The sequence below is a fragment of the Macaca mulatta genome, chromosome 20 (genome assembly GCF_049350105.2).
Source record: "Macaca mulatta isolate MMU2019108-1 chromosome 20, T2T-MMU8v2.0, whole genome shotgun sequence".
Taxonomy (NCBI): Eukaryota; Metazoa; Chordata; class Mammalia; order Primates; family Cercopithecidae; genus Macaca; species Macaca mulatta.
In genome coordinates, this window is record NC_133425.1 from 47,658,548 (window position 1) to 47,730,636 (window position 72,089).

At 39.5% G+C, this 72,089-nt stretch overlaps 1 long non-coding RNA gene and 1 pseudogene across 1 annotated transcript; one reads left to right on the top strand and one right to left on the bottom strand.

Annotated features, from left to right (window-relative positions):
* The first annotated feature begins 8,155 nt into the window (after window positions 1-8,155).
* On the top strand, window positions 8,156-55,973 carry LOC106995016 (uncharacterized). The gene is made up of 3 exons (XR_013411747.1): window positions 8,156-8,348; window positions 55,299-55,380; window positions 55,704-55,973. It is a non-coding gene; the product is annotated as an uncharacterized LOC106995016 (long non-coding RNA).
* Window positions 25,754-27,139, bottom strand: LOC695884 (26S proteasome regulatory subunit 4-like; annotated as a pseudogene).
* Window positions 55,974-72,089: the final 16,116 nt, after the last annotated feature.

A 72,089-nucleotide genomic window follows, 5' to 3' on the forward strand; every position in this document is an offset into this window, starting at 1 on the left:
GCATCTCATCCATTATTAGGCAAATAGGAATATTCATTCTGTGTATTAGTCTATTCTCACACTGCTATAGAGATACTACAGGAGACTGGGTGATTTATAAAGGAAAGAGTTTTAATTGACTCACAGTTCCGCAAGAGTTGGCAGGCCTCAGGAAACTTACAATTATAGCAAAATGGGGAGAGGAAGCAAGGACTTTCTTCACACAGCAGCAAGAGAGGGAAGAGCAAGCAAGAGCAGGGAAAACTCTCTTCTAAAACCATCAGATCTCATGAGAACTCACTCATTATCTGGAGAGCAGCATGGGGGAAACTGTTCTCATGATCCAATCACCTCCCATCTTTGAGACGTGGTGATTACAATTCAAGATGAGATTTGGGTGGGTACACAAAGCCTAACTATATCATTCTAGCATCTAAATGTGAAGGTCACCTTTTGGGATACAAGGAAAGGCATAATTACAGTATGGTTAGAACCACTACCTCTGGATTTCAGATCTTAACTTGACCACCAGTAGCAGGGTGATCCATTTTTTTTGTTTGTTTGTTTTGAGATGGAATCTCGCTCAGTCACCCAGGCTGGAGTGCAGTGGCGCGATCTCAGCTCACTGCAAGCTCTGCCTCCTGGGTTCATGCCATTGTCCTGCCTCAGCCTCCTGAGTAGCTGGGACTACAGGCACCCAACACTATGCCCAGCTAATTTTTTTGTATTTTTAGTAGAGATGGGTTTTCACCATGTTAGCCAGGATGGTCTCAATCTCCTGACCTCGTGATCCACACGCCTTGGCCTCCCAAAGTGCTGGGATTACAGGCATGAGGCACCGTGCCCGGCCAGGGTGATCCATTTTTTAACCACTTGATCTTTCTCATCTGCAAAGTGGGTATAGTGCCAGTATATACCTCAATGATAATTCAACAGTTTACATTCAGTAAACTCCTTGGCACATAGTAAGTGCTCAATAAATATGTGTTATCATTATACAAGATAATAAAAGAAGAATTCTAGCTGCTAGTATGGACAAATTCCCTTTGATAAGAAAATGCATTCAAAAATCTTCTTCTCCCATCCTAGCTTGGAGGATTTCCTGGCTCCTTTGTAGGCACTAGAGATAAAGGAAGAGACAGAAATTCCTTCTTCCTCAATCCTACTGTTTAGAAGTGAATGGGGGCTGAAGCCTCAAGTCCTAGCCTTGACATCTGGGCCCATTGCCTCTCAGAACAGCTGCTCCCCATCCCCTGCCACTCACAGGCCAGAAGGGTTAGGGGAGGTGGATCTGAGCAGATGACCTCTGGGACTCAGAGGTCAAACACAGGCTGGGAAGGGGAGGGACCCCAGGAGCAGCAGCTGCTGTTTGCTGGGCTGTGCCCCCTGGGGATTATTTGCTTAAGTTTCAATGAAATGATTTTAATTTAGTGGATCTATATTTTATGTTATTTTTTTCAAGAAAAGATTTTCAATCTGCAGTTTATTTCAGGAAAGCCCCAGTCCTCCCTTGAGGTTGTTGATAGTAATTTAAGTACTCAATTATTTGGTCTGATAGGAAAACAATTGTTCAGGGTCGCAGACCTGACCAGGGAATCCCAACATCAACCACCAAGACCATTCCTTCTGCTTTGGTTATTATTTTAAACAAATAATATAGTTCCATGATGCTAAATTCTAAATCTACCCCCAAAATTTCCCCTACTTATCCTCATCTCTAGTTCATTCCATAAAGGCAATGACTTTATTAGTTTCCAGATTTTATTTCTGAATCTTTCTAAAGTATTTTTAATGTCCAACGATAAAAATATGTGAATATACACACTTTCGTTGTTGTTTTCTGTAGTTCTTTTTAACAGGAAATATTTCTCAGGCCCCCATGATAGCTGCTATATTTTTACTTCCATATGCTAAAATAGGTGCTGAATTTAGTGGCACTTTAAATGAACTAGTGTTTTATTAATAACAACATCTGCATTCATTTTAACAACTTCTTTTATAGGTGTTTAAGAACACCTATACTTCACTGTATCATGCAGCATCTAAAAGGAATGAGGTAGCTCTATCTGTATCAGTACTAAAAGATCTACTAAAAAGAAACAACTTTAGAAATAACCACTTACACTATAAAAGCATTGATATGAAAACCATCCCCCAAATACTCCAAATTCATTGGGCACCTACATACAAGCATATAACACTCTCTTGAGAGTTATATACCAAGCCAAGAACAACGAGGAAGGGAATGAAATGGAAGGGAGTCAGGGATAAATGGTCCAAGGGGCCATTAGCTGAGAACACACAGCACTGGGACAGGCCATTAGGCAGCACTCATCCTTTATGGCTGGCGTCCACCTGATTGGCCATATCACATGTGGAACTGTTGTTACTGTTGTTAGGTATTTTGAATATTATCCGTGGTCATTAGCCTTACCTTTACTATTTAAATATTCTTAGCAAATGAATTCATGTGCTTCTTTTAAAATTAAAAATTATATATAGAAAAGATTGTATATGTCATGCATATGTATTTTATCCACAAAAAGAGTTGAGAGTTTATGGCTTTGTAGTCCAGAGACTGTAATCTACTGATTCATTCCACAAATCCATAGTTTTCCAAAAGTTCAACACCTCCATCTGGACTCAAAAATACATCAGAACCCTACCTCCAACTTAGAAATGGCCACGCCATGTGTCAAGGTAGACTAAGCCCCTATTGTTCAAATCCCAATCCAATCTTCCTTCTCAGCCTAAGACACTTGGACAATGAGAAATAGGGAAAGAGGGCCCCTCTTCAGTCATTCCCACTTCACAAGCTGCAAAAGCAAAAATTATTCATCAGAAATCATCTCTGACAACTTATAGGGATCAGTAAACTTTTTCATATGGGTCCAACTAGTAAATATCTTAGGTTTTGTGGGCCAGATGGTCCCTGTGAAAATCACTCAACTCTGCCATTGTAACACATTACTAAAAACAGGGAAATGAATGGGTATGACTGTGTTCCAATAACACATTCTTTACAAAAACAGCCTGCAGCAGGACATGCTTCACAAACTCCTGAGGCTGACAAGTACTATTGCCAATACCTTGTCTCTCTCTAACTCATCACTGGCCTGAAGTAGCAAAACCTCAAAACCAGATGGAGATTCTCAATCCAAGATAACATCTTATACACTAAGAGATCTGTACAGAGTAAAGGGCTCCAAAGTGCTTCCATCCCAGCATTGCCCAATGACCTCAGAGATAAAGGACTCTTTGGGACTATGTGATGTTCAACTTCCTGTACTCAAGGAATTTCAGGTCCTCAGTGTGCACAAACTGACCCCAGACATCAACACAAGAGCTGGATAGGGAAGAGAAGTTTCAATTTTGGTTCTCAAATCTATGTTTCTCTCTCTCTAGGTTGAATGCTTGTCTCCTTAATTTAAGTGGAAGCATAGAGAACTGAAATGTAGAAGTCAGTCACAAATCCTACCTGGGTTAGGCAGACTTTCCCTGATAAGACCCTATCTATTGTAAAGCTCCCACATCACACAAGAAATCTATCTTTATCTTAAGTAATAAGCATTACGCCAGTCAATCTTTCTGTGGCAGGTTGACACATCATTAAACCAAGGCATGAGGATTAAAAAAAAAAAAAAAAGACCCCATCAAACCATCACAACTCCCATTTCTTTTATACGTAACAATACAATAAAGGCAACTCTTAAAATTGCAGATGTCCTGCATTCAGCCTGATCAGATGGGGTTATTCCAGGTTTTCTCCAAAACTGCAATGCCAATTGGAGTACCAGTTTCAAAGATGATACTAAGTAAGTAGCTCAAGGAACTGAAGAATCAAATAAACATAACAGAAAACATCATTTTCAAGTCCTCTTAGAAACTGTTGAAAGCTTTTTTCGTACCCAATTAGAGATTAGAGAAAGTGGAGGAAGATCTAAAAATCGTGATTAGCGTGTTATTTTTTTTTCTTCTTGCTCCCAATTAAAGAGGGGTTTCTTCTTTCACTAGAGATGCACAGTTATTAAATCATGATGTCTTTCTTTTAAAAACCAATTTATAGCAGAGGGCTCCTCCATACCACTGCCACTTCTGCAAGGTTGCTTATAATTGCTCCATGCAATGCTTTGACTAATTAAATCACACAAGAGATTGTTTCTTAGTAACACACCTGGTTCACTCTTTGTTGTTGGCTTTCATTAAAGCACCGTGTCTCATGCTGCCTCATAGCATGAAAGGATATTAATCAGGTAAATGGCCATTAAAAGTCATATCAATGTTTGCTGTGCAGTGATTGTTTTCTTAAATCTTGAACAAAGGAGGTTTCTTTGAAATCTCAGGGCTGGCCTCCAACCACAGGAGAGAATAACCACATTGAAATGCTTTGTTTTTCAACCTTACCAAGAAGAAGAAAAAAGGAACAAAATGCAAGGTGTGGCAAGAAGTTAAATTATATTCTTTGCACCGCTGAGCTATTTGGGACAAAGAGTGACAAGGTGAACAAACTGCAATCAGTGTATGGCAAGTGGGAAACAACAGACAGAAGTGTGTTCTAATGGCCCCCCATTCCCTGGGAGAGGAAAGCTCGACTTTGGAGGCATTGCTGCTAATTAGGTTGCATTTCAGAGCTCTAGTTAGAAATAAAAATGCCCCGGGAATCAAATGCTATTTGCATATTAAAATGAAAAGGGAAAATGTTGCTAAATATTTCCTTTTGTCAAGAAAGCACCCTATATGGTTTTACAGATCAGGTAATGTATCCGGAAATGGAATATGGTCACACCAGTTTGATTTCTTCAGTTACTCTGCTCCTCACCCACCCCCGCTCCTCACCCAGAAAAGCCCCTACAAATTAACATGTATTTGTATAGCCTAGCCCACATCTAGCAGAGCAAACATTCCATTCAGGAGAGGGAGAGAGGTGGCTATAAGGCACCTGAAAAAATGACCAGCTTGCCAAAGGTATCTGCGTATAATCCTGGATCCTGCAACGTTTTCTTGTTTTCTGCCATAAATGACTATTTGTTCTGGGTTGAGCATGTGGCCTTGTAGAAACTGGGGTAAAGCATGCTGCTTAAGAATCCAGGCTGTGGAATACACATTCTGGGGTTGGAATTCCATGTTTGCAACCTCATGGCTGTGTGACTGTCAGCAAATTATTTAAATCTTCTGTGCCTTGGTTTTATGTCTATAAAAGCCACAAAAATAACAGTAATAAGACTCCTACAGTTGTTATGAGAATGAAATGAAAGTATTATATATAGTCTGAGATACACACACCCACACATATTTATATATACACACATATGTATATACACACACGCGCGTGTGCGCACACACACACACATAGAGAGAGAGAGAGTCTGGTTGATAGAAAGTCCTCAATAAATGTTAGCTGTTAATAGCTGCCAAAGGCTTACACAGTATATGTACAATAATACGTATATTTTATCCAAATCAGAATGTCAAATAGAGACTCAGTAACTAAATACTCTTGGCGGGTTGCCCTTTGTGATGTTGTATCATGAGAGAAGGCTGTGAGCTTGAATTAGTTCTAACTGAGTCAGTGGGAAATGAAATCAAGGTGCCGTGTTTTGGCGCACTCCTATGGCTCTCCCAGTGGGATCCCAGCAAGAGGCTTCTGCCTAAAGCCAAGCGTAACTCACCGGGGCAGCCTTTGAGACAGTTATTCACGCCGCACCCTACAAGAGCACAGAGAGAAGGAACGGGGCCTGAAAGTGAGACCGCGGCCCACGGTGCACTCTGCACGCATTTGAGCCAGCTATGCCTGACAGGGTCTTCCAATGGAGGGGACTTCTGGGCATATTCTTTCGGTGCAGCCACAGCTGCCTGCACAGGGGCCTTCCTGACACTTCCCGAAGGACAGAGCAGGCAGCTGCAAATGACAGGCCAACACCACTTGGCTCAGGCAAGAAGGCCAAGAGCTTGCAAAACCAGGAACTGCTGGGGGTGGCTCCAACTCTGAACACAACAGGGCACCTCCAGGGCTCTGGGCATCTCCAGGCTCCAGGGCCCTGGGCATCTTCCAGCTGCCTTCTCTCTCCCAGCAGATCCTCTTGCACAATGCTGCCTAGTGCTCCATGGTGACCAGAAGAAGGGCAGCACCTCCAGTGCGCTAAAGCACCTGTGCAGCTCTCCAGGCTCCAGAGAATCTTGCCCCTCATTGGCTGGGATCCAGTCATGTGCTATTCCTGACCCAATGACACTGGGCGAGAGGAGCTGATATTCTGATTGGCCAGGTCGGGGGGTGGTGCTGGGGTTCCAGGGTATTTCAGGCCCCGTGTGACCTTCAGGGTTGAGAGTTGGAAACAGCAGGCAAGCTACTAGAAGTAGCATGATTGGATGCTGGCCCAGTAAAATGGCAGACGTTCCGGAGAATGGAGAAAGGAGGAGGCCATGGAGCAGTAGGATGGGGCTTAATGGCGAAAGCAACATGGCAGGCGTTTTCTCCCTAGGTGTCCTTCTGAAGACTGTTGCTGACTGCTGAGCCGACATGGACAACCTGAAAGCCTCTGCTGTGGCACACAGGGCTTCAGAAACTGACCTAAATCTTGAAGGCTGTGGTTCTCACATTGGCTGCACATTAAAATCACCCGAGGAGCTTTTCAAACATCTCTAAGACTGAATTCCACCCTCGGAGATTGCTTTAACTGTTGGAGAGGGGATGGGAAGAGGTTGGGTGCGGATATTTTTAAAAAGCTTCCCCAAGTGATTCTGTTCAGCCATGATTGAGAACTACCATCCTAGGGCATCTCCGTATATTCTTTAGCAAACTTGCTCGCAGAAGGGGGAAAAATTACCAAACCCCCGAGAACCCTCATCCTGGTTAGCCATACTAATTTTCCCTACTCCAGGGCAGATTCTAACATTAGGGGAATTATGCCAGGGGCACTTGGGAAGAGAATTGGGGGTTGCTCTGTTGGATGATGAGAAAATAAGTAAATTAAAAGCACCACGCTTTATCTTATCACTGTTTTGTTTGTTTTCACACTGCTTCCTCTAATATGCTTTTCCACTGCTCTCAACAGCCACGATGTCATCATATAAGCTTACAGAAGAAATTGCTGAAAAGGTGGAACTTCTGGGAAATGTGCTCAGAGGGGGAAATTATTCTCCTGCTCTTACTCTCTCTGTCCACCAGTTTCATTTCTGTCCCCTTTTTTTTTTTTTTTTTTTTTGATTGGAAGGAGACCACCATTCAATGTTAGTATGGGTTCTTTTACTAATTACAATAAAAGAGTTGCCTTTCAAGAGCCAAGATTCTAATGAGGTAGTGAAAATAACCACCCTGCATTTTAACTGCTGACCATCTCCACTTGCTGGATTAAATGTCAAGAAAATATGCATTCACTGCTGGGCTTCTAATCTGCTTTAATTCACTAGTCTGCTTATGCATACTAGCTTTCCTGTTTTTTTTTTTTTTAAGTTATTATTTTCTTTACTGTTTAACAAGCTCAGGAAAGGCTTATATCCATGAAGAGTGGGCCTGTAATAGGTTTGCAAGCAGAAAATTAAGAATGCCTGAGATGTGTCTTGGGGTCATCACCAGTGTGGGTTACTATTATATTCACCCACAGTAGCCATCTGTTGATATTGAAGGCAGTACTAGAACACAGCCAAGTGGTACTAAAACAGTCTCTACCCCCACCCCTACCCCAGTCTACCCAGTACAACAATTTTTATATAACATTAAGATTTAAAGGACTCCCTCAGATGCCACTCTTTTCCATTACTTTCACAAGGTCAGATTTATTCTGAAATAAATCTGTGAAAGTTTATTACATTCTTTTTTTTGTTGTTCTTTACATCCTCTCTTGTATTTGTAAACCACATCCATTTTACAGAACACTTTTATATTTGTTATCATATTTTAATCCTCACAGCCACCCTGGAATAATGAAGTATGTTAAGGACACAAATGGTGTTAATGATTCCACTCTTTAAGGTTATATCTTAATTAATCAGTGAATGCACAGTTTCACAGTAGACTTTTCAAATGCTTTGGCATATGACTTCAGGTTAATGGCCTTCCCTGATGGGTGCTGCTATAGCTTGAATGTGTCCCTCAAAGTTTATGTGTTGGAAACTTAATTGCCATTTTAACAGTATTAAGAGGTGGGGCCTTTAAAAGGTGATTAGGCAATGAGGGCCCACACTCACAGATGGATTAATGCCATTATCGTGGCAGTGAGTTAGTTATCATGGGAGTTGGTACTTCATAAAAGGATGAGTTTGGCCTGATTTTCTCTGTCTCATGTGCTCACTTCCACTTTCTGCCTTCTGCCATGGGATGACCCTCACCAGATGACAGTGCCATGGTTTTGGACTTCCCAACCTCCAGAAATGTGAGTCAAACAAATTTCTATTTTTTATAAATTACCCAGTTTGGGGGTATTCAGTTATAGCAAGAGAAAATGAACTAAGACAGGTACATAACATTTTGATATAACCTAAAAGCACCAATTTTTATTATTCAGTATTGTGTGCTACAGACACCCTCAGCTGTTCTTTGACCCTACCATCCTGTTAACTAAGGATCAAGTTCAAATGCACACGGGGACAAGGAGGGAAGAGTAGTTTCGTAACAAGGGATGCATAGGGACTATGGTAAACCAGAGAACACAAGCCACTGATTGCCATGAAAAAACAAGGTCCAGGTGTTGCCAGATCTTTCACTTTCTCAAGAGAAGCTTTTAATCCAGATCCAGGTGTAATATCGCTATCTTTACATTATAACTAATCTTTTTTCCTGTCTCTCTTTCTAACTCTATAGGACACATCAGTCATTTTATTCCAGCAGAATTCAACCTGTACACTGTTATTTGTGTCTCCTGTCCATTCCTCATTTTTCTATTTTGATTAGTTCAGGATTGGCAATGACAACATCACTCACTCAAAACAGCCAAATCAGTATGTTGTGGGAGAACCAAATAGTCAGTCATGTCAAATTTTCTTGTGCCTGAGTACCTCCTGCACCAAAGAATTTTGATTACCATTTCTGTCTGTTTCTATTGTAACTTAAATATAATTCTAATACCATATATATCCCATTGAATGGTAATTGCCTATGTAGCTATTTCTCTCCTATTAGATAGCTCCTTAAAAGCTAAAACTTTGTTTTTCATCTTTCTGTCCCCAGTCGCTAGTCCACAATGGACCTCAAATTTTATTTAATGAGGATAGAAAGTTTTATACAGCTATTTGTAAAAGGAAAAATTTTAGTAATTTGGAAAAGTGAATAAATACTACTGTGATGTGTGTATACATATGTATGCATACACATACACAGATACACACAGACACATGCATCACACCCCAACAATATCATCATCACACAACCAAATCCTATGGTTGACCCATTAGGAAAGATAAGGCCAAGGTTCTTTATAATCACCAATAATAATGAATGTAGTTCTGAGAACAGAAGTAGTAAGCAATGAACTTGAACCAGATGCTTCCCCAGATGCTTAAACATTTATATTGGGCTCTTGAAATACATTTCCTCCTCCTTCTTCCTCCAAGCTTCCATGTCTGATCCCCATCCTATCACTTTGCTCTGAACCCCAGCCAGAGCAGCATGGACACAGGCATCCATGTTCCTATGTTGCTTCCTCTACCTGTACACTCTGTCCCTCCTCCTGTCCTATTCATCCTTCACAGCAGCTCAAACTCCATCTTCAGTAAAGTGTCCTGGTTGCTTCAGTTACAGAAGACCTTTTCCATTTCAAAACTTTTGTAGTGCCTATAATCTAGTCCTTCCACTTTGCTGCTTTATTACATTTTAGTCTTTCCTGCGTTAATGTGTAGTTGCATCCCTAATAAATGTTTATAATTATTATAAAGAATACTGAAGAGACAGAGATCTGCAGATTCACACTAACAAAAGTCGTTATATTGTCTGCACTGATTTCAAGATTAATAGATCCTGTGCATAGCTAAAAAATGCAAATATCACTGAATAAATCCAGTGTTGGAATACGTTTAACTTCTGCTCAAGCAATGGCCTTTGTCTTTTTATCATGCATATTCTTGATATCTTTCTCTCTCTCATTCATTCAGCAAAATTTATTGAACTCCAACTGTGTGTCAGGCACTGATCTAGGTGCAAGGGATACAGCTGTAAACGAGAGACAAGATTTATGCTGTCACTCAGTTGACATTACATTAGAACAAGCAAACAATTTCAAACAGCAATTACTACCATGAGGAAAACCAAGTTGACAGGCTAGAGAATACCTGGGCCTGTGAGTGAGGAAACAAGCTTGGTTTGTTGATGGAACAAAGGCAACACACAAAGCCACTCAAACTAAAAGGTTTCATCACAAGTACAAGTGTTTTATTTTTCCCCTTAAGTAGAAGTTGCTAGATTCTAGACTCTACTGGTTGCCTCACTTTATTTTTCAACATTTTAACTGAACTATAATATACATATAGGAAAGTACACAATCATAACTTTACAGCTAAACGAATTTTTTTCTCAGTGAAGACACCTGGCTATGTACTTAAATTGAGAAACTGTATATTACTGGCCACGACCATCCCGAAAAATGCCTCTTGTCTGTCTTTTCAGGGACTAACTCCCCTTTTTATCACCACACTTGAGGTTTACCTGGTTTTTAAATGTATATGAATGGAATTAAGGTGTTATTTGGTAGTCTCTTATTGAGTGCACTACAATTTATTTCTCTATTCTACTGTTAATGGGCATTTGACTTATTTTTAGTTTTTGACTATTAAAAATACTGCTATTATGAAGGTCTTTGTACAAGCCTTTGCTATATGTATGTATACATTTGCTTAATATATAGGGTGTTTTTATTTCCAGCTTTAGTAGATGCTGCTAAAGTGGTTGAACTAACTTACACTTCTAAACCAGCAGTTAGTAAACATTCAGTCACTCCATATCTTCGCCAACACTTGATGTTCTCTGTCTTCGGCAGTTTAGCTTTTCTAATAGAATCACAATAATATCCACTATGACTTTAATTTTCATTTCCTTTATTACTAATAAGATATTGCTTTTCATATGTTTATTAGCCATTTGGATATCCTCTTTCTGAAAAGACTGTCTTTCACCTATTTTTTATTGGGTTAATTTTTCCTTTCCATGTAATTTGTGGAATTTCTTTATATATCACAAATATTTATTAGATCTATGTCTTGAAAATGAATTATCCCACTCTGCTTTTTTACTTCCTTAAATTTGGCTTTTGATCTACAAAAATTCTTAAGTTAATTTAGCTTTTCATTTTTTGCTCTATACATATATGTTTTTTCCCTTTGAGTTAATGTTTTACAAAGCCTTTGAAGAGATCATTAACTACCCAAATCTCATGAAGTGATAGAGCTGTGGATACACAGTGGCAGCAGGGAGGAATAGGTTTGGTGTCCAGATGATCCACTTGGATGCCTGTTGGTCTTGCTTGAGAGATGCTATCTGTAAATACCCAAGTACAGCAGCCATGGCTTGGAAAAGGCATAGTGAACAGGAACTCGGACTGCTCATGGTTAAGGATCTGGATCATAGCATCAGGTAAGCCACTGAGTCCAGCAGAGGTGCTAGCTAACAGTGAGGAGAATCTAAAATGGCAAAGAAGAGGGAAATGGTGACTATTAGTTCTAGCTCTGAGACCAGCTGCAAGTGGCAGGAGCTGAAGGTTATACCATTAGCCTTCATTTGAATTTCCCTTGGGAAAAGAAGCCCATTGGAGTTCTGGCAGGGGCTGTTCCCAGAAGCTCCATGAAGAGGTGAATTGGAGTGGTACACAGGGTGGACTGTAGTGCATGTGGTAATCTGCCTCATTTGGTAAATGGTGTATCCAGCAGTCCTTGCCTCAGGACCATAGACATATGATGGGTTATTAGACTTGCATCGTATATCGACCTAATATACCCAATTCTCTAATCCTTTTGTTCTCTCCTCCCACGACTGGCATGGTGGTTCTTTACTGCCATTTCTGGCTTCCCTAGCATTTCTACTTCATTTGGTGTAGGCCATCACTATTTTCATGTGTGTAGAAGCCATTCTAAAAGTGTAATTGTGCCCTCTTCCAGGGTCCTTGCCAGGATGTTAAACTCTGCATTTGACAGAGTGTTTCCTGATCAATAAATTGTGTCTTACTGAATGTTCTATTCTCTCCCTAGATCAAACACCTTCAGAGTACAGTCCCATGAACATTTTCTAGTTTCTACTCATACATGTTACCTAGGTCTTGCATCTCCTTTAGGTCTAGACCCTTTTCTTCCTTCTCAGGCCCACTATATCCCTTCCCAGGTTATCTTGGATTTGACCCTTGTTATTTATAGTCTTATTGGCCATGAGGAAAATTGGGTCATATCCTGAAGGAGTGGTTGGCATGTGTCTTGCAGGGAAGAGATACCTGCAGTCTTCAAATAAGGGGAAGTGGTAGGCCATTAAGGTAGGTGTGCACCATTTCCATATGTTCAGAGGCTCAGGGAAACCTTGATATTTAAGGTTTTAATCTGCTTTACTTCTCCTCTTTCCTAATCAAGGTCCAGACATAATAGATGTGCCTAGGTTTAGAGTTTAACTTTCAAAACTTTGTCACTCCTGTGATGAAGTTTTGGGCCTGGTCCTCAGCTATCTCTGCCCTTAGGCTATACAAAATGTAAGCATCTTTATTTGCTACCAAGCAGGACTTCTGCATTTCTTTATCTTTTCACTGCCAATTAATTACTCTCGGTCTTTCATGACCTTTTTCCACAGCATCAGAGGAGCTTAGTAATAGCTATCCAAGATGACTGTCCCTTTTTTATGGCTACCACACTGTTTCTCAAAAGCCTGCTATTGCACCAGCTTGTGAATTCCCTTCTGCTAGTATGCTATCCTAGTTAACCAGTGGTAAAACTCTAATAATTGCATTGCCACCTCATGCCAGGAACGGACTGTATTCTTAGCACCAACAATGAGTCCTCCTTGCCACTTGGACAGCAGCAAGTGATCCAGTTCCAAACTTTATCTCAGCATCTGCTTTCTCCATCTACTTCTAATACCAACTGTTGCAGATTTGACTCCCCAGAAAGCAGAATTTGAAATGGAGACTAGTGTACAGGAAGCTTTTGGGATCAACAATTAAGGAAGGGATGTGAATAAAGTGGTACTGAACATGAAAAGTTGGACTGTGATACAGTCTCAATAAAGTCTTCAGTCAACTGTATATGGGAACTCTATAGCTACAACCCTCAAGTTCAAGTGACAGAGCTGGGATTTTGCACATGTACATCCACCAGTTATTGAATAAGGCTGCTTTTTGAAAAGAGTATGGCCTTGAGCAAGGTGACTCCCTTAACTGAGGCAGTTGTAAAATGCTAGGAGTGCTGCCTGCAGAGAGCTTCCAGATTTTAACTCCTTTTAGAATGTGGTGTAATTTACTATATGAACAGAATGAAGAAGAATAAGTTGGCACTTTTACTTTTACTTCAACCCAAATACTTATTTCTCTCCTCTTATTGCACTGAGCCTCTGATATGGTGACAAATACAAGTTAATGATAGTCAACATTTTTGTTTCATTCCTACTTTCAGGGAGGAAACCTTTTACATTTTATAATGTAATATAATAAACATCATATTTGCTGTAGGCATTTTTGTCCATACCTTTTATTAGGTATAATTTCCCTTCTCTTTCTAGTTTTTAAGGAACAAATATTGAATTTAATTAAATGTATCTTCTGTATCTGTTGAGATAATTATATAATATATTCAGATTATTCTCTTTTGTTCTATTCACATGGCAAATTATAGTAATTTTAAAATGCTAAACTGGAGAGATGGGGGACAAGATGGGTGACTAGATACACCAGGAAGCACTGCTCCCATGGAAAGGGACCAAAATATCAAGTAAACCAATGTAATTTGAGCAGGTCTTCAGAGAGAAAATACTGAGAGTGGATGGAGAGGTGGCACAGACTCAGAGGCTGAAATGGGGCAAAATTTGGAACCCTGCATGGTGTACTGAAATTCCAGGGCTAGTTCCTAGCAAAAAGGCTCCTGGGGAAGGGTTGAGTGAAGGGATTGAGGCACAGGCACTCTCACCACTGATCTCTGGGATCCTAAATATGGAGGTTCCTGTGACTCCCATAAACATTTGAGCTAGAAAGGAGATCTGCTGAGAGAGTAAGCAGAGACAGGCCTTCAGCCAGTGTGGAGTCCAGGGACTTTTGTGTGTGGAACAGCTCCGGTGGAGTGGGACCACAGGCACCCATCCCCCAGGGCTCCCCATCTCCCTCTGAGAAGCTCTAGCCCCAGCTGACTGCGGGGCCAGGAGAGAAGAGAACTAGCTTCCCCACGGGACTGGGGCATGTGTGTTCTGCAGGCCATCCTGCTCACCAGCCCTTTGCTATGCTTCTGCTTGGCTTTCCTGCAGGATCATGTGCCCAGTACAGTCTCTGCTTCCCTGCCTGAGTGCTTTGCTCCACCTGAGTACTTTTCCAGTGACCTGGGAGAACTTTGGATCCCCCAGTACAGCCAGTGCCCAAAACTAAGCTGTGGGCCAGTCAACACTAGACAGTGTTAAGCTGAGATCTGTGGCCAGAACTCAGGCTGGGGAAGACCCCCAACTCTCAGAGCACTGACAGGGGTGAGACATGCAGGTTTGTGAGCCAGTGTGGGAGCAGGGTGTGCCTTTCTCTACAGCGCCAATCCAGAAATGGTGTGGCCTATCTCACTGCTTCAGCCTCTACCCAGTGAGTCCCATAGCCAAGAACACCTAACGTAAGAAACATGGGTGTGGTGCCCGTGATTGGAGGCGCTACCCCAAGGTCCAGGGGCAGACCTGGTGAGCAGGTCATTTCTCTCTTCCTTACCACTGTAGAGCACATCTGTAAATATGAGGAAATACAAAAGAGGCACATGGCTAAGAGCCTATCTACCAGCCATACTCTTAAATGCCAGCTACTGGATAGCAGTTTGACCTACACCACCAAAATTATTCTGCTAACACCTGTGAATCCAAGGGTAAGAATCCAGTCACATGTAAGCCCTATACAGAGCCTTGGCGCTCTGAAAGCATACAGAAACTAAGACAACTGAGTGTACTCATCTTACACTACAACTGAAAGAACACCAACCTTCCCAGATAAGAAAGAATCAGTGCAAGAACTCTGGAAATTCAAAAGGTCAGAGTGTCTCCTTACCTCCAAATGAACCCACTAGCTACCTAGCAATGGTTCTTAACCACGCTGAACTGGTAGGCATAGAATTCAGAATCTGGATGGCAAGGAAGCTTATTGAGATTTAGAAAAAAGTTGAAACCCAACCCAAGGAATCCAAGAAATCCAGTAAAATAATTCAAGAGGTGAATGATAAAATCACCATTTAAAAAAAATAACCAAACAGCTTCTGGAACTGAAAAATTCACTATAATAATTTGATAATACAATCAGAAATATTAACAGAAGAATAGACCAAGCTGAAGAAAGAACCTCAGCGCTCAAAGACCAGTTCTTCAAATCAACTCATCAGATAAAAATTTTTTTAGAAACTATAGAAATTAAAAAAACCTCTGAGAAATATGGGATTATGTAAAGACAAAAAACTTATGGCTCATTTGCATTCCTTAGAGAGAAGAAAAGAAAGCACCTTAGGAAATATATTTGAAGACATAGTCCACAAAGATTTCCCTAATCTCACTAGAGGTTAACAGAAAAATTCAAGAAATACAGAGAACCTTGGCTAGATACTATACAATATAACCATCTCCAAGGCACATGGTCATCAGATTCATCAAGGTCAACACAAAAGAAAAAATTTTAAAGGCAGCTAAAGAGAAGGGTAAGGTTACATAAAAAGAAAATCCTTTTAGGCTAACAGTGGACTTCTCATCAGAACCTTACAAGCCAGAAGAGATTAGAGGCCTAATTTCAGTACCCTTAAAGAAAATAAATTTCACCAGGGAATTTAATATCCCACCAGATGAAGCTGAATCAGCAAAGGAGAAATAAAACCCTTCTTAGACAACCAAACACTGAGGAAATTCATTACCACTGGACTACCTTTACAAGACATGGAATTGAAAGAACGACACCTGCTACCACAAAAACACACTTAAGCACATAGCCCACAGACACTATAAAGCAACTACACAATCAAGTCTACATAACAATCAGCTAACAATACAATGACAGTATCAAAATCTTATGTATCAATACTAACCCTGAATGTAAATGAGCTAAATGCCCCACTTAAAAGACATAGAGTAGCAAGCTGGATAAAAGACAAGCCAACCCTCTGCTGTCTTCCAGAGAATCATCTCATACAACAAAACCCACATGGGCTCAAGGTAAAGGTGTGAATAAAGATCTACCATGCAAACAGAAAACAAAAAAGAGTGGGAGTTGCTATTCTTAGATCAGATAAACAGACTTTAAAGGACACTGCATAATGATAAAGGGTACAATTCAGTCAGACTTGACTATTCTGAATATATATGCACCCAACATTGGAGCATCCAGATTCATAAAATAAGTTCTTAACCTACAAAAAGGCTTAGCCACACAATGACAGTGAGAGACTTCAACACCTCACTGACAGTGTTAGACAGACCACTGAGGAGGAAAACTAATAAAGAAATTCTGGACTTAAGCTCAATACTTGACAAATTGAACCTAATAGACATCTGTGGAATATTCCACCCAACCACCATAGAATATACATTCTTCTCCTCTGTGTGTGGAACATATTCTAAGATCAACCACATGCTCGGTCATAAAGCAAGTCTCAATAAATTCAAAAAAATCAAATCATACCCAAGCACACTTTCTGATCATGGTGCAACAAAAATAGAAATCAATACCAAGAAGATCTCTTAAAACTATTATTGTTTATACCTATTATATTATTATGTCTAAACAATAATAGTTATAAGTTATTAAGTAATAATATATACAATAATATAACTATTATTATGGTAATAGTTACCTAGATACTTACTATATGGTAATAGTTACAATATGGTTATAGTTACCTAGATAACTATATGGTAATAGTTACCTAGATAACTATATTATTATAGATAACTATATTGTTATAGTTATATATAGTTATATACATATATAACTATATAAGTATTATAGTTACAATATGTATATAATGCATATATAACTATGTAATATAGTTACATACAATATAGTTATATATGTATAAAATACATATATAGTTGTGTATAATTGTTATAGTTATATATATTATAGTTATATATAGTTATGTATAATACAGTTATATATGTATATAATACATATATAACTATATTTGTATTATAGTTATATATGTATATAACTATAGTGTTTTATAGATACATAAATATATATATACACATAACACTTAGATTCTTAGGATAAACCCAACTTAGTTTTTTATTCCTTTTACACATCTTTTGAAATTTTTTTGCCAGAATTTTGGATTAAAATTTTTACGTCTATGCTTTTGAGATATTGGTCTATCCGTTTCCTTCATTGTTCTGCTTTGTCAGATTTTGCTTTCAAGGTCATAGTGACTTTATTAAATGAATCAATAAATTTTCTCTCTATTTGCATAAGACTGGTATATATTCCCTAACTGTTTGGACCAATTCAATAGTAAGTCCATTTGAGGCCAGGGTTTCTTTGTGAGAAGGTTCTTATTGAGGATTCTTTTTTTTTTTTTTTTTTTTTTTTTTTTACTAGATATAAGACCATTTAGATTTTTTCTGTCTTCCTAAGTCAGTTTTAATAAGCTATAATTTATTAATGCATCCATTTTATCTTAATTATCGAAAGTTTTTTCTTAGATTCTCATCCTCCTTCTGCTACTTTCTACATGTTTTTTTCTCCCTTTTGCCTTGAACTGCCTTTTAATTGGAGATTGCTTTGAGTGAAAAAGTGGCTGAGACTATTGAACTTCTCCACACTTTCATTCTCTTCAGCATCTTGACCCTCAAGTCTTCCTCCCAATGCCTTCAAAAAGATATCTTTTAAAATTTTATTCAGCATTGCTAGTTTTTCTTAGCAGGAGGATTGCTCTACTCATCCATGTTAGTTCAAAATGTAAATACTGTCCATATTGTTAAAATAAATATCTGACTGATAAATGTAAATTACATGCTGTAATTAATCTATCTCATATTGAAATAATGTTATGAATATTTTTTTGCAGGAAAAACCCTGATTATTCTTACATTGCATTCTATTTCTCCTCTGTTATATAGCAATCTCCTTAGACACAGAGACCATGTATCTGCATAGAGAAATAAATTTGAATCCAGATACTGAATACTTATTCATGCAATGCAAAAAAACACTAGAATTATTACTTTCAGCATATTAGAGGTTCTCAATTAATGTAGTCTATTATTGTCATTACTATTATAAGTATATTATTCTATTTCTCCAATGCAATTCTCAGTAAAACAATAAAGAAAGTTACTACACTAATAGAATTTGTGAGAATGACTTAGCTATTTATCAAATTGGGCCAACTTAGTTTAATGGACAAAGCAATCATCATGTAAAACTAAGTCCTTAATTCTTCTCTTACCTGAAAAACAGACTATACTTATTACTACTTATATTAATCTCCTTATTAAGATCAGGAATTACTAAGTTTTACACTACACACATACACACCACAGTGTAACAGTCATCAAATACATATGCTCCAAAGGGAAGTTTGTGTAGACAGATGAAAAATTATCTGATAAATTCAAAATTTAACCAAATTTGTCCACCCTCTTTGTTTAAGTATTTTAGATAAAGGTAAATTTTAACGAATGTAAACTCTTCCAATTTGTCTGAATATAAGCCAACTTCATTAAATGCTTTCTGAGTTTCTGTTTTGTTTTGAGAGCCCACAGTGTCAAGCAGTTAATATTTGCCAAAATAGCCCATGTCATTGAGACAGAAATTAAGTCATCTGGACCAAACTTTGTAGGAACAGCCATATTTTAAAAAATTGAGATAAATTCTGACTGCAGGTCGAAATGATAGTGATAGCAAAACTTCAACTGCTAGTTAGCTTGGTTAAACTCTGCTCTGAAATGTCTTTTGTTAACCTGAACTCTCTATTTAGAACTCCATTACCCTGTGTTTAAAACAAAGGCACCTCATTCAAAGCAGGCTATAATTGCAGTCTTTCAGCAAAACAGCATTTACCAAAACATGTCTTTTAGAATGTGGTACAATTTATCACCCCCACGGTGCATGACACGCAATTACATTTGTCACTGCTTTAATTGGATGTTACATGTCAGTAATGACTCATCAGCCCCAGAAGTTATGAAAGATGAATTCCTTACTACCATACTTTAGAATTTGCTCCAAAAATAAAACTAAAGAAGAGTTTATTTCTCACTCGGGGTAGAAGCTACATTTGGGAAAAACACTAATCCGTGCTTTAGAAAAATAACTATGTATTTCATTTATTGACAGCAAGATGATTGCCTGCAATGTTTCTCATTACCCCTAGATCACAAATGAGTAAATCACTGTCAGACAAACCAAGGTTAAAACTGAGTGTGTACATTTTAACAAGATGCAGAAAAAAAAATTAAAAAACCTCCATCACTAGGAGAGAATTGTTAATTTAGAGAATTTTTCAGATTCTGTGATCTGATAAGCTCTGCAACCCAGTCATCGCTGAAATTAAATTAGGTTTCAGAAAATGAATATTTCATTTTTAAGATTCTGTTGCCTGGAGACCTGGGAAGAGAAAGCTGGTTTAGCCCAAGACAGGAGAGATGTTATAAGGGGCAGCATTTTCTATGGGAAACTGCCAGAGAATGCCTAGGAAAAATTACACAAGGGAGACAAACAATGATGATGGTACAAATGGATTCATTACAAATGCCACAATGCATGTTATTTCTTCCAAGCTGAAGAAGTCTCACTCTACCCTTCACCCGTATTATTCAGACTTAAATTAGGAAAAATATCATCACACTGTAGACGCAATCTACCTACCTTTTGTTTTAACAGACACAAGGGGGGAAAAAAGCAAAGCAAATGTAACCTCAGTGGCAAAGCAAAGGATGCTTTTTCTACCAAGGATGTTCACCAACTTATAGGGCTATGTAAACCTAATTCTACATGTTGCTTGGGTCTATAGTCACCTGGTTACATGTATTTTAATCAGCATCATAAACATTGATTACACTCCTTTCACTATCAGTGAAGCTACATGGCTTTAAGAGATCTTACACATTTTGGGTGTGGTGGAATGCTAATTGTTTCCCAGAATCTATAATAGCAGAATCCCCTGAGCTTTACCTGGGTGCAAGGTTACTCATCTGAAGATTACTTCTCCCAGCCTTTCTTGTAGGTAGGTGTGAACATTGCACTGTGTTTGACCAATGAGATGCCGGCGGAAGCCAAGTTTGTAACTTGAGATCATTTTTTTTTTTATAAGGGGGCCCCTTCTTGTGGGCTGGAGTGGGAAGGTGAAGGTGTGGGCCAGATTTAATCATGTGAAGCTATATGTAGGGCATAACAGAGCAACACAAAGAAGTAACCTGGGTCCTTAAATAATCTCATGGAACAAGGTAATTTAATCAATCTGTACCTCCTGCCCAATTATAAACTGTAAGGTGAGAGGTAAATAAATGTTTATCCATTAGTCTGTACTGAGGGTATCTTTTTATAGCAATATAGCCTTTACCCTAACTTTCGATTTTAACAGACAGTCTCAAGAGATTGTTTTTCCTCCTATCATTTGTTTAACTTTACCACCATTCTACCCACTCTTGATTCTCATCTTCCTTTCTCAGTTCATTGTAGTAGATACAAATTGGGGTTGCAACCTAACTTTTCAAGACCTTATTTGCGCCACCCCTTTTTTTTTCTGGTTACTGCTATCCCCTACCTAATCCCCACCCAGAATTTTAACATGTGTTCCAAACGTGAAATGCATCTACCTTTGTGACCCTGTCTCCATGATCACAGCGATTGCCTAAGAAATAGGCACATGCCACATGCAGGAACAGTCAGAATTCTTTCCTAGGATCTTCCTGGGGAATGGGCACTTTCTCTCTTGTGAAATAGATTCCCTGACTTGTGAAGGATTTCTTACAGTGGGAAAGAATGAGGCTGATTTAAGGAAAGGAAGAAGACAAATCCCAGTGCTTGTCTCCAGTTATCCTAAGCCAGAGTCCTAAATTTCCCAGGTCATATGAATTCCCCCAAAATTATCTTGATATAGGCTAGTTTGAGCTGGCTTCTGTCCTTAGCAAATAAAAGATTTCTGATTAATACTCTCTGGGAATTAACTTCATTATTGCAACACTGTCCTATTATACTTAAAACACCCAGGCTTTTGTTGTAATTTCTCCCAGAACCATCAAGAAGCAAACAATAAACAATTTAGAAAACCCAATGTCATATAATACCTGGTTTTAGATCTATTTCTTATATATGATTAAATTTCACTCTTTAAAGCATGATTTTATTCTTCCAGGCTAAACATAAGTTGCTGCAATCCATAAATGCTACTCTAATTTTGTTCCTGCCATGCTACACCAAATGATCAGTTCAAAGCAGCAGCTAGATCATAAGAGAAAAAAGTATATTTCTGTTCGACTACTCAGCACATGACATGGAGGTTAACCACCTTGAGAAAGAAAAAAAAATCATAATGCTAAATCTAAAAGCACATACCACACCACAAGAATGACTGCTCTTTTCAGCACATCTGAATGTTGGAAAACTAAAAGGTTGATCAGCTGTCTGTTCATAAAGTGAAGGCCATCTTACAGGCCAGGTTTGATTAAAGAATTAATCTCAGTGATCTAACTGAATCACTTTTAAAAAGAAATTGAAGGGGAAAGAGGCAGGCACTTCTAACTTTAGAGTGGAGTACTCTGAGAATCTTACAGAGATGGATGTAACTGGCTGCATTAGTGGTGACTGGGTAGTTTCCATATTGCCAGCGCAGTATGATCATTTAAGATAAGGCACTCTCTTTGAATAACTGATGAACGGTAATTCTCCCTAGCAGACCAAGACTTAATTTTAACCAAATAAAAGTGCTTGCTGGAAAGGGTATGAGAACCATTTCCGAGGTGTGAGAGCGCATGTGCAATACACGTTTAAGGAATAATTTCTTTCATGTTCTTTGGCACCAGAGCTACTCTCAAGAATCAAAGTAGAGAAAAATTCCTATGACGAATAGGGTCTGACAGGGGCCACTATATCAAAATTCTCTCTCCAGCTGCCAGTCATCACTGATTGACAGAGTAGACAGTCCCTGTTGCTAGAGTCGTAAAGATGAACTTATTTTTAATCTAATATCCAGTAGGAATGTGTCCTAGCCTTCTACTATGATTTCGTGGCTCGTACTAATATCCTATTTTCAGCAAGGACTAAGAGACACCCCTAAGGAAGAAAAGTAGTAGGAAGTGAGTCATGGTTTTCCTTTTCCTTATAATTCTTAATTGTTCACAGCATAACTGTTTTTCCTTGGACTATATCTTTGTGGGTGTCTACCAATTTACAAAGCTGGGTCAAGAAATAATTTCCTTTTTTCTTCGATTAAGTAATTAGTTATTGTGTAAATGAATCCATAGAATTATTACACAGGATAGAAAAGAGAAAGTACTAGACATTCTTTTCTAAGAAGTTAATAATCCATTTGAGGGGAAGACAGAACTCAGAGTAGAAATCAATTTAAAACTTCAAAAGACAGAAGTCCACTTGAGTGTACTTCTGCGTAAGTGGAACAGACTGATATTTCTTAAATTTCAGTCTCATGCATGATAATCTGATGCCGTTTTTCTCTTGTTACTTTCATATGCCACTGGAATTATTATTTACTCAGTGTTTTTATGTAAGTGAAATAATTTATTTTTTTCCTTAAATAACCTCATAATCAAAGGAAACTTTAGATAACTACAATGAATGGAAACAGCCTTATTTGCCATGAATTAGAAAATATAAAAGCAAATATACTGTCAGGTTGGTGCGAAAGTAATTCCGGTTTTTGCCATTGCTTTTAATGGCAAAACCCACAATTACTTTTGCACGACTCTAATAAAAATAAAATAATGTTAAAGTTTCAGCTATATTTGCCTGCTAAAGGGGCTGAGAACTACTATGCATCTGTAAAATCTCAAATCACTTTTCTTTCACCCAAAGTCATCATGGTACCACCAGTAGTATGTTTCCCATACTTAGGGAGACATTAGTTAAGAGTAACAGTGAAAGGAATTCAGAAGAGGGAACAATCTGTGGGTCCGGTGATCTGCTAAGGCTTCGTGGAAAGGCTTTGTGGAAGATTGAAGATTTGAGTAGAGCTTGAATCCATAGTCATAGTTGTCCAACTATTGGACCCAGGGGTAGAAATGATTTGGGCATTTAGAGAGAAGAGTTGAGACATCGAAGTAGTATGCAAGTGATGCTAAGCTTGCTTTCATAATCGACCATCACATCTGACCTAGGACTTAAAAAATGATGGCCAATTAACATTTACTAGTTGCTTCCTCTGTTCCAAACACTAAACTAGGCGTTTTTGCATGTTTCCTCTTTCTATCCTAATAACATAAGGTACCTGTTATTATCCTCATTTTATAGATAAGCAAACCAAGGCACAGACTAACTCAAGGTCACATAGCTTTAAAAGTAATTGAATTGGGGATTTCAATCCAGTTCCTTCTGTGTCTCCAAAGCCCATATCTTCTACTTCACACTATGTTTACGGTGAAACTATGAGGTGACAACCATTGGTCATCTCAGGCAGTTGTCATGAAAAGACTCTATAGTAGAAGCTAAGAATGGAGAAGAGAGGAGGGGAGCTTCTCCTTTGCTATGTCCCTGAACGACCTGAGTGACGGAAGCTAATAAACACCCAGGTAGACGTGAGCATTCCAGTGTTTTCTTTGCTTCTGGAATGCCATAATTTGTCCTTCACCAGTGAAAACAAGAGCTTCTAGTGAGTTCTCCCTACTCCGAAACTGGAAAATATCAGCTGTGCCTATCAGCAGCATCAGTGACCAAAAGTTGACCTTGCTTAGTTAATCAGTAGAGAAACTAATCAGTTGGAAAAATGCAAATTTGTTTTCTGTACAGACTTGGAAACTCATTACACTGAACCACTCCTTAAATTAAGTTTAGAGTAGTGACTCAAAATCTGTGTCAGATAAGGAACAACGTAAAGCTGTAATAAGCAGGCTTGAGAGCAGGAGCACTCTTTGAATCCCATCATTGAAGGCATTTGTGTTCATTTCTTCTTAGGCCCCTTAACTGTGTCTACAGAACAGCAAATGGCCAACTCAGTTTGGATTGGATTGTTTTTTCCTAGCTGTCCCATATTTATGTGGATGAAAATTTTCTTGTAATGCATTTTAGTTTCAGTTTGAACAGTGCCCTCTGATCCTTTAGCCCAACTGTCAAACCTTAAGCTACTTTATTTTTCCAAACAAACGGTGAATTGCTATAATCTATTACCTGGGTCATCAGATTCCAGAGGTGAACATCTCATGGACTAACCCTGTCCATTGCTACCTGAAACCCCTGGGTCACTGTGAGAAAGCACAACTGTGTCTTTGTTTTTGAAATGCTAATTATGATTTAAAATCAGTGACTGTCATTCAATGCCTCAGGCGGACAACAAACAGTGGTACACCATTTCCTTTTCTCATTCCCCCCAAATGATAAAGCAGTTTTAATAAAATTAGCCCTGGGGTGGGCGCGGTGGCGGTGGCTCATGCCTGTAATCCCAGTACTTTGGGAGGCCTAGGCGAACAGATCACCTCGAGGCTGGGAGTTCGAGACCAGCCTGTCTAACATGGTAAAACCCCGTCTCTACTAAAAATACAAAAATTATCTGGGCGTGGTGGCACATGCCTGTAGTCCCAGCTACTCAGGAAGCTGAGGCATGAGAATCACTTGAACCCAGGCAGCAGAGGTTGCAGTGAGCCAAGATCAAGAAAATTAGCCCTGTCCCTCTGCACTCTTGCTAACTTCCCTTCCAGCGTGCCTTGGAGAATGTGTGATTGATTCCCAGGCACATCAGCTCAGAAGGCATCTGCCAGAAAGTGGCACCGAGGAAGGAGACATTTAACGCAATGCACAGTGTTTCTGTGCAGTAGGAGATTCTCTAAGTCAGTACTTCTGTTTTGTGATGAAATCATCAGCAACAAGAAAGAGTTGTCTAGAATTTTAAAACAAAATGCCTTAGGATTCCAAATAAATGTTATTTTAACGAATGCTTTCACTACTTTACGCACCTACTATGTTCCTGGCATCAGGCCAAGTTGCTGGAGGTTCAAAAGTTAATTGGACAAAATACTTTGAAAAGCTCACAATGGAACTCATAGGTGAGGCAGATGAATTGTGACAAGTGAGACACGTGCAATGATAGAAGTGTCTACAGATGCAACAGTGGTGCCATTTTCTCTTTCTCCCTTAAAAATCTTAAAGTTAACAATAGGTAGAACTTTAACCTGGAGATGATATGATAGGAAAGGCTGTGGATATCAATTGCTGTCGTCAGATAGTCAAAGAGTTACCACAGAGAAGGTAAAATAGCATTTCTTTCACTTTTTTTTTTTTTGTGAAAGAGCATGCTTCATTGGAAAGCAGACTGCTGCACAGTGACCAACAGACAGGCCACCCAGCGGGCACTTACACATCGTACTCCAAAAGACACAGGATGTTTTGCTAATAAAAGTCAATGGGAACAGGGATTCCTCTGGGCAACTACCCCAACCTCATCCCTTTCAGGGACTGAGAAATCTCCCAACCATTTTCCTGATGGCAGCCGTGGTTCACTAGAGACACAGCCCCTCAGGGGTGCCTTCCTGTTTCTTATAAAGAATATTTTCTTTAGATTTTTTGAAGTCTTCATTTGTTACTTTCATTCTACACTCTCTTAAGGCCATCAGACCAGCTTCTGTGCAGATTGCCTTGATGTCAGCACCAGATAGGTCATTTTTAGCCACGATCAAGTCGTCCAGGGTTACATCATCAGCCAGCATCATCCTGCTTGTGTGAATCTGAAAGATGCGCTTCTTGGTCTTTTTGTCAGGCAGGAGGAACTCAATATTCCTGTCAATGTGGCCTGGTCTGATAAATGCTGGATCCAAAGTTTCTATTCGGTTTGTGGCTATGATAACTTTTACATCTCCCCTAGAATCAAATCCATCCAACTGGTTCAGCAGTTCCAACATTGTTCACTGAATTTCTCTCTCAGCACCAGAATTGGAGTCATATCTTTTTGTCCCAATGGCATCAATTTCATCAATAAACACGATGGACGGTGCATGTTCTTCAGCAACTCGAAACAATTCTCGTACAAGTTTGGGACCATCACCTATGTACTTCTGAATAAGTTCAGAGCCAACCACTGAGTGGTACCATCACCTAGGTACTTCTGAATAAGTTCAGAGCCAACAACCAAGTGGCTGAGGTTTGGTTTGCTACTGCTTTGGCTAACAAGGTTTTACCTGTGCCAGGTGGACCATAGAGAATGACCCCCTTGGGAGGCTTTATACCCATTTCTTCATAATATTCAGATGGGTGAGAGGAAGCTCCACAGATTTCTTAATTTCCTGAATTTGGTTGTCCAACCCCCCAATATCCGCATAGGTCTCCTGGGGGGTCTTTTCCACCTTCATCACTGTGACCAAGGGATCCGTGTCATCCATCAGAACCCCTATCACTGCATGCACCTTGTGAATGAGCAGGACCAAGCAGCCAGGTTCCAGCAGATCCTTGTCTACAAATGAAAGAATGCTGACGTTGTGTTCTGAGACCACAGATGTAGACACGATGGCATGATTGTCATCAATGATCTCTTCCAAGGTTCCTACTGACATCAGGGTCCCCTTCAGATCATCCACTTTTGATCTTTCCTCCTCTTGCTTTTCTTCTAATGGTTTCATTTGTTCCTGATTTATAATGATTTCTTCTTCCATGAGAAGATAGACTTTAATTCTCTCTAACTTCAGTAATTTTAACCAGCACTGAGTGTGAGGTGTCACTATTGGCACTTTGCTGGCAGCATCAGGTCCCTTTGTTTTCTTCTTCTTTTTCCCCACTCTAGCTGGTATAGGAGGGTTATATTTCTTTTTCTTGCCCTTGTCATCCTTCTTGCCACCTCCAGGACCATGACCACGACTCTGACTTTGACCCATCTTGCCTTGGCCACTTGAGCTGCTGCCGCCGGAGTAAAATAGTATTTCTCTGCATTGCTCAAGAAAATCTGGTTAAATACCCACAAGAGGTATTTTAATTTGACATCAGTAGGAACTTTCTCCTAAGTAAGGTATTCCCCTGAGATGCTATCTTCTTTGAGAATTACCAAACTATCCTATTTTTATGCTACAAGTGGCCAGTCATACATTTTTCCACCTTGCTAGGCAAGTTTCTTTGCCATCAGCTCACTTCTTTCATGAGAACCTCTCATCTTTATGCTCTGTGCAGAGACAGGCACACTTAGCCATGTTGTACCTCATGATCCCGCCCCACCCCATTCTAGCTAATTGATCCATGATCAGATCTGTAACCCAGGACCAGGCAATCATTGGCTCTCTTTCCTGAAAACTTGAATTAAGAGCCAAAGAGACTGTGGTCATTCAGTCACATGTGTCCAGTTGGTAGACTCATGACTCATGGCACTGTTGGGCTGTGTGCATAGAAATATAGCCAGCTCATGGAGAGGATGTGGAGAAATAAGAACACTTTTACACTGTTGGTGGGACTGTAAAATAGTTCAATCATTGTGGAAGACAGTGTGGCGATTCCTCAAGGATCTAGAACTAGAAATACCATTTGACCCAGCCATCTCATTACTGGGTATATACCCAAAGGATTATAAATCATGCTGCTATAAAGGCACATGCACACGTATGTTTATTGCAGCACTATTCACAATAGCAAAGACTTGGAACCAACCCAAATGACCATCAATGATAGACTGGATTAAGAAAATGTGGCACATATACACCATGGAATACTATGCAGCCATAAAAATGGATGACGAGTTAATAGGTGCAGCACACAAACATGGCACATATATACATATGTAACAAACCTGCACGTTGTGCGCATGTACCCTAGAACTTAAAGTATAATAATAAAAATAAATAAGTAAATAAATAAATAAGCAAGAAAAAAAAAAGAAGAAATATAGCCAGCTCGAAGAGAGGCTGCCAAGAAAACAGGACTATGGCAGAACACAGACGCTAAGAGAGAGAAACGGGACCAAATAGCTCCTGAAACTGAGAGTGGGGTTTTCATTTCTTCTGATTTCTAGTTCCTATGGCATTGGCTGTGACTCTGAGTTTGCCCATCAAATCCTTAAAACAATCCTTTCTTCCTTGAGCTAGATTCAGTATGTGTCTGTCTCATACAACCAATGATACCTACTCTAAAATTACCAAATATAAACAAGTTTATATTTCTCCTTCAAGAATTAAATAGCATCTCTACACACTTCTGCCCGCAACCTTGAACAAAATTATCCTTTAATTAAACATTGTTCCTTGAACTTCATTTTTATAATTGTTATTATATTATCGTCCTTTTCTTTTGTTCTTACACATGGAGAATAGTTTGAGAGGATCCAAAAATGCTGAAGTCAAAATCATTTTCCTCCAGAGTTGGGAATTACTGCTCTATTATTACTAGTATTTTTATATTATACATGATTATGTTACATATTTTATATTACAAATGTATATTATGCATACATTTTTATATTATATATATAATACAATGCCTGACTGATTCTCCTTCTTTAATAAATACTACACCCTTTATTCTGAAATTGTGTAGGTTTCTCTCTACATATCTTAATAATTCAAAAACAGCACTAGTATAGATCTCTGTGTGTTTCTTTTCCAAGCCCCTGCCTGGAATTTAGTGTGCTCTTTTAATTTAAAGACTCAAGAAAGAATTTCTTCATTTTAGGGATGTATCCGTTTGTTCTATTATCACTTTTTTTTTTTTTTTTTTTTTTTTTTACTTTTCCCCTATCTATGTTTGTTCTTTCTGTAACGCCCATTTGATATCCCATCTCATGGATTTATCCTGTGTATCTTCTCTTTCATCCATAATTTTAATTTTTATGCTCTTTGCTCTGTATTTTAAGAAAATGTCTTTTGTTGCCAGTTTACTATTTCACTGTTTGGCTATTTAGTGCTTATATTCCATTTTTAATTTGGATAAACAGTTTTTTCTGTGAACTCTTTTTTTCCTTCAATCACCTCTTTTCTTTTTAAACACATACTGCTCTTTTAAAAATTTTATGCACATTTATAAGATTAGTAGTTTAAAATTTTAATTTTTATTTGTTTCCTTTATGAGATTAATTTCACCCAACAGTAGAGCATAAAAAGAAAAAAAAAAATTAAACTATATGATCAGATTCAAAAACAAAATTTATATCTCCTTGGCAGAAATGGCAGACAAATGTAAAACATCTAATAAGGTGAAATTGAGAACCTGCAGCAGGGGCTAACACTGTGACTCCCACTGAGTATTTGGATCTAAATGTAACCCACATAAGATGGCAGACCATGGTCAGAAAGCAAGGGACATCATAAGAGCGGAACAATAGATTCACGTAGAAAAGGAAAAAATCAACAGGCGATACAAACAATTCCTGTCAACCTAGAATGTTAGAGTTCTCTAATTTTTTTTTTTTTTTTTTTTGAGAGCGAGTCTCGCTCTGTCTCCCAGGCTGGAGTGCAGTGGCGCCATCTCGGCTAACTGCAAGCTCCGCCTCCCGGGTTCACGCCATTCTCCTGCCTCAGCCTTCCAAGCAGCTGGGACTACAGGCGCCCACCACTATGTCTGGCTAATTTTTTGTATTTTTAGTAGAGATGGGATTTCACCGTGTCAGCCAGGATGGTCTTGATCTCTTAACCTCGTGTTCCGCCTGCCTCGGCCTCCCAAAGTGCTGGGATTACAGGCGTGAGCCACAGCGCCCGGCCTCTAAATTTTTATTCAAAGAGGGGGCCAGAATAAATGTTTTTAGGCATATAAAGATTTAGAGAATTTGATAAGAGATATTCTTTCTTAAAGTATTATTAGCAGACATACTATATTAGAAGTTTAGGGTTCCAATTATAAACAGAAAGCTTCACATCCCAATACAGTATGTCTGATAATAATCACTTTATTGAGTGTGATCTCTGGACAATTACATTTACATATATTTTATAAAATCATATATCTATAAGTGTATATGTACATGCATATATATGTATATGTGCATATATGTGCGTATATATACATATGTGTATACATGTGTATACATGCATGTGTGTATATATACATATATGTATACATATATACACACTATTGTGTTGTTTATATAAAAAACAAGCAATCTGAAGAAAATATGGCAAAATGTTCACATTCTTAGATTTGTCTGGTTGATGGTGTCAGATACGGTGCTCTCTATTTTTCTGTACATTTGAAACATTCTATATTAAATCTTTTTAAATAATTTCAAAACAGAAAGTCAATGAACATGGCTCATACAGGAGCATACACTCCAGGCATCTGAGAATATCAGTAGGTGTTCCCTCGCAGGCTCATCAGATCATTGGTGTGGAAGCTATTTTTTATGCTTACCATAGTAATGCTGCCTACAGTGAATTGTTTAAGAAAAAAACAAAGACAATTTTGAAATCAGCCATGCATCTTTGAGAAATATTTTTTCACTATTCGAGTTTAGGTTTACTTGAGTTGTAAGGCATTTTACTGTGGGGGAGGGACCAGGTTTGGCAGGAGGGTTGTTGCAAAAGAATGGTGAGAGAGAAACAAATGCTGTCTCCCCTGGTGAAGGGGGACTATCTTTAACAGTCTCTTTCCTTGGATTCATAAATGGATTTCTGCCTCATCTTGCAGTAAATCTGAGACCAAAAGAATTCATAGGGCCTCCTAATGCACGTAATGCAGCATGACTGATGAAATGTGGCAGGCACAACCCAATATCTAGTTTTCTGAAAACCACACTGAAATGAACCATCCTAGCCAGAAAGTTAAAACAATACACAGACTTGAACAACCACCAAAGTTATTTTCCTTGATTCAGTCGTCTTCTCAGGCACTTTGCAATTTGGATTACAAAGCATTGTGTATTTTCTGATGGTGGGTGACAGCTACTGTTTATTCCCAGAAACTCAAATTAATGGTTTTGTTAAATCGACTTTCACCACTGCACACATAAGTCATCCCCTGGGGATCTGTCTAAAGGTCTAAGCCAGTTTCATGTACTTCAAAATGAGTGCTCTTAAGCAAACAGCAAGAAAATTGGTTACCTGAATCTTGAAAGTAAATTGAGGTGCTGCCTGCAAGGACACAGAAGGGTCAGAAGAAACAGGTATAAAATAAGAACCAACTTCATTGGCCCTTCCCCAGCATAACAATCATGTCAGTAAAATGGACCAGTGATTCCAACACAACGGAAAATGTTGGGATTACGAAGCGCTCTTTTCCCATTTAGTTCTCTTCCTGTGTCTCTCAACCTCAGTTGTTCGATCTGTAACACTGGATTGCAGCTTCCTGTTTAATGATTCCATAGATGCGGATGAAATGGAATTACAAATGGGAAAATATCCGTAGATGACACCGCACCATAAATGTATACAGTCACCTTCTAGATAGTTGGCTTCTAGATAGGTGGCTTAGACTCAGTGAAAGCAACAGACTGAACTACAACTGACCTCTCAGGGCCTAAGATTGTCATATAAAATGGTTGTAACCATTTAAAGGCATTATGAGAAGGGCAAGAGAAAATAGCTGCAAAATCACATTGCAAAGTTAAAAAAGATGGTACAAATATCAGGTGTGGTTATATTTTATGAGCATTCTGACAGCACCCTTCTGTCATATGTTGATAAAAGAGACAAACACCAGTTCTTAGCAACAATGTCAAGTAAATGACTGTATTATTGTCTCCATTACTTGGATATTTCAAGGAGTTGTGGGGGCTTTTTCTTATTATTTTTTATTTTTTTAATTTCATGTGAGTTGGCTGAAAAATTGCCACTATTGTTGATTTCATTTTCTTTTTTATTGGGCATTCTGAAATAAAATGATTAACCAGTGTAGGTAGGGACTACATACTCATTTTTGGAGGGATTCTGAAGACAACTTATAAAGGATGCTATAAAGTTTAGATAATGATGCATGTCTTATTCAGGGTGGAAGTTATGTGTTTTCTTTAGCAATATAAATTCTCCAAATACTGGCCTGCCTAAAAGATCTAAAATTGATACCATCTACTCAAAGATCATAGGAAAGAACACAAATGGGTTATACCAAAACCATAGGCCTACTTCAAGGGCTTGAAAACCAAGAATGAAAAGTCAAGATTGACAAGGATTTGATATGGGTTCCAATAAAGCCCTTGCTAGAGCAATGGAGCTGTAGGAGCACAAGGTTAGGGATCTCTGGTCTGCAGACAGGCACTTAACTCCGACATTTTTGTATTCTCCTGTAAAGTGGAGATAACGCTACAGTATTTGCACTTTGCTGTACAAGGCTATTGATGGGAATGTGGTTTCAAAAATATAAAGCCCTGTGGAAATGCAAGTTATCTTGGTTACACTGACAGACAATTCAAGAGTGTTTGGTTTCCTCCACTGTGTGCTGGTCATCAAAATAATTAGGTAGTCATATTGCAAAAGCAATATTTAGCACTCCCTTCCAAAAGAAACTCTGGATTGGCAGTATTTTGCATGCTCTTACACAGAGTCCTCAACCAGGTGTGTCCACCGTTCTCAGGAAAGTCCATGGATTCACTTCAATGGAGTCTCTGTTTCCTCTAAAGTTCTATCATATATGTGTGTTTATTTATATGTGTGAATGTACATGCGCACACAGAGTTTTGTCAAAATACCAAAGGGATCCATGCTTCTCTTGTGAAAAGCATCACCTCCTTTTGGTAGTTATGCATCCTCTACATAATCTGTATTTCATTGTAATTGTTCCCATTTTTATGAGGAAAAAAGGCCCGCAATATATTTAAACTGAACAGCCTACTCTCAGACAATGTGTTCCCTAAACATATTTATTTCCTTAAAGGTTATCATTTCTTTAAATTTCTGTTCTGTTTACTCCCATTTCTGGCAGGCATTGGAATAGTGTATGAAGGTTGGGGGTTGACTCTGAAGGCCAAGATGCCAACCTGGCAAGCTGAAGGCTTGTGGTTTTGATAAATCCCGAGTCATTGTTTGATAGGAAAAATGATAACAATGTGTTCAGTAGGAAAAATAGCAAGCTACAAATATAAAAGCTAAAGACTTTCATTGCAGCCTTGATGCAGACTGGCCAATGGACAGTACCTCACCCTCAACTGCCTTATTACCTAGTTGGTTGAGAGTTTCCTGATATTTCTCAGAACATAATAACCCCTCCAGTGATGGCAACAGGCCCTCTCTTCCACAGCTGCTGCATCAACAGCAGTCATCTCTAAGTTGAGAGGAGGACTCTACCACATCACAAACAAATCTCAACCCAAATCTGTTGAAGTGCTTTGTTTGGTTCATGGTTTCTCTATTCAATTTTAATGATGTTTGTATGTTCCCAATATCACAACATTGATATCTAAATTTCCTTTGGTTCCTAAATACTAGGATTGCCATGTTTGCTATAAGAAGGTATATGTTGCCTTCTATTTTCACTTGGTAAATAATACATTTTTGTGAACCAAGGCTGATTGTCATAGAAGCAGCTGAGCCCAAACAATAGATACAAAGCTTGAAATGTAGTGATACTAAAGATCTAACCATCAGCACAGTGAGTACTTCTTGTTCTTGATCACGATAATCAAAATGAACCTTGCCAAGGCTTCTTAAAGTAGAAAGGGCTGGATAAAATGCTATCGTCTGATTCTCTTTTTAAGGGATTATATGCAAAATCTTCAGCTTTTCCTAAGCAGTATATAAATGTCCCCAAAATACTACCTTTTAGCCTAGTGGAATATTTTGATGCTTTTACAGTGGTTTTTTTTTTTTTTCTTTTTTCTTGTTTTTGCATTTAGTATTATTTACAATGTTTACCAAAAAATAAGCTTTAAAGAATCTTCCATAAAACTTGCTCACCAACTTATGAGTAGGATTACTTTAACAAAGAAATAGGAGGCTGGTGGTTAATAATGTGCCTGCATTAAAGCTTAACAAAATCAACTTCCCATCAAGTATCTGTAAATTAATGACTAATCCAACTTTTAACACAAGTTCACCAGAAACAAATTTTTTACATACACATGGCAATCAATAAAGAAGACAAAAATATACGAATGTGTTTGATCATTTATTTCTTAAATTCCGTCATGTGTGTTGGTGTTTGGCATGCAAATACCATGGGTTTGTTGTGAAAATATGACATACATGAATTGAATTCATGGCAAAATAGCAAACAAATGGCTATATTCACATGTTTTAATGTTTAACAATAGTATTCATTTTTTAAAAATACAAATGTATGTCTATGTGAGTGTATATACATATGTGAACATATACATACACATGAAATTCAGACACATAGACTTTTTAATCTTGAATCTTTTGTTTTTATTTAAAATTTGAAAAGTTTAGTTAACATCTCAAGTTTCAATATCAGATTTTTACAGCCAGAATGCAAACAGCAAGGGGGTTAAAAAACAGTTACTTCTTGTATGTGTTTGCCTCAAAAGCATCTTATCTAGAGCTGACCCCATTGGCTAAAACCTTCTTCTCTTGTGCATTGTTCTTGATTTGGTGTGTCACCTGTCTCTTGTTTGTCTATAGAGTAGCACAAAAATGTCATTGCAAACTAAGTGAATAGGGCACAGCCTCAGCACCTGCCACTTTTAAAACTCTTTAGAAGATTCCCTTGTTTATTTTGTAGGCACCCAGGGGGGCACTTAAATAACTGCATTGAAACAAACAATACTGGTGATGATTAAGGAGGCTTTTCACATGAAAATTCACTTCAGAAAAATGTTTTGCAGATGTACTGAAGAAAACTGTATCACTAAGAACCACTCAAAATACTTTGGTGGACCAAAACACCTTTATATTTCTTCTGGCAACCTGCCAAGTTCACTGCCAGCTTGAAAAGAATTCTATAGCTGGAGGCTAGAGCAGAAACTGCAATGATTTAAAAGAGAATTGGCTACAGTAAGAACGATAATGCCCTATATCGTTAAAATGCAACTGGCATCTCAGCCTCCCTACAGCTCTTTGAAAATGTGCTTACTCTTCAACTATTTACAAGGAAAAATGCAGAGACAATTGAAATCATAGGAAATAAAAATTATTTTAAACGGCTGAGAAGTATTTGCCAAATGATTTATCAGTAGTGCTTATAAAATAATGGCATGTTCTCAACTGTTAAATGAGTAAGAAATCCATGCAGAAATTCTGCTCATTATGAAACTCACCCATCAAACACAAACCATTTTCATGATGCCCTAAATTAATTAATGCAGACTGTAAACACAAAAACAGTTGGCTGAAAATTAAGATGTGAACACAAACGGACACCGTTCTGATATGATTGGTATATCTTAGCATTTGACAGAAACAAAGAGACCTTTGGTTACTTTTCTGGGTGATTATGGAGAATGAATACTTGGTCTGGCAAGCTAAGGAAAATCACAGAGTCCATGGACCAAATTTAAAGGGATCTCCTCAGTGTTTGTACAAAAGCCAACAGGAACATCTGTTCAGTGGTTTAGATTATAATAAGCAACAAAGACAGATGTATAAATTCAGCATTCAACACATTATACAAAATCTATTATTATTTTTTCCTTATGTAAAAAATAAGTAGAATTCTTCTTTCATTTGGATACAAATACCTCTCCATTTAAATTTGCTCTCGTGAATACACAAAAGTCAATGTGGGAGTCAAGAGTAATTTGCAAGGAAACTCAACATGGGAACTGTGGAGAGGAAGCAGTCAGTTTAGCAGACCAATCTTTCAATGCGTGCCAAAACTTAAATAAGCCGTGCTGGCACCTGGCCTCAAGGGGCTTAATAGAACAGGGACATAACGTAAATATATCATATCAGCCAAGGTTCTTGACTCCTCTCATAGAGGTGTGTCTCAAGTGCAGTGGGAAGATTGACAAGGAAACATTTCCTAAAAGCCTAAATATGTATAATCAGATAAAAATTCATGGATTGGAACTTTTGTAACTCTAATCCAAATGCCACATTTCTATCCCCAATAGACAAGCCCATCTTTACAGTCAAAAAAGAATAGTTCTCAGTTATACCTGCCACTAGTTACGGACTTCTTTGCTGCGCAAACAAAAAATCACCTGTGAAACACGACAAAGTCTAGACTAAAACAACCTATCACTGAGAATTTAATTCAACATGTGTTTACTGTTTCATCCTCTCCTGATGGTTTCAGGTTCCATCAATATGTTAAATCTATATTTACAGGCTGAACCTGCTTCCTGAATTCCAGATGCCTAAATGTGATCTTCTTCTTGATTTCTAGATGAGTCTCTCCTGCCTCCAACTCAACAGTCCCTATAGAACTCATCATCTCCTCTAACCTTACTTAAACTTGAGCCCGTCCTCCATTAACTAACCATGCAGTTGTTACATGAGGCCAAGCATTGGGCGTCATTCCTAGCTTTCCCTTCAATATGGTTCCCACAACTATATCCAATCAATCCACTGAATCTAGTCCTGTTGGTTCTACCTTCTCAGTACCTTTCAAATATATACTTGGCCTCCATCCCTATCCCAGTATCCTAGTGTTCAAGACACCACTGCCTTTCATTAGATTGCCACAGGAGTCTCCTCACCTGATTCTCAACTGCTACTTGTCTGCACATAAACAGCTTTACAATAGCCAAAATGATTCTTCTAAATTTAAATTTTGATTTCTGTACTACTCTGCTTGAAACCTCACAAAGGCTGCCCACTGGCCATATGACAACACATAATCATAATCTAGTTTCTAAATATCACTTCAGGTTGGTCTCTTCCCAGGACCCAGGTGACATTCCAAAATAATGCAATCTTTCAGTCTCACAAAAGAACCACTTCCAGGTGAGTCCTTCTCTCACTTCATTGCTGACTAACTCCTCAGCTCCTTGGAATTTAGCATAGCTATTACCTCTTTCCGGAGCTGTTTGCTGACATCCCAGTGGCAGCCGTAGGTCCTATTTTCCTGTGCTTATTACGATCTCAGCATACAAGCACATGTCCTTTCATCGCACTTCACCTTATTGCACCTCGTGGATATTGTGTTTCTGTGTTGTCTATCAGTGACATATTTTCAACAGCACATGCTCACTTCATGTCTCTATATCACATTTTGTTCATTATCACAACATTTCAAATGTTTTCATTATTATTATAACCGTTGTGGTGATCTGTGATGAGTGATCTTTGATGTTACTATTACAGTTGTTTTGGGGCACCACAAACCTCGCCCATATAAAACAAGGAACTTAATCCATGAATTTTGTGTGTGTTCTGACTACTCCACCAACCAGCCATTTCCCCATCTCTCTCCCTCTCCTCAGTCTTGCCTATGCCCTGAGCCCATATATCAAGTCAGTTTTGACTTTCAGGTTTTATTATTTTAGAAATACGTTTCATAAGCCTACAGCTGCCACACATAGATAGTGATTCCTCTATGGATCTGGACCAAGTAAATTGAAAACTTTCTGGAAAGGATTCACCATTCTAGATGTCATTAACAACAGTTATGATTCATGGAAGGAGGTGAAAATATCAACATGGGGGGCGGAGCAAGATGGCCGAATAGGAACAGCTCCAGTCTCCAACTCCCAGTGCGAGCGACACAGAAGACCGGTGATTTCTGCATTTTCAACTGAGGTACTGGGTTCATCTCACAGGTGAGTGCCGGACGATCGGTGCTGGTCAGCTGCTGCAGCCCGACCAGCGAGAGCTGAAGCAGGGCAAGGCATTGCCTCACCTGGGAAGTGCAAGGGGGAAGGGAATCCCTTTTCCTAGCCAGGGGAACTGAGACACACAACACCTGGAAAATCGGGTAACTCCCACCCCAATACTGCGCTTTAAGCAAACAGGCACACCAGGAGATCATATCCCACACCTGGCCGGAAGGGTCCCACACCCACGGAGCCTCCCTCATTGCTAGCGCAGCAGTCTGTGATCTACCGGCAAGGCAGCAGCGAGGCTGGGGGAGGGGCGCCCGCCATTGCTGAGGCTTAAGTAGGTAAACAAAGCTGCTGGGAAGCTCGAACTGGGTGGAGCTCACAGCAGCTCAAGGAAACCTGCCTGTCTCTGTAGACTCCACCTCTGGGGACAGGGCAATAACAACCGCAGCCGAAACCTCTGCAGACGCAAACGACTCTGTCTGACAGCTTTGAAGAGAGCAGTGGATCTCCCAACACGGAGGTTGAGATCTGAGAAGGGACAGACTCCCTGCTCAAGTGGGTCCCTGACCCCTGAGTAGCCTAACTGGGAGACATCCCCCACTAGGGGCAGTCTGACACCCCACACCTCACAGGGTGGAGTACACCCCTGAGAGGAAGCTTCCAAAGCAAGAATCAGACAGGTACACTCGCTGTTCAGAAATATTCTATCTTCTGCAGCCTCTGCTGCTGATACCCAGGCAAACAGGGTCTGGAGTGGACCTCAAGCAATCTCCAACAGACCTACAGCTGAGGGTCCTGACTGTTAGAAGGAAAACTATCAAACAGGAAGGACACCTGCACCAAAACCCCATCAGTCCATCACCATCATCAAAGACCAGAGGCAGATAAAACCACAAAGATGGGGAAAAAGCAGGGCAGAAAAGCTGGAAATTCAAAAAATAAGAGCGCATCTCCCCTGGCAAAGGAGCGCAGCTCATCGCCAGCAACGGATCAAAGCTGGACGGAGAATGACTTTGACGAGATGAGAGAAGAAGGCTTCAGTCCATCAAATTTCTCAGAGCTAAAGGAGGAATTACGTACCCAGCGCAAAGAAACTAAAAATCTTTAAAAAAAAGTGGAAGAATTGATGGCTAGAGTAATTAATGCAGAGAATGTCCTAAACGAAATGAAAGAGATGAAAACCATGACACGAGAAATACGTGACAAATGCACAAGCTTCAGTAACCGACTCGATCAACTGGAAGAAAGAGTATCTGCGATTGAGGATCAAATGAATGAAATGAAGCGAGAAGAGAAACCAAAAGAAAAAAGAAGAAAAAGAAATGAACAAAGCCTGCAAGAAGTATGGGATTATGTAAAAAGACCAAATCTACGTCTGATTGGGGTGCCTGAAAGTGAGGGGGAAAATGGAACCAAGTTGGAAAACACTCTTCAGGATATCATCCAGGAGAACTTCCCCAACCTAGTAGGGCAGGCCAACATTCAAATCCAGGAAATACACAGAACGCCACAAAGATACGCCTCGAGAAGAGCAACTCCAAGACACATAATTGCCAGATTCACCAAAGTTGAAATGAAGGAAAAAATCTTAAGGGAAGCCAGAGAGAAAGGTCGGGTTACCCACAAAGGGAAGCCCATCAGACTAACAGCAGAACTCTCGGCAGAAACTCTCCAAGCCAGAAGAGAGTGGGGGCCAATATTCAACATTCTTAAAGAAAAGAATTTTAAACCCAGAATTTCATATCCAGCCAAACTAAGTTTCATAAGTGAAGGAGAAATAAAATCCTTTACAGATAAGCAAATGCTTAGAGATTTTGTCACCACTAGGCCTGCCTTACAAGAGACCCTGAAGGAAGCACTCAACATGGAAAGGAACAACCGGTACCAGCCATTGCAAAAACATGCCAAAATGTAAAGACCATCGAGGCTAGGAAGAAACTGCATCAACTAACGAGCAAAATAACCAGTTAATATCATAATGGCAGGATCAAGTTCACACATAACAATCTTAACCTTAAATGTAAATGGACTAAATGCTCCAATTAAAAGACACAGACTGGCAAACTGGATAAAGAGTCAAGACCCATCAGTCTGCTGTATTCAGGAGACCCATCTCACATGCAGAGACATACATAGGCTCAAAATAAAGGGATGGAGGAAGATTTACCAAGCAAATGGAGAACAAAAAAAAGCGGGGGTTGCAATACTAGTCTCTGATAAAACAGACTTTAAACCATCAAAGATCAAAAGAGACAAAGAAGGCCATTACATAATGGTAAAGGGATCAATTCAACAGGAAGAGCTAACTATCCTAAATATATATGCACCCAATATAGGAGCACCCAGATTCATAAAGCAAGTCCTTAGAGACTTACAAAGAGACTTAGACTCCCATATAATAATAATGGGAGACTTCAACACTCCACTGTCAACATTAGACAGATCAACGAGACAGAAAGTTAACAAGGATATCCAGGAATTGAACTCATCTCTGCAGCAAGCAGATCTAATAGACATCTATAGAACTCTCCACCCCAAATCAACAGAATATACATTCTTCTCAGCACCACATCGTACTTACTCCAAAATCGACCACGTAATTGGAAGTAAAGCACTCCTCAGCAAATGTACAAAAACAGAAATTATAACAAACTGTCTCTTAGACCACAGTGCAATCAAACTAGAACTCAGGACTAAGAAACTCAATCAAAACTGCTCAACTACATGGAAACTGAACAACCTGCTCCTGAATGACTACTGGGTACATAACGAAATGAAGGCAGAAATAAAGATGTTCTTTGAAACCAATGAGAACAAAGATACAACATACCAGAATCTCTGGGACACATTTAAAGCAGTGTGTAGAGGGAAATTTATAGCACTAAATGCCCACAAGAGAAAGCTGGAAAGATCTAAAATTGACACTCTAACATCGCAATTAAAGGAACTAGAGAAGCAAGAGCAAACACATTCGAAAGCTAGCAGAAGGCAAGAAATAACTAAGATCAGAGCAGAACTGAAGGAGATAGAGACACAAAAAACTCTCCAAAAAATCAATGAATCCAGGAGTTGGTTTTTTGAAAAGATCAACAAAATTGACAGACCACTAGCAAGACTAATAAAGAAGAAAAGAGAGAGGAATCAAATCGACGCAATTAAAAATGATAAAGGGGATATCACCACCGACCCCACAGAAATACAAACTACCATCAGAGAATACTATAAACACCTCTACGCAAATAAACTGGAAAATCTAGAAGAAATGGATAATTTCCTGGACACTTACACTCTTCCAAGACTAAACCAGGAAGAAGTTGAATCCCTGAATAGACCAATAGTAGGCTCTGAAATTGAGGCAATAATTAATAGCCTACCAACCAAAAACAGTCCAGGACCAGATGGATTCACAGCTGAATTCTACCAGAGGTACAAGGAGGAGTTGGTACCATTCGTTCTGAAACTATTCCAATCAATAGAAAAAGAGGGAATCCTCCCTAACTCATTTTATGAGGCCAACATCATCCTGATACCAAAGCCTGGCAGAGACACAACAAAAAAAGAGAATTTTAGACCAATATCCCTGATGAACATCGATGCAAAAATCCTCAATAAAGTACTGGCAAACCGAGTCCAGCAACACATCAAAAAGCTTATCCACCATGATCAAGTGGGCTTCATCCCTGGGATGCAAGGCTGGTTCAACATTCGCAAATCAATAAACATAATCCAGCATATAAACAGAACCAAAGACAAGAACCACATGATTATCTCAATAGATGCAGAAAAGGCTTTTGACAAAATTCAACAGCCCTTCATGCTAAAAACGCTCAATAAATTCGGTATTGATGGAACGTACCTCAAAATAATAAGAGCTATTTATGACAAACCCACAGCCAATATCATACTGAATGGGCAAAAACTGGAAAAATTCCCTTTGAAAACTGGCACAAGACGGGGATGCCCTCTCTCACCACTCCTATTCAACATAGTGTTGGAAGTTCTGGCTAGGGCAATTAGGCAAGAGAAAGAAATCAAGGGTATTCAGTTAGGAAAAGAAGAAGTCAAATTGTCCCTGTTTGCAGATGACATGATTGTATATATAGAAAACCCCATTGTCTCAGCCCAAAATCCCCTTAAGCTGATAAGCAACTTCAGCAAAGTCTCAGGATACAAAATTAATGTGCAAAAATCACAAGCATTCTTATACACCAGTAACAGACAAACAGAGAGCCAAATCAGGAATGAACTTCCATTCACAATTGCTTCAAAGAGAATAAAATACCTAGGAATCCAACTTACAAGGGATGTAAAGGACCTCTTCAAGGAGAACTACAAACCACTGCTCAGTGAAATAAAAGAGGACACAAACAAATGGAAGAACATACCGTGCTCATGGATAGGAAGAATCAATATCGTGAAAATGCCCATACTGCCCAAGGTAATTTATAGATTCAATGCCATCCCCATCAAGCTACCAATGAGTTTCTTCACAGAATTGGAAAAAACTGCTTTAAAGTTCATATGGAACCAAAAAAGAGCCCGCATCTCCAAGACAATCCTAAGTCAAAAGAACAAAGCTGGAGGCATCATGCTACCTGACTTCAAACTATACTACAAGGCTACAGTAACCAAAACAGCATGGTACTGGTACCAAAACAGAGATATAGACCAATGGAACAGAACAGAGTCCTCAGAAATAATACCACACATCTACAGCCATCTGATCTTTGACAAATCTGAGAGAAACAAGAAATGGGGAAAGGATTCCCTATTTAATAAATGGTGCTGGGAAAATTGGCTAGCCATAAGTAGAAAGCTGAAACTGGATCCTTTCCTTACTCCTTATACGAAAATTAATTCAAGATGGATTAGAGACTTAAATGTTAGACCTAATACCATAAAAACCCTAGAGGAAAACCTAGGTAGTACCATTCAGGACATAGGCATGGGCAAAGACTTCATGTCTAAAACACCAAAAGCAACGGCAGCAAAAGCCAAAATTGACCAATGGGATCTCATTAAACTAAAGAGCTTCTGCACAGCAAAAGAAACTACTATCAGAGTGAACAGGCAACCTACAGAATGGGAGAAAATTTTTGCAATCTACTCATCTGACAAAGGGCTAATATCCAGAACCTACAAAGAACTCAAACAAATTTACAAGAAAAAAACAAACAACCCCATCAAAAAGTGGGCAAAGGATATGAACAGACATTTCTCAAAAGAAGACATTCATACAGCCAACAGGCACATGAAAAAATGCTCATCATCACTGGCCATCAGAGAAATGCAAATCAAAACCACAATGAGATACCATCTCACACCAGTTAGAATGGCGATCATTAAAAAGTGAGGAAACAACAGGTGCTGGAGAGGATGTGGAGAAATAGGAACACTTTTACACTGTTGGTGGGATTGTAAACTAGTTCAACCATTATGGAAAACAGTATGGCGATTCCTCAAGGATCTACAACTAGATGTACCATATGACCCAGCCATCCCATTACTGGGTATATACCCAAAAGATTATAAATCATGCTGCTATAAAGACACATGCACACGTATGTTTATTGTGGCACTATTCACAATAGCAAAGACTTGGAATCAACCCAAATGTCCATCAGTGACAGATTGGATTAAGAAAATGTGGCACATTTACACCATGGAATACTATGCAGCCATCAAAAAGGATGAGTTTGTGTCCTTTGTAGGGACATGGATGCAGCTGGAAACCATCATTCTTAGCAAACTATCACAAGAACAGAAAATCAAACACCGCATGTTCTCACTCATAGGTGGGAACTGAACAATGAGATCACTTGGACTCAGGAAGGGAAACATCACACACCGGGGCCCATCATGGGGAGGGGGGAGGGGGGAGGGATTGCATTGGGAGTTATACCTGATGTAAATGACGAGTTGATGGGTGCAGCACACCAACATGGCACAAGTATACATATGTAACAAACCTGAACGTTATGCACATGTACCCTACAACTTAAAATATAATAATAATAAATTAATTTAAAAAAAAAAGAAAAGAAAATATCAACATTAGCAGGTGTTTGCAAGAGGTTGATTCCAATCCTCATGGATGACTTTGAGGGGTTCAAGAATTCAGTGGAGAAAGTAACTGCAGATGTGGTGGTAATAGCAAGAGAAGTAGAACTAGAAGTGGAAGCTAAAGATGGGACTGAATTGCTGTAATCTCATGATAAAACTTGGAAGAATGAGAAGGTTTATCATGAGATAAAATAGAAGCTGCTGTGAATATTGTTGAAATGACAATAAAGGATTTATAACATTATATCATTAGTTAATAAAGAAGTAGCAGTATTTGAGAGGATTGACTTGACTTTTAAAAGAAGTTTTACTGCAGGTAAAATGCTTTCAAACAGCATTGCATGGTACAGAGAAATCTTTTGTGAAAGGAAGAGTCAATGGATATGGCTAACTTTTTTATTGTTGTATTTTTAAAACTTGCCACAGCTACCCCAGTCTTCAGCAACCATCACCCTAAATAGTCAGCCATCAATATCGAAGCAAAACCTTTCCACCAGCAAAAAGATCATGATTCACTGAAGGCTCAGATGATAGTTAGCATTTTTGAACAATAAAGTATTTTAAATGAAAGTATTCATATTTTTTAGACATATACTATTGCACATGTAGTAGATTACAGTATGGTGTAAACATAACTTTTACACTCACAGAGAAACCAAAAATATTTGTGTGACTTATTTTATCACAATATTTGCTTCATTACAGTGGCTTGGAACTAGGACCCACAATATCTCCAAGGATGCTTGTATATCCCAATTCATTTCAATGGCCCACTTACTGAGTTACATTCCACACTACATTATTAATGCCTCCAAGTCAGCGACTATGTCTTATTTTTGTTTGTATGTCTAGTTGCTAGAATAGTTCTGAGTTGCTAGAATAGTTCTGGTGATGAGGTTTATTTTGATGTTGAACAAATATGTATAACCTGCAAAGATATTTTTACTCAATACTTTATCCATTCAGATTTTGCCTTCATGAGTCAAAACTGTCATTATAAATATAAATAAATGTATAAATGCATATATATGTGTGTGCATACAATCAGTTGGCCCTCCATATCTATGGATTTCACATCCTCTGATTCAACAAACTGCGGATAAAAAGTATTTTTAAAAATCAATAAAAAATACAAGCTAATAAAAAATACAGTATGACATCTATTTACATAGCATTTACATTGTATTAGATATTCTAATTAATCTAGAGATGATTTAAATTATGGGGGAGAATTTATGTAGATTATGTTCAAATACTATGCCGTTTTATATACACACATACATATACACACACTACACATACATACAGATACACATACATATATATTTATAACTACCTACATATTTATTTATGTTTATGACTACAGTACATCATATTTACATAAAAAACTCTGGGCAGAATAATAACTATGGAAACAGAAATGGTAAGTATAATAAATAGGTCAAAACGCAGCAAAAGGCCCCCAGGAACACAGAAGGAATCATCAATCCCCATGTTTGACAAAGACAATCAAATATAAAGAGTCTCAAAGTACTACTTAGACTAGGTAACTTGCAACTTAAAATTCCACCACTGAAGATTGCTGCTTCCAGAGAGAACATGACAATTCCCAGGAATTATTTGTAAAACGTAAATACTCTTAGGAGACAGGCTCCATTAAGTCTCCAGATATCTTAACCCTAATGAGTTATGGAATCTCCTTCTGCTGTAATGGAGAATCCTGGGAGTTGGGGTGAGTCCAGAGAAGACAACAGAAGCAAACTTCACCTCCTTCATCATTGTATCCAGAACTGTTTATATCAGGGCCCTGTGCTTTCCAGACGTTGGTATCCTGGGCATGGTGGCTCACACCTATAATCCCAGCACTTTGGGAGGCTGAGTCGGGAAGATCACTTGAGGTCAGGAGTTTGAGACCAGCCTGTACAGAATAGTGAGACCCTGTCTCTACAAAACTTTTTTTAAAAAGAAAAAAGTAAAGATAAAAATTGGGAACCAACAAAAGATTGCTACCTTGTTTCAGCTTTATTTTTTTATTTTTTTATTTTATTTTTTTTTTTGAGACGGAGTCTCGCTCTGTCGCCCAGGCTGGAGTGCAGTGGCCGGATCTCGGCTCACTGCAAGCTCCGCCTCCCGGGTTCACGCCATTCTCCTGCCTTAGCCTCCCGAGTAGCTGGGACTACAGGCACCCACCACCTCGCCCGGCTAGTTTTTTTTTTTTTTTGTATTTTTTAGTAGAGACAGGGTTTCACCGTGTTAGCCAGGATGGTCTCGATCTCCTGACCTCGTGATCCGCCCGTCTCGGCCTCCCAAAGTGCTGGGATTACAGGCTTGAGCCACCGCGCCCGGCCGTTTCAGCTTTATTGAGGTCTAACAGAAGTACACTAAATTGCATCTACTTAGCATGCACCATGCGATGGGTTTGTTTTATTTTTAATTTAATTTTAAGTCCCAGGATACATGTGCAGGACATGCAGGTTTGTTACATAGGTAGACGTGTGTCATGATGGTTTGCTGCATCTATCAACTCATCACCTAGGTATTAAGCCCTACATGCATTAGCTATTTATCCTGATGTTCTTCCTCCCTGCAACCCTCGACAGGCCCCAGTGTGTGTTGTTACCCTCCCTGTGTCCATGAAATACGCATACACCTGTGAAAGCATCACCACAATCACGACACTTTTACCCCCTGCAAAAATTCCCTTGTGCCCCTTTGTAATCTGTCCTTCCCTCCACCTTAGCCTGTGCAACTATTGATCTGATTTTTTGTCACTCTAGATGAATTTGTACTTTCTCACATTTTATGTAAATGGAATCACAGAGTATGTGCTCTTTTTGGCAAGGCTTCTTTCACCCATCAGAAGAATTTTGAGACGTATCCATGTCGTTGTGTGTGGCAACAAACTTTTTACTTTACTAAAGTGATGATATCTTTTAAACCATTCTTTCTACAATCATAATTATTTTGTAAAAGAGAAGGCCTTTTAACCATCAAAAAAGAGAGGATGTGGTCTCCAAGTAAGAACAGTTGTTCTCCAGAATGAGAAATTGGCAATGTCATGCTGACAAAGAGTGGGGAGTCCCTAGGTAAAATAGTATAAACCTCATCACCCAAGGCCAGTTCTTCTCCTGGCCACGAAAGGGGAAGCGCTGCCCCTCACAAAGCCCTATATGCCTCATTCAGGGAGGGAGAAAAGCAGTCCCTCTTGAGACCTGTTTCCATGGTAACCGGTGAGCAATTGACAATGTGGCTGTAGTTGGGCCTCCTTGAAGGGGAAAAATCTTCAACAGGAACCAGGCCACTGAGAGATGGAAGAAAGGACAGCTCTTACCCAAACCTCATGAGGAGGCTACCGGAATCACCGGACAGTTCCTTTATTGGGAAAACCCCCAGCGACTTTCCAATGAAATGGAGAAGGGAAAAGAGACCCTTCGGAATCAGATGAGTCCATGAACCGGCAGCAGTCAGGGCAGTGGTGACATCACAGAAGGAGGATGGGCCTTAGACAGTCATTACCCTTTAGAATCCTTGCAGCTTTGAGCAAGTTCATGAATCTCACTAAAGCTCAGTTTCCTCCATAGAATTAAGCAATATCAGAGCCTCTGCACTGGACAACTCCAGAGGGCACCATTGGGGTTATATTTTATGTTTGCCTAACCTTCACTGCAGTGAGTAGGTGCGTGCTTTCTACAATGTCCTGAGGTCTAAAGGGGTAGAGTTCTGTGTGTGGCATTTTAGGCCTGGAAAGGATGGGAGCCTACAAAACCAGAGAAATATTGCAGGTGAGTGAGGGGCTAAGATCTAGATGCCCCCTGCCCTGCTGATCCTCTCCAAGAAAGGAGGCCCCAGATCTCCAGCATCTGAGGCTCTGTGTAAGAGCAAGGGTATCAGCCAATGAATTTCATGCTTTGTGGCCCGTGACTCCCAAGATGGTCTATCAGATCTCCAGGTGTTGGAGGTTCCTCTCAGTGACAGCCTGGCAGTACAGCATGCCCAGGTTCAAATCCCGGATCTGCCACTTAATAACTAGGAGATCTTGGATGGATTACTTAACCTTCTTATGCCTCATTTACCTTGTGATAATTTATTTTATAGAGTTGCTGCAAGAATCAATGTGAAAATGTACATAAAGTGTTTAGCAAATACAGTAGTGCTCAATAAATGTCAGCTTTGTTGTAACTCTTCAGATTTTCCCTGGGCAAGGTAAAAGCTTTCTTGGAGCCTTTCTCTTAATCAGTCCTGCCTCAAACATCCCTTCTACTGAAACAAGCTGTAATTAATCCACTGTAGATCTGACACTCCACTAAATGGGGAACAGTGCAAAGGTCTGTAATGAGGATCTTTTTAAAAATAAAACATATACATCAGTCTCAACACAGGTAAATATCATAATTACCTGGAGAGGAGGTTTACAAAAATGCAAATGACATTTTGGAAAGGCTAATTCAGTAGGTTAGTTTAGAGCTGTGATATTGTGATTTATAATAAATATATATTTGCTCTTGGTCTCTATTCCTGGCACAGAGCTCCTAAAGCCCTTGGAATTTCCTAAGTGGTGAGTTTATGCTAAAGAGGTGACTTTTGGAAAACCTCTAAGGATCGGGGGAGCTGGTTGCCAGGGGAGCCAACCATGTGATTAGAGGGTTAGAACTTTCACTACCCACCTACCTGACCTCCGGGGAAGGGAAAGTGGCTGGAGATTGACTTAATTTGCAACGGGCAATGATTTCATCAATCATGTCTACGTAATGAAGCCTCCACAAAAAACAACAACAAAACAAAACAACAACAACAAAAAACTTAACAGAAGAACTTCAGAGAGCTTCCAGGTTGCTGACCACATAGAGGTCATGCCCAGAGAGGGTGTGAAAGTTCCACACCACTTTTCCATACCTTGCCCTACTTATCTCTTCCTTCTGGCTGTTTCTAAGTTGCATCCTTTATATTAAAGCAATAATGTAGCAAATGAGTTCTGTGAGCCATTCTAGCAAATGGTCAAACCCGAGGAGGGAATGGTATGAACCTCTGATTTACAGCCATTGGTAAGAAACACACATGACAACCTGGACTTTCCATCAACATTTGAAGTGGGAGCAGTCTTGTGGGATTGAGCCCTTAACCTGTGGGGTCTGCTGGTAAGCCTGGTAAGTGTCAGAATTGAATTGAATCATAAAAAACCCAGTTGGTATCCATAGAGTATTGGTGTGGACCCTACACGTTTGGGCACAGAGGTATTCTGTGTCAAGTGTGCATATAGACAAAAGAAAAGTATGTTCTCCCCTATTCAAAGGCAGAGTTATTTATCTGTGCTGTTTTGTTTTTAAAGATTCCCTGGGTGATCTTAGTGTAGCCAAAATTAAATATTATTGACCTAGAGCAGGAATTGGAAAACTTTTCATGTAAAGGGCCAGTTAGTAAATATTTTAGGCTTTATATATTTTACCACATATTCTTTGTTTAAAAATGTAAAAATAATTCTTAGGTTACAGGCTGTACAAAAACAGGCCCTGCCCAGATTTGGCCCACAGTTCGCATTGCTTGTTGATCCCTGGTCTAGAGACCATAGCTCTGGAAGTTCCATGATCTAATATATTTTTTGGTTTCATCTAGAATCCAATTAACACATTTACCCAATACTCCTTTGGCCAAGTTGATGATTCTCCACTATTTATTTGCCTGCCTCACTCTACACTTCTAGCAAGCCACTGCAAGGCTGCATTGTAGCCAAGAGGAAGCCCTCATTGAAGGCTGCACAGCAAGGAGTGTTGGCAGAGTAGCTGGGTTTCCACTGGAAGAGCACGAGTCAGCACCATGCTGGGATCAAGCATGGATATGCACTACTGCTGCCAGAGCATCATAATTTACAAGCATTTATCGAGTACCCTTCATCTAATTTTCATCCTGTGGAAACTAGAAATTGCTACACTTGCATGCAATAAACTTCGGGCAGTTAGCCTTCTGCATTGGGACACTACCATTTGGGAGGGAAAAGACCCTTCTGGTGGGTAAAGATAGGGCCTCCAGTTACTGCATTTGTTTTAATACAGCCTATTCCATAGGGCCATTGATAGAGACTCATTATATAACCTTTCGTGGAAAGCTTCTGACTTCTTTCTCAAAGCACAGGTAGGATGTAAAGAGATATCCCCATCATAAGGCACTTGCCCCAGGCCAGGCACTTAACTCTTGACATGTGGCTCTTTAGATTTCATGCTGTAAGTCTCCAGAGGTCTCTCAGGTCCTGCCCAGTGGAAGCAGAAGTCAAGGGAAGCAGCTGTTGAGTAGCTTTCTTTTGGAGCTTGGGTGCTGAAGATCAGTTCCTCCAACTTTTTGGTGTTTTAGTGTTTCACTCCATCTGCAAGTTTCACCCCATTTCTAGTGTATTGTCCTTTGGAGAAGTGAAGTTTCAGATGGCAACAACTCCACTTGAAGCCCATATTAAATATGGGAAACCCATTTTCTGCATCATAAGATGAGAACATTTTTATTGTACCAGTACTCTTAGGAAGTGGACTCTCAGAAAAATGATTTGGATTGAAGAGGGCACACATATAGGTGGAAGAGTTGGTTGTGAAACATGGGGGAGAATTAAGTGGTTTCTCCACTGAAGGAGGGAGGAAGGAAATAAAAGGAAAGAGGATGGGCATATCCAGCAAGATAGACAAATGTATGCTCTCCATGCACTCTCTCTCACACTATCCCAGTTCTTTCATGTTACAAAATTCACAAAATGCCTGTGTGTACATGAATTTTGGTGGAAACACTGAAGAAACTGAGCTTCATGCTGACATTGACATAGAGTGGGACAGCTCTAAGGTAGCCTATGTGAATGAGCAATGGAGAAAGAGGAAAAAACATAAGGAGTTAACCCCCAAAAATTGGCTGTGGGTGGTGGCTTGTGCCTGTAATCCCAGCACTTTGGGAGGCCGAAGCGGGTGAATTTCTTGAGGTCAGGAGTTCAAACCAGCCTGGCTAACATGGTAAAACCCCTGTCTCTACTAAAATACAAAGATTAGCTGGGCATGGTGATGGGTGCCTGTAGTCCCACCTACTAGGGAGGCTGGGGCAGGAGAATTGCTCGAACCCAAGAAGTGGAGGTTGCAGTGAGCCAGGATCATGCCACTGCACTCCAGCATGGACGGCAGAGTGAAATTCCATCTCAAACAAACAAACAAAACATCCCCCAAATTATGGAGAGAGCTCCAGACTTTCAAGATCGTGCAGTTAGCTATTGTTTAAAGTTAACGAAATCCCTATCTAATGTTTATTCTCTTATTTTTGTTTTTAATTCAATAAGTGCTTCATGTGACTTTTGAGTTATAGCTGACTGCCCTAGCTCACATTTTAGTGCCAGAGTAAGTATAAAATGGTAGATTTATTTCTCTTTTTTATAAAAGAAAATCAATAACCAGTTTGCAATGCCTTTGATAGAAATTCAATGACTAACATAAGGTTTTACCTTATCAAGAAGCTGGGGTATTGTCAACAGCTATCCAAGTAACTGATTCAAAATCCAATTGTGAAAACATTCACTGGGCACTCTCTGCATGCAAAGCAGTGAGAAGGTGCTGGGAAGAATAAGAGAAATCAGATGCAGTCCCCCTCCTTAGGAGAAATGGCAAAAAATAGCATGGTCATGGAACCAGAGCAGTGATTCTGACATGCATTTTGCAAACAAACATGGTGGAGGCCATGTGACTTAATCAGCAGGATGAAACTAAAATAGGGCTACGTAGGATTAGACAAACTATGCTGTCGCTGCTGGAGATTCCCAAACTACAGTCTACCAATGTCATGGCAGGTGGGGGATAAGTGGAGGAGGAATCCCTTCAGCACACCATTCAAGGGCTTTCAGCCTGAAATAAGCTAATACTATGAGCAGAATGCCCAGGAAGGGTTTATGAAGGGTGTACCATATGCCCAAGATCAAAATCACCTCTTGAGGAGTCCCTCCCAAAGGGCTCACAGTCGTCTTCCAAAAGGCTTTTAGAAAAAACTAAAGGATATGTTTTTCCAAGAGCCTGATGTCTTAGTGGCCTGGAAGACATCCTGGTAATTGTCTGGAAAGGAGGCACTGGACCTCTAGCTGTGATGAGATATAGGAATAAGGAGTGGTGGGCTAAGTGTGCATGTAGTATGCAAACTGGAGAGAACAGTGTGATGAGAAAAGGAGGTGGGTGCCCAAAAGCAAATTTAATTCTCTCCTACTCCTACTGGAGAGAAGAACAAGGGGCTTGGGGAAAACACAGCAATGCAGCATCCACAGGCACATAGTATATGCTTAATAAATATTTTTACAAATAATATACAAATATAGAAATAAGGTCTACAAATATCACTTGAGAAGCACAGGATGTGATTCACTCTTCAGAGCCAAATTTTATTTATGGTATCACTTTAAAAGGCAGCAGCAGTAGTGCTACTGAGACCATTTCCGCTGGGAGAGAAGTTCTGAGGACTCTGAAAACTTACAGGAAGAGGCAGGCAAGACTAGAGATTGTGATAAGTAAAGTGATTAACTGAGGAGCTGTGTGGGGGGAAAAAGATGTCTCAACTTAGCCAAGGTTCAGAGATAACAGAAGCTTTTCCCCAAATGAAAGGTGACTGAGCGACCGACTATCATTGATTTCAGGGAAAGCTTGCAGACAGAACAGGTAGACTCAGACAGCACTCTCAGGTGAAGACCTCAAGGGAATTCAGCTAGTTGAGGCAGCCCCAAATCCCCATGGGAATCCGGTTCATTTCTGGGAAACTTGAACAAGAACGGATTCATAGATCTCAAAATTGTACAAAGAGAAATTTACCAATAAACACAGGAAAAAATAAAATTTCCTGGAAATATCAGCTACGAACAAATATATTTTCAGGTGTGCTTCAGGATTAAGGTTTATAAAAGTGTGTTAAGAAATGGAAATATTGTTCGTGTGGGTGGTGGTTGTGTTCCTGGGGAAAAAGAGAGAGAGAGAGAATTGCAACTCCAACTCTTTATATATGAGAAAACTGAAACTTGGAATGATAAAGTGGCTTTCTCAAGGTCTCACACCTACCTGGTAGCAAGTCTTTGTTCATAGCTGCATATAACATATCACCACCTGACATATTATATATTCTTCTAGTTGAATATTCTTTCCATTAAAATTGGGCTTTATTTGCTCACTACAATATTCCCAGAAGCTAGAACAGTGCCTGGCACTAAGGAAATACTTGATAAACATGTGCTGAATGAGACAATGATTTAAATCTTTGCACTCACATTCAAGTGACGTTTAGATTATACCATCCTGTGAATTCGTGTCCTTTGCAGGGACATGGATGAAGCTGGAAACCATCATTTTCAGCAAACTAACACAAGAACAGAAAATCAAACACTGCACATTCTCACTCATAAGTGAGAGTTGAACAATGAGAGCACATGGACACAAAGAGGGGAATATCACAACACAGGGCCTGTCAGGGGATTGGGGGATGGGAGAAGGATAGCATTAGGAGAAATACCTAATGTAGATGACAGGTCGATAGGTACAGCAAACCACCATGGCACATGTGTACCTGTGTAACAAACCTGCATGTTCTGCACATGTATCCCAGAACTTAAAGTATATTAAAGAAAAAAAAAAGATTACACTATCCTGTTTCTAAGTATAGGGGAACTTGCAGCACTCAAATTAACATGTATTTACCAAATACACATCACATGCCTGGCACTGTACTTGTGGGCAGAAGAGATGTATTAGTGAGGACTCTTCCAGAGCAAAATGCAAAAACGCAATTGAAACTAGCTTAAACCTCAAGAGGTGGAGGGGGAATGTGTTGGTTTATATGACTGAAAAGTTCTAGAGTAATACTTCCAGAAATGGCTTGAACTAGAGCACAAACAGGATAATCCGGGCTTTCTTTATTACTGATGACTCTGCTTTTCTATGCATTGGCTTCACTCTTGGTCATGATTTCTCTAGAAAATAACCCTGGTGCTTCAGGAAAGAAAATTCCTTTATCCTAACAATTCAAGCAAAACTCTAGGTAGGGCTTTTATTGGTCCAGCTTGGATCATGTACCCATTCATGAATGAGTTGCACTGATGCAGTATTTTGCTTAACCAGAGTGGATCAAGTGTCCACCCGTGGAACCAGAGATGAAGTCAGCCCCTTCTAAACTACACTGAACTGGACTAAGTGTGATCCTCTAAAAGAAAATTGCAATACTCCATCCAAAAGAGGAGATTTGCTATAAAGGTTAAGAGCACACACATCCTCCTGCATCCTGCAAAGAGGGGCTGGGGATCAAAGCATTTAGATTAGTCTCCAAGTCTCAGAAGGTTAAAACTTTGTTGGAGGAAAAACACAAATCAATAAGTGATATAAAATAGCACTTCATTAAGATCAAGTATGAGCTCCTATTTATCATGGGCATATTACACTGTATAAAACCATATCAATAGTTATAAAGGCTCAACATCCTTTTAATATACAATGTTGTGCTCTGTACACAGACACCTCTACACCACCTGTGATTGATATTTCTATATCTGACCCTTGTAAGCTATCAGTATGGCACTGCCAGGCAACCAACAGTTCAGGTTCCGCTTCACTATTATCTTTTTAGAGTAGTGTTCTTGTGATTGATGGCCATTTTATTGTTTTTTGCGTTTAAAAAATAAAAATAAAGAAGAAGAAAAAGATAGTACATGAAATAATTACATCACTGTATAATAATAGTTCTCTTAAATTTCGTGAAGCTCAAGCAAGGTGGTCACTCGGTGAGGGAAAATTAGCAAGTCTCCCTCCTCAGTTGAATGTTCTTTGGACCACATTTGACTAGGAGTTCAAATGTAAAGGAAGACAATGAAAGAATAGATGCTGGACTCTGGAAATGTAATTTTGTTAGCTTTCATAGTAAGTCTGTCTATTGCACGTATTTCTCTCACAACCTTTCGGGACTCGGTTGTCTATGAATGTGGAGACCTGCCTATCTGTGAATCAGGGTATGCGAGCTATCTAGATCTGTGTCGATTAAACTTTTGTCATTCACTGTGTTTGCTATATTTTCCTAACTCAGCTCGTATCACTTAACATTTCCCTTTAACTCCCCTTTTTACTTAAGTACATTTATTTTTAAAGGAAGATCTGTGTCGCAAACATAAGTGGAACACTGGTATCTCTGCCATAAATAGAAAGTATCTGAAAAATAAAACAATCTTATTAAATTCCGGATAGTTACTGCTGTCAAGCTTCTAAGCCCAAGGCCTGCTCTCTCTTTATTAAGAAAAAATGGCTAGCAAGTATCAGAGAGTTAGTAAAGATATATTAGCACCAAACTTGAACTTTTTCCCTCGCTTTAAAGGTAAGAATTGAAAGAGAATTGAAAGGCAGTGACTTCCTCACTGTAAGACATTGTTTAATCCCTTGTTCATGTGCTACCTACAGAGATCCCAGAGCACCACCCATGATGCCAGGCTGGAGGAAGCAGCAGGCTAGAGGAATTCAGGACAGACGAGCCAGGAAAGAGGTACTGATGAAGACTTCCTGGAGGCAGTGACACTTGAGCTTGTCCTCACAGGGTTGGAATGGTTTTGACTCTGCTGTGGGAAATGCCATTTGGTAAGGATGCAGGCAGGAATGGGCATGCAGTTAGGTCTGCCTGAAGGACCAGTGGTGCCCAGTCCTGTAGGCGTGTCCTCAGGGCCAGGTTATTCATGCAGTGTAGTGGGGAGGAGCAGGGAGTCTCTATTCCGTTGGCTCTTCAATCTTTTATTTTAATCAGTTGCTTCTCACTCCAGTTAATGTTCTTCAGCACAGATCTTTTTCACTAATGGCACAGTTCTCACCTAGGACCCAATGCAGAGCTCACATCCCACCCTCCTTTCCCCATGACAAAGCACTGGCAAACCCTGCCAAAGAAGACGCTTGGCTGCAAAGCAGTTTGGAACTGGACCCAGGAGCTCACCACCACAGGGAGTGCTGCACTTTGACTGGACAGAATGCATCCTCCCTGCCCACAGAGCATGTGCCCAGGATGAATCTCACTGTATCCCAGTTCCCCATGATGGGCCCCAAACCTCTTTTTCACAGTAATAAAGAAAACACACTTTACAAAAAGGCAGTTCATCTATGAACATATTGGCTAGGATAACACATCTTAGAGCTAAATGTGTCACTGTAAATGGACTCATTTTATATCTCCACATACTGTAGATGTTTAAAAAAAGGTACATGCACAGAAACTATGGGAACTGAACTGGAGTATGAGCCAATTACCCTAGACTTTGCTGTAATCTGACTTTTGTGTAGCATATTTTCTTTCTCTAACATTTTCCTTGATGGGGGATGGGGAGTGGAGGCAAAGGAGACAAACTGACAGCAGGGCATTTTATTTAGACCAAAGGAAATATATTCAGCCTATCTTAAATTATTTGTCATCATCATGACATTTTCTAATTTGAAAGTATTTTGCTTGATAATATATAATTGAATATTATATGCAATTAATCATGTCATCATAGCTCTTTAAAGATTTATCTCTCAATATCTAATTAATTATGAGGTCTTGTTTCTTCCATCTTCAAAATACATCTGGAATTTTTACTTATTCCTATAGTCCAAGTCAATGTCCTCTCTCATTAGTAACGGTGGAAACCTCCTCCTTGGTCTCCTGCTTTGCATTCTTGTCCTTAAATAATCTATTCTTCAAATAGCAGCCAGAGGACTCTTCTAATCCTGTCGTTCTCTCAGAGGCTCCCCACTGATCTCAAGGTAGAGCCCATTTTCCTTCTAGAATCCTATAAGGCCCCTATCCAGCTTCATCTCTCACCACACACCCTTCCTTGCTCATACTCTGCTCATGATCTTGAGCTCTGGCCTGGAGACAAGACTTCTTGTGTAGTGGTTAGAAATCCTGGCTCCCCACCTGATTAGCTATATGATCTTGGATGTTACTTGCCTCGTTGCCGAGGCAGGGGCAATACTGATCCTTACCTCCTAAGCTCATTTTGGAATTATGCGGGTTAAAATAACTTCAACAGGTTTGCACTAGCAAGAGGCTGGAGGGCATTTTAAGATTTTTTTTCTCTCTGGGAAAAAGGGACCTTCTTTCCCCATCTTCTTCGTACCTTGGATAGATTCACCAGGAGCTCATCACCACAGTGAATGCTCCACTTTGACCAGACAGAATGCATCCCGAGTGCCCACAGAGAATGTGCCTGTGATGAGTCTCACTGTCAGAACACACCAGTGCAAACCCTACTTACTCATCAGGTCCTATCTGTTATGGGCTTGATTGTGTTCCCCCCAAAGTTTGTACGCTGAAGCCCTAAACTCCAGTAGTTTAGAATGAAACTGTATTTGAAAAGAAGGTCTTTAAAAGGTGATTAAGTTAAAATGAAGCCACTGGAATGGTTCCTTACTCAATCTTACTGCTGCTCATCCAAGAAGAGGAAATTTGGACATACAAAGAGATGCCCAGGGATGCATGTGCACGTGTGCGTGCAACACACACACATACACACACACACACACAGAAAAGCCCATGCGAGTACAGACTGAGAAGACGGATATCTGCAAACCAAAGAGAGAGTCCTCAGGAAAAAATAAAAAAACAAACAACAACAACAACAACAAAAACCTGCTGACAGCTTGATCTTGGACTTCTAGCCCCTACAAATGTGAGAAAATAAAATTTCTAAATTTCTGTTGTTTACGGTACCCAGACTGTCATATTTTGTTATGGCAACCCTAGCAAACTAACACAGATTTGCAGAGTTTGAACTTACCAAGCCTCCACAATTGTGTAAGCCAATTCCTTAAAATATCTGTTACCTAGCTCTATTTATCTAACTATCTATCTATCTATCTATCTATCTATCTATCTATCATCTATCTCATCTTACTGGTTCTGTTTCTCTAGTGAACCCTAATAAATGTACTGTCCTAAGAGTAATTTCCTTAGGAGGGTGCCCTTGCCTGAATGGATTCTCCCATCATGGGTCCTTGGGATGTCTGCATGTTTCCTTCCAGCACCTGCAGGAACAAATGGTTACATTTGTGATTTTATGTTCACCATACATCCACCCATCACACGGTGATGTCCTAGAGTAAATGGCCATGTCTGTTGTTTACTGCCACACCCCAAGGAACTATCATGTTAAATTAGTGTTGGATGAATAGATATGGAAGATCCCGTGAAGTCAGAAGTTCATATTATCTGTTTGCTCTTATAACTCACAAGAAAATTAAAAGAACACATCTTTTTGTAGAGCTGATTGATATATTCACCAATATGATTAATGTATTCATCACCCGTCAATCTCTTATTTTAAACCAATATTTTACTGGGTTTATGTATTCAATGTGGGAAAAACTTTACTCCAAATCCCTTATTATTATGGCTTCTTGTACCTTAAAGTCATACAGGTGCACTCAATATAAATGTGAGTGGGCGAGGGATGGAGCAGCTGTGATTGACAACAGTGACAATAGACTGTGGAGCAAGGAGCGAGGAGCGTTTGCTGACTGGATTCTATATTTAATATTTCCAAGCAAATGAATTCTGTCACTTCTGTTAGACTTAGCTATGCTTCAGGGCATGACATTTTAGCCATGGTTTTTTCCTTCAGTTTTTTTGCATCTTGGATTGCAAACTTCTGGTTCTCAGGTAAAAATAATGCTACATTTTTTTATTTGCAAAGTAACCACGTGGGACAGGGGAAAATGCACCAGAGGGGTAACCAAAAGAGTGATCCAACTGGAACAAATTGTGTGCTTTTCTTAAATACCTTCCTTCTCATTACCTCTATCCTCAATTCTCTAATGTCTGCTACAAGGAGGGGATGATTTAGATCTTTCTAAAGACTCCCTCCAACACTGGGAGCTTATGACTGAACAGTTGACTCACCTGGCAGGTAAGAAGACCAGTGTCTTCCATGCTGTGTCTCTCAGGATTTGTTTCGGAAGTATTCTCTACCCCATTCTCTCTCTCTCTCTCTCTCTCTCTCTCTCTCTCTCTCTCTCCCCCTCTCTCTCTCTGTCACACACACACACACACACACACACACACACACACACAATTATTAAGGATTTATGGAATTTATGATATGCCTGGTACTGTGATAGATGCTGGGGGAAATATAAGGATAATAAGGATAAACAAGAGTTGTCTGTCCTCCTGGAAATGAGAGGCAATGGGCACTGGCATTATTGGGTGATGAGTGCTCTGATAATAGAAGCCCTGGGTCCCCCTGAGTTTACATCATGAGCCCTTCACATAGCACTGTGTGGAGAGAAATCAGGGAAAGCTTCCTGGAGGGAGTGGAGCCTAAACTGACACTTCGAGGATGAGTGAGGTTCACCAGGTGAAGGTGTTGCAGTGTGTATGTGAGAGTGTCAGCATGATGGTCGGGTGTAAAGGACACATTCCAGGCAAAAGATTCCAGCCACACTGAGCTCTTCCCTGCTCCCTAATCTTTACCATTTTGGTCACTTTAATCATTGGTTCCATCTGGAAGCTCTGTCTGTCATCTCTATTAGTTCATAGTCCACCCATCCTTCAAGGCTTGGGTAAAATACTCTTCTTCCAGGAAGCCTTCTCTGATTACTAGGACATCCAGAGCCAGCCTAGGTGATCCTCCCATCACACCAGCGATGAATCACAATAGGCAAGCCACATAAAACAGGCCCCACAGGATAACAAAATATATTCAATAAAATAGCAATACTCAAAAAGTCTGAAAATAATTTATATTATTAGTACACACTCTTAGGAAAATGAAGAAAACCACACAGACATTACAAGAATTCTTTTTTAAAAATTCTATATTCTTATATTTCTCATATTTAATACCAACCAGTTTCTAACCAAAACATAACCCACTTAGCTTTTTGTTGTTGTTGTTCTCTGGTCACTTTTCTCCACTTCGGTGAGTCATTCTCTCTTTTTTTTCAAAATAATCATGGAGGGATGCTAATATGCATGCATTTCCCCTTCACATTTGCATAGGAATTTGTGCTATCAATATCTTACCTGGCTCACCAGGCCAGTGATTCGTGTTTAAGGCAGAGAAGTTCCCAGTTGGAACTTTTAAAACTTCTGCCAAGAAAGTTCCCAAAGAACATAAAAAGATTCTCTCTCTGTGAAAAAAACAATATATTCTCTCTTTACATCCAATTTTTTTTATTATTTACTTAATCAATTATTTAGCATTTGTTGAATATGAACTATGACAAAGTATAGGAAGAAGCCTTCCTACTCAACTTCAGAGACCTTACGGTTTTGTGAAAATATAAAATTAAGTTTCAGAGGAGGTTACCTTAGGGAAGGCCTTCATTGAAGCCTTTTATTTTTTATTGTTTTATCTTTTCTTCTGAGACATGATCTCACTCCATCATCCAGGCTAAAGTGTAGTAGCAAGATCATGGCTCACTGCGTCCTCAACCTCCAGGTCTGAAGCGATCCTCCAACCTCAGCCTCCCAGGTAGCTGTGACTACAGGCGCATGCCACCATACCTGACTAATTTGTTTTTCATTTTTTTGTTTTAGAGATGATGTCCTACTACATTGGCCAGTCTGGTCTCAAACTCCTGGACTCAGTGCATCTTAATCTTTTTTTTTTTTTTGAGGCGGAGTCTCGCTCTGTCGCCCAGGCTGGAGTGCAGTGGCGCGATCTCGGCTCACTGCAAGCTCCGCCTCCCGGGTTCCCGCCATTCTCCTGCCTCAGCCTCCCGAGTAGCTGGGACTACAGGCGCCGCCACCACGCCCAGCTAATTTTTTTGTATTTTTAGTGGAGACGGGGTTTCATTGTGTTAGCCAGGATGGTCTCGATCTCCTGACCTCGTGATCCGCCCGTCTCGGCCTCCCAAAGTGCTGGGATTACAGGCTTGAGCCACCACGCCCGGCCAGTGCATCTTAATCTTAATCTTAAGAGTGTACTACAGAATTGCTTAGAAAGCAAAAGGGAGTTAATCAGGCTGAAGTCTATATAAAGTTTAACTAGGTTTGCAGAAGGGGAAAATCTTTTTTTTTTTTTTTTTTTTTTTCCGGCATTGGTCTATGTCTTTGGGTACTGCCAGACATATTACAAATTCAGGCCACTGATCACAAGAAAAATCAGAAAAGAATTATTAATGCCTTAGAAAAAAAAATTCATCTCAGTGAAACAGCCCAGCAAGAGCCTTGTGGCGGCAGGTCAACAGATCATCTCTGTAGAGCATTTTTCTGATGCAGAACCTCAGAACTCCCCAGAAGAGGCCAAACATCAGGCCCATGAATAAAGCTGCTACATAAACACAGGAAAAGCTACTGACCCATAGTTTAAGAAGGAGCTAAAGGTATTCCTTGAAAGTTAAGCAAGCAATAAATCTTCTCATTCACAAGAATGACCCATGTTCCCTCATCTTTGATACCAATGCAATTTTGCTCATCCAGCAGCAAAATAATTATCAAAACTTATGCTAGAAATATTATAAAGAGCTAGCCTGCCTGTTTCAAAATTCCTCCCAAGAGGAATCTACACAGCAATTCAGGATAAGCTATGAATGTTACCAGATGAATTAGAACACATCAGAAAAATTTCAAGTGGGGAAATATAAAAATTCTGATGGAAATTATTCCCAGGAACGCTCTTAATATAGAAAAGTTACCATATGAGGATTGAGATGGTGTGATAATTCATTAATGGCCTGAAAGTCTTCATGGTAAATTGGTGCATAACTATAAACACACATAATCTATTCATTATTTCATTCTCAATACCTATGTAAAGTCTAATATGAATTGACAGAGTTTTGGTGCAAGGAACATGGTGGTGAACAAGCAGATAAAATCCTATCTTGTGGACATACATTACAGGAAGAGACAGGAAATGTTTTCCTCTATAATGTATGGTCAAGATGGTAATAAAAGGTACAGAGAAAAAATGAAGCAGTGTGAGAGAAAGGGAGGAAAGAAGTTAGGACGGGATGGTTATCTTAGGATACTCCAAAAGGCTTTCTAAGGAAGTTTCATTTTAACAGAGACCTGAATAACTGAAAGAACATGTCATGAGAGGTCTGGAGAAAACATCCCGGATAATGAAAGGAATGGGAACGGTCTTAGAATCTGGGGTAATATCACAGAAATAGATGGCTAGACAGGCACTGTGAAGGAAAACGACCACTGGAAGGGAGAGAAGAAAGAATGTGAGATGTCAACAGACTGGATGGATCATTCTTGTAGATATAAAATATCCCCCAAATAATAAACGTGTGACTATGTGAGAGACCTATTGAGCTGTTTAAATTGTCAATAAATGGGATGTGGAGTGGCTCGAACATTAATAGATGACTGTATCAAAAAGGAGCTGTGCTGACAGCATGCATCTCAAAGGAACTGGTATTTAGGGAAGAAGAAAGGGGAAATGGTCTAGAAAAAACAATGAGAAGAAAAAAGAAAATGTTCTATCTCTAGGCTCTGGTCCAAGATTAGAAAATAAGAAAAGTCATCACTTGAGAAGCAGACCAATGTGGAAAGCAGTTTCAAGATGTCTCAAAAAACTTAAAGCAGAACTACCATTCAACCCAGCAATTCATTACTAGGTATGTATCCAAAGGAAAAGAAATCATTCTATCAAAGAGACACATGCACTTATATGTTTACTGAAGCACTATTTACAATAGCAAAGTGATGGAATCAGCCCGGGTGTTCATCAGTGGTGGTCTGGATAAAGAAAATGTGGTACATATACACCATGGAATATTATGTAGCCATAAAAAATAATAAAATCATGTTGATTGCAGCAACATAGATACAGCTGGAGGCCATTACCCTAAGTGAATTAATGCAGGAACAGAAAACCAGATACCACATGTCCTCACTTATAAGTAGGAGCTAAGCATTAGGTACACATGGACATAAAGATGAGAACAACAGACACTGGAAACTATTAAAGGGGAGAGGGAGGAAGGGGGAAAGGGTTAAAAATCTACCAATTGGGCACTATGCTCACTACCTGGGTGACGAGATCATTCATACCCAAAATATGCCCATGTAACAAACCTGCACATGTATCCCCCGAATCTAAAATAAAAGTTGAAATTATAGAAAAGAAAGGAAAGAGCACCACAAGCTGAGGTGGGAAAAAACTTCGGGAGGTGATGGATATGTCTATGGCTTTAATGGTGGTAATGGATTTGATATGGTTTGGCTGTTCCCCCACCCAAATCTCACCTTGAATTATAGCTCCCATATAATCCCCACGTTTCATGGGAGGGACCCAGTGGGAGGTAATTGAATCGTGGGGGTGGGTTCCTCCTGTGCTGTCCTCATGATAGTAAGTCTCATGAGATCTGATGATTTTATAAAAGGACAGTTTCCCTGCACATGCTGTCTTGCCTGCCGCCATGAAGACGTGCCTTTGCTCCTCCTTTGCTTTTTGCCATGATCGTTAGGCCTCCCCAGCCATGTGGAACTGTGAGTCCATTAAACCTCTTTTTCTTTATAAATTACCCAGTCTTGGGTATGTCTTTTTTAGCAGCACAAGAACAGACTAATACAGGTTTCATAGGTGTATAATTATCCCCAAACTGGCTATGGTGTACACATTAAATATAGAGAGTTTTATATGTCAAAGAAAGAGTTCCACAGGCTACAAATGTGTCAGAATTCCATAGCCTTATATCTATGATCATGGGAAAGATTGGAATGGATAATTACAAAGAGCCACCAGGACCACACTGAAAAGATGAAGCATTCCAATGTCTTGCCTTTCTCTCCTTGACCCTTAGCACAGAAGTTAATTGATATCCAGATTTATTAGCTACTCTAATACAAATTTTAGAGGTGTTTAGGACATGTTACCTAAATGGATATTGAGATTTCAGATTGCAGCTGCACTTTCAACTGATATAAATGTTAGAAGCTGAAAGATAAAACTGACTTCTCACACCCAACAGTGCATGTCAACTTGGCCAAATGCCTTATACCGCAGTACGAAGGGCACATCACCCACATGCACTGACTTTTCTATTTTTGTGAACAGAAGGGGAAGCAGCACTATCAGATAAGATAACATGATGAATGTTCTTGGACTGCACATGTACTTTGTAAGTCCTGGATCTCTAAAAGTTCCTTGACTCAGCTGAAGACTCAGAAATTGGATGGAACTCGAGTGGGGTATGTGATGTGAAATGAATCAAGTTACCCCCTCCTTCAGTGCCTCAAACACATTGTTCAAACCAATCAGCTTAAATTGCAAAGTGACTTGTCTCATCCAAGCTCACAAGGTTCATGCTTCTCCTTTAAATTTGAAAGACAGATATTGACAACATGTGAAGAGCCCGGGTCCTTATCACCAATTGTTTCATTAAGAAATTTCATCCCTTGCAAAGGAGTGGGCTGAACATCTGCTGCAGTTAGGAAAATATGGACAAAGAGTGGAACAAACAGAAGGAAAAGAAAATGGAAAGGTGCAAACCTAATCAATACACCTGAGAAGTAATGAGGACAGGGAGAGAAAGCATAATGAGGAGACTCTAGAGGTCATTTTACAAGGCAGACAGTGCCTTCTCACAATTCAAGTAATGATTCACTCCATGTTGGATATTTTTGTGCCCATATTGAATTATGCAGCTTAGTTCTGAGCACTACTAAAAAGGATTCATTAGCAAAGAACTTCATATAGATGGAGGCTGAACCACATAGGAGGCTTATTCAGCTTTCTCCTTGTGCTTATTGAAATCTATTAATTCACTATCAAAAAGAAAGGATAAAATGACCAGTGTAACTTCATAGTTAGTATGGGGATAGTTTTCTAGGTTCACTATAATTAGTTTTTATACAGATATGTGCCGTGATATGCTCATTTCTGGTTCTTCTGAAACAATATGAACACATGTAGAATAGAAATGCCTGTTTAGATGATATATCACCATTCCTTTTGCCCATCCATGTGTCCTCACCACCAAGAAAGGCTTTCCCAAGACTTTCTGGAAAGGACAATATAAACAGAGACCATGGACATCTCAGCAGGAACCTGGGTAAAGAAAAGACCCCAGGAGCTTCCATGATGTAAGTCATCACGGAAAACATCTGATGAATGCTTCATAAGACCTTTTGGCCTTGGTTGAACTCTTGGGAGCTGGGGGCATTTCATGATGAACCCTCATTCCATATTCTGTGATTGAGTTCCTGTACAGTGGCAAATCATGTTCATTTATTGAAAAAAAAGAAATGTATCCTTTGAGTGTGTGTTCTGAGATCTATGCTTAATAAACATGTCAGATTCTTGTAAATATGTAATGCACACACACACCCCCACCCCTATATTTGCATTCTATTTTTGAAGACTATACTGGAGCCACAGATACCAACCTGTTAACATAGGCTACATTAAAGAATTGAGAGAGAGTCTATGAGGGCAAGAAGCCAAAAGGAGATTTTCATTTTGTTGCAATTTCTATTGTTTGAGATAAAAGATTTGTGATAGTCAATCATTACTATTAAACTTTTTTAAAAGAGGGGAAAAAACAAGAACACTTTGGATATTCATTTGCATTTATAATCCAATGGATTCTCCTACTAACATGAATTTCTTGGCAGTTACTAGGTAGGACGAGGTATCAGATGACTCAGCACGTAAGTGTGGTCCAGACCACAGTCAACCATTTAAACAAGTAGGAAGTCACTCCCAATCTAGAGAAACTGGGGCCTTTATTTCTTCCTTTCCTTTTCCCTTTTCTTCTTTTCTTCCTCCATTTCACTTGTCTTTTATTCTTTCTTTCCTTAAACTAAATCAGTACAATCACAGTGGCCACTCCAGTTCCCTAACCAGTATTTTTACTGAAAACATAAGTCACATTCAGAGAAACAACACATTCATTCATTCATTAAATATGGAGTGATGGTCCTTCATGGGCAATATGAAAGGCACTGGGGATATAGAGGTAAAGAAGGCTGACTCATGTCCCTTGCTCTGATAGAGACCATATTCTACTGCAAATCTAGGTTGAAAATTCTGAGTTGAGAATAGGAAACTTCTAGAACAAAGAAATGTGCTCATCATGATTTGCTAAATTTTGCCTACATGAACGAGTAAAGGAGGCACAGAGTGTCTGCACCACACACGTCAATCTGCTTGCTACCACAGGAAATTTTGCCTTTTATGCTCCAATCAATGCATACATGGCCTCTATTCATGCCCTGGTCATGGAGCCAGCACTGTGTGGTTCCCACAAGGGGTTATCTATGGTTGGGGCAAGGTTGGCTGAAGGCCTAATAAGCAGCCTGACTGAAAGAAAAGGGTTCTGGGCATAAAAAAAGGACTTTGCCAGAAGATAACAGGGTAAAGGGAAGCAACCCTTGGAGTAGGGCTGAGTCCCTCTAATAATAGAGCATTGCAGGGAAGAGCTTTAAATCCTGTGGTAAAGAGCTCAGACTTTGGTGCTCGATATTTTTTTTCTTTTTTAATGCAATGTCCAGGTTGCCTTTGCTGGAAGACCCTGTAGGTTCCCTCTGTCCTGATGCTGTAAGAAGCACAAACTCAAAGTCAACCAAAAAGAAAATCAAATATACATACTGTATTCATATGTTGTCTATTTCATGATGGACCCTCATTCCATATTCAGTGAGTTAATGTGTTGTTTCCTTGGATGTTACTTATGTTTTCAATTAAAATATTGGTTAGGCAACTGGAATGGCCACTATAATTGTACTGACTTACTTTAAAGAAGAGAAATTCTCATTTCCATTTATCAGAATTTAGGAAAATCATGTAAGTATATCTTCTGAAGTAGATAACATCTGAAGGAAAAATAGTCCAGTGATGCCAATTCACTGTTCTTCTTTAGAAACTGAAGAAAGCAATGGGTATGTGACATAATAAAGGACCCCAATTTAGTGTATATAGAACTCCAATTAATAAGAGCAGTTGTTACTTTTGTTTTATTTTAAAAGTACCTATCCAGCACTTTGGGAGGCTGAGGTGGATGGATCACCTGAGGTTAAGAGTTCGAGAACAGCCTGGCCAACATGGTGAAACCCTGTCTCTACTAAAAAAATAGAAAATTAGCCAGATATGGTGGCATGCACCTATTGTCCCAGCTACTCAGAAGGCTGAGGCAGGAGAATGACTTGAATGCAGGAGGCGGAGGTTGCAGTGAGCCGAGACTGTGCCACTCCACAGCCTGGGAAACAAGAGCAAAATTCTGTAAAAAAAAAAAAAAAAAAAGAAAAAAGAAAAAGGAAAAAAAAAGAAGAAGAAGAAAGAAAAAGAAAAGGAAAAGAAAACAGTACCTATCAAGTTCACCTCCTATGAGGTAGGGCTTAACAACTATTAACCTTCAGTCCTCAAAACTATACCATTCAATTGTCACAGCTATTTTCTCCATTGTACATATGAGAAAACAAAGGCACAGAAAGGTTACATAATTTCCCCAGGATCAAATAGCTCCTAAGCACCAAAGCTGGGATTCGAACCTGGGTCTGAACCCATACCTTTACCCCGGACACTGTGCAATGCCTTCGCTACATGTGGAACAATGTTGTATTCTTCCATATCTTCCAAGGTCAAATATAAATAATACCAACCAAAATCTGAGATCATTTTTTATGGAGGGAGGGAGGCACTGAGCAGGTTACCACAGGTTAGAGAATTTGTTCTTGTGTGAAATCTCCCATGGAATCAACACATTCTTTTATTATCCACCCAGGATGGAGCTGGATACACCTCTTACAGGAGACATGATGATATCCAAGATCCATCTCTGCTCTCAGAGTTTGGTTTTCTATTCATATTCCAAAGCTGGCATTAGCAGACTCAAGAAGGGGTCCGTTGTTCAGTTTTTAAAAATATTTCAAACTTCTACTTAAATCGTTCAGCTTTAAATCATTTTGCTGTTATTCATTCTTCAGAGATTTCTGAGGGATTGCCAATACTTGACTCTGCTTTGACAAAGCTATCCTTGGATATCAGATTAGATAAGATGATGAATTGTACTTAAAACTCCACATAAGTTAAAAGCCCAGGAGTTTTTGCCAGAAACTTTCTCAAACACGGTTAAATCTCATAGCTTGCAAAGAATGGAGGGAGTTGAGTTTGCCTATACAATAATCCAATTCATCAATGCTGTGGCTGGGATTACTGAAACCAGCAACAGGAAAATGTTCTACGTTATTTCCTCCAAAGAAGCCTATATAGCCAGCAGAAATCCCCTAGGTTATGAGAGGAAAACATTTTATTCTAAATGGAAGTTAACATCGACATTATGACCAGGGATAAAATTTCTATACTTTATAGATTCTAAAATGAGTATTTTCACCTTTTCACCTCCCAGAAATTGGAATGCATATCATAATCACTCTTGGCCAGGTGTCAGTCATGAGGGAGTTGTCATTGTCTGCATATGGGTATTAACATGTGCAGAATGGCTTGCAATGGCTTGCAAAAAACATTTCTGAGACAATGGCAAATTCTCCCACAGTTCATCACCAAGGTACTTAGTGGTATCGAGCTTGCAGACATTGACAACCCAGGTGAAACATTATTCAAAAGTGCAGGTGCTTTGGGAATGTCCCAACAAACGAATTTCACTTTTATTTCTTTTTCTACAAAGATGTGTCTAAATAAGTTTTAACTAAATTTTAGTAGGTAAAACGTCAAGGTTTTAGGAATATCTCAACACATTTATTTCACTTATATTTCATCTTTCTAATAACGGTATGTTTAAATGTGTTTAAAATAAATGTTTTACCAGGCAAAAAGTCAAAATTCTGAGTGATAAGAAAGCAGTGAGCCTATGTAATTGGCAGTCGTTTTCTTTAAGTGTCTTAATCCTACATAACGTAATGGTTTCCCTTTAATCAGTGAGGTCTTGGATACAATGAAATATGATAATTGTCAGGTAGTATAGCACTGTGTTTATGAACTCTGGTTTTGATGGTGGATAAGCTAGGCACAACTTTTGAGCTTGACAACGTATTCTTCCAATTAATTTTCTCAAATTACTCATCTCAAATCCTCAGTTACTCATCTAGAAAATGCAGGTGCCTGTTTCATAATAGTGATGACAATGAGACAATGCATGTTGGACACTTAGCAGAAGAGCCACAAACTCTTAACATATGAGTGGCTCTTGAATGTACATTGGCTTTGGCCAGATACTCAAAAACATTTCTATTTTCTATCTTCCTTGTGAACAGGAGGCTCTCAGAGAACTGTGGTCGGTTTTCTTATTATTTCTGCAAAACCATTTTAGTGGACAGGAAGGAGAAAAATCCTCTAATAAAAAAACCTATCACCAAGTTGGGAATACATAAGCAGTACAACCCTATCTCTTCACTCTGAAAGATATATTTATAGTTGCAGAGGGCAGCTGAGGTCACCTGGAAGTGGGTGGAAGAAGAGTCAGCTCATCATGGAGTGAACATTAACCAATTAGAAGCAGGGACCAGGAAGGACTCAGACAGACAATTTGCCCCTCTCTTCTCCATGATATGGTTCCTCCTTGCAGTCCTTCTAGAAAAGTCCAGAGTGCCAAGCAAATACACTGACTCCGGGGTCCTGCTGTGCTGCATCGTGGCTCATCATGAACTGGTGACCAATCCAAGGACTCATCTTTGTCAATGGTTTGCATCATTTCCTTTCCCTCCCCTTCGCCACTGGGGGTTTGCACTTCCCAAATAAAATATCAACAATTCAATTCATATCCCTGCTTTCTAGACCCTTAGCACACTCCCATGACCCACATGCTGGTGAGGATATTGAGTTCATGTGGAGCCTTAGTAATTTTGGTCAGAAGCATGTTTCTAGAATTAAGGCAATGTGGTTTAGTCAAATTCAGATAAGATTGTGGAGCCACGTGTCCTAGATTCCAGCTTTGGCTCTAGACCTTATAAACCTGTCCTGTGGCCTTTAATCTCTCTCATCAGTCTAATGGAAATCATATTACCTGCCTTCCCTACCTGGAAATGTCATCATCAGGATCAAGAGAGATAAGGTTTGAGAAAGTAATGTGTAAGCCATTAAGTAGTACACAGATGATCATTACTGCTGTCAAACAGGAATTTGGTGTAATGAACTCTGTTGCCCTTTTTCTTTCAACACAAATGTTAAATGTTTATAAAATTATTAAAACTTGTACTGCATCGTATTAGTTTCTTAGGGCTTCTGTTACAAACTACAACACACTGGGTGGCTCGAAACAACAGGAATTTTTTAATCTGATGGTTCGGTTGGCTACAAGTCCAAAATCAAGGATACTTTCTCTAAAGACTAGAGTCTCCCCTTTTTCAGCTTTTAGTAACCCCAGGTGTTCCTTGGGTGTGGCAGTGTAACTTCCGTTCCACCTCCGTTTTCACATGATCATCTCCTTGGGCATGTCTGTGTCACCAAGTCTCAATCTAAGGACACTTCTCCTTGGATTTAGGGCCCACCCTAATCCAGTATGACCTAATCGTAACTCGATTATAGCTGCAAAGGCCACATTTCTAAATAAGGTCACATTCACAGGTACCTGGGGTTAGGTCTTCAACATATGGATCTATGAAGGTAACATCATGAAGAGAAGTTTAATTCTTTTTAACAAGCAAAATAATCTCGCTCTTAGAAATTTCTCATCATCATGCTAAAACTGCCACGTTTTTAGTTCAAAATCCCCTGAGCCAAATATATCAAAACTTAGCTCTATAACAGTGATTTAAATCTGTGCCGTCCTTTTAAAGAAGACTTTTCAACACTCCAATAACCAAATCATCTCAAGTAAGAGGTAAAGAGGAAAAAATAGTGAAAGAAATTCACATTTTCTTTTACATTTACAGCCTGTTTCATCATCCAAGATTATAATAATCGTTTTACTTAATCATCACAAACAATCTATAAACACTGTTTTTGTTTGTTTTATAGATGAGCAACCTGAAGCTCAAATAGTAAAGGGTCATGCCTAAAGACTCAGCATAAATGGGAGAACTTTGGACTCTAATACTCGTGTTTTGAATGAAAACACCAAGAAGGCTCTTATTTTCAATTTAATTCTCGAGTAAACGCCGTGTGTAAAAACTCTCCCATCATTTTAGCAACTCAGCAACATCAAAGATATAATCTGATCAGTGGAGGATGATCCTCCAATCTCTTTACACTCTAGTGCCCAAGTTTTTTGGTTGAGGAATCTCTCACTGAGGAATTCTCCTATACACGGAATCTGAATGGTCCCAAGTGCAGGGTTATAGCTACCTTGCACCTCAGTCCTTGGTCATTCATTTATTCATCCATGTAGTGAATATTGTTGGACATCTATGTGCTATGTATGGGGTTCCAATAATGACTAAAACAAGACCTTACAGAGCCTACAGTTTCACTGTGGCTAAAGCATTGGCCCTGCAGGTCAAACCAGCATTTCACTTTCAGTGCTAAAGATGGAAATGACTTTGGTCAAATCACCCTAAAATTGAAAAGCCAAGAAGGAAAAAACAGTGTTTATATACCTGATGTGAATCAGTTCAATCAATTCCTACAGGTCATAGACTTCTCCTTGTCTCAGAACCCAGTAAATATTACTGGAGAGAGAGAGAGAGAGAGAGAGAGAGAGAGAGAGAGAGAGAGAGACAGAGAGAGAGAGAGAGAGAGAGAGAGAGGATGAATAAACCACCAAAAAATGAACAAAAGAGGGAATGAAAGGAATGTCCATCTATGCAAGCAACTCTTGGTTGCAATATTACCTTTTTTCATATCATACAGGATGTTTGAAAAAAAAATATTGCTTCTAAATGCACAAGCACTGATCTGCTTTAATAATTCAGATCAGAGTACAGGTTCTAAGATCTTCCAGAATGTTGCATTAAAATCTAAGATACACAATGCAGGAAAAGGTACAGTCAGAGGGCACAAAAGTCAGCCAGCATGGGTGAGGTGGAAAGGGGTGAGGGGAGTTCCCCCTGCAAAATGCCAGGGAGAAGGTTCTGCTGATGTCAGAGAACAATGGAGACAGGGAAGAAGTAGGGAGAGTCAGAGGCACCTCAGATTAGTTTGTTTTTCCTTCCTATAGATTTCTATGTGTTTAAAATCTTTGAGACCTTTTTTCCCCTTTGTCTTCTGAAACTCATGAAAATGTTCAGTGTAATGCACTTGTCATCAAGGCAGGTAAAGCACATCTGCAGTCAGCCAAGAATAATGTAGCAATAGTCCAATTGTGTCTGGGTCTGCATTTGACTAGCTGTATGCAGTTCTCCAACCTGGACAAGGTCAGAATGAGTTCCTATCA